A 62,632-nucleotide genomic window follows, 5' to 3' on the forward strand; every position below is an offset into this window, starting at 1 on the left:
CCAACCCTTAAGCTTTTATAACTAGTAAATTTGACTAATACTTTAAGTCTTTAATTAGTAAATGTAATTAGTAAATGTGATTAATAAATGTGATTAGTAAACTTGATTAGTAATTATGCATATGCATATTTTTATATATATAAACCTTATAGAATAACCTTACGCCCTATAGGGTTTCCCTATAACTTATAAGGAAGGGCAGAATTTTGTACTTCCCGTAGGTTCTTCCGTAGAGAGGACTCAAAACTCCGTGGGGCCCCATGGGGCCCCATGGAGCAGCCTAGTTACGTGTAATAGCTTTAAGTACGTTAAGTGTAGCAGCTTTACGTAGTTTACGTATAGCAGTACGTTAAGTATAGCAGCTTTACGTAAGTTACGTATAACAGCTTTACGTAAGTTACGTATAGCAGCTTTAAGTACGTTAAGTGTAGCAGCCTTACGTAGGTTACGTATAACAGCTTTACGTAGTTTACGTATAGCAGCTTTAAATACGTTAAGTGTAGCAGCTTTACGTAGTTTACGTATAATAACTTTAAGTACGTTAAGTGTGGCAGCTTTACGTAAGTTACGTATAGCAGCCTTACGTAGTTTACGTGTAGCAGCTTTAAGTACGTTAAGTGTAGCAGCTTTACGTAAGTTACGTATAGCAGCCTTACGTAAGTTACGTATAGCAGCCTTAAGTAAGTTAGGTATGGCAGCCTTACGTAAGTTACGTATAGCAGCTTTACGTAGTTTACGTGTAGTAGCCTTAAGTACGTTAAGTATGGCAGCTTTACGTAGGTGTTACGTATAGCAGCTTTAAGTACGTTAGGTATAGCAGCTTTACGTAAGTGTTACGTATAGCAGCCTTACGTAAGTTACGTATAGCAGCCTTAAGTACGTGAATTCCTTTTATGCAATATTTATTAATCAGATTTACTAATTAGATTTACTAATCAGATTACGTACGGTAAAGCACGTGCTATAGCCGAGCTAAGCACGTATAGCAAAGAGACGTGCAGCATGCAAGGTTTTTTTTCGTATAGCATTTACTAATTAGATTTATTAATTAAATTTATTAATCAGATTTATTAATTAGATTTATTAATTAGATTTACTAAGCGAAGCGTTCTTTTTTTGTTCCGCGTCGAATTCGTGTTTTAAATATTATAATTCACTTTTGTTAAATCGAAGCATTGCATCGATTCAATAAAGGTTGCGACGCGTTATTTTCTTTGTTCCGCGTCGATTCATTATTTTAAATATTATAATTCACTTTTATTGAATCGAAGCATTGCATCGATTATTATTAAGCGACGCGTTATTTTCTTTATTCCGCGTCGATTCATTGTTTTAAAACGCGTTATTTTCTTTGTTCCGCGTCGATTTATTGTTTTAAATATTATAATTCACTTTTAATAAATCGAAGCAATGCTCCGATTAAGATTAAGCTATACTTTTATTTTTATATAAGTACTCGTTCTTTCTTCTTTTCTTTTTCTTTTTTTTATTATTATTACAATTACTTTCCATTCAACTTCTCAACCTTAACTTCAACACTTAACTTCTTAACCTCAACTTCAACACTTAACTTCAACTTCTCAACCTTAATACTTAACTTCTCAACCAACCTTAATACTCAATTATAACTATACTTAACTTAAGTAATTATTTTCCTTTTGATTCTTTGCTTTAAGCTAATTATTTTCTTTATTTAATAATATCGATTCTTTTCTTTTATAACGCTATAGTCGAGGTCAACTTTTTTAGCACCGGTAGCAACAAGCTAATCAACGAGATACTTGATCGCTATAAAGATTTCTTAATCGTTTATGCTAATAATAACGTTATTAATTTAATATTTACTTATTATAACGAAGAAGATACCGCTTTGTTTTTAAGATTAATCGGCCTCGATTACGAATAGAAAAGTCGCAAAAGTTTTATCGACGAGTTCGGTATCAAGCATTACGATGCTAACAAAGTTAATAATAATATTTAAATTTTATAATTACTAATTGATTTTTTATTTAAAAAAAAAGCGCTTAAGTCTTTTGTTTCTTCGACTATTTTATCTTTTTCTTTAACTTAATTAAAAAGCAATTCACTTATAAAGATGTCAAAGTTCGATTGATCTTAAGTGATCTTACTCTTAAGCTTTTCGATAGCGATTATGCCGAAGCTAAAAACATCTTAAAAGAGCTATTGATGCTATACTTTTTTACTATCGATAGCACTTTAGCATACAAACGCTTTACCTTTAAGTTCTCGGATGAAAATGAGTTTAAGTAAAGCAACAAGTGCTAAAAGCTAAAAGAGCTACTTAAGTCAAACGAGATTTATTTGAACTATGCTTACAAGCAAAAGCTTAAGCTAAAGGCGGAGACCGAGTTAAACGTATTCTACGTAACTGCAAAAAGACGGGTCTTTATCAACTCTTTATAATTAATAGACTTAAGCTAAAAAACGGGTCTTTACCAACCTTTAAGCTTTTATAACTAGTAAATTTGACTAATACTCTGAGTCTTTAATTAATAAATGTGATTAGTAAATGTAATTAGTAAATGTGATTAGTAAATGTAATTAGTAAATGTGATTAGTAAATGTGATTAGTAAACCTGATTAATAATTATGCATATGCATATTTTTATGTATATAAACCTTATAAAGTAACCTTACGCCTCATAGGGTTTCCCTATAAGGAAGGGCAGAATTTTGTACCCCCCGTGGGTTCCCCCGTAGGGAGGACTCAAAACTCCGTGGGGCCCTATGGGGCCCCATGGAGCAGCCTAATAATCGGTAATCTTATTACTTTTATATCCGTTATTACGAAACAAGGTGTTTTCTTAAATATAAACGCTTTTTAAAATTTGCTTTACAAATAAGCAATTTTTTTTAATAATTATATTGCTTTGCTAAACGATAAGACCTTAAAGAATAAAGTCAGCTTTGTAAAGCACGCTTATACGATCGTTTTGAAACGTATGCCGCTAACTTTTCGATAAAAAGCTATTTATAAATTAAGCTAACTTTTCGCCGCTATAATTTAATTATATTACGTTAATTACGTATCGAAAGCTTTAATCGAAAAAATAAATTAAAACGAACTTTAAGTAATAGAAGAATTGATCGCTATCTTTATTATATTCCGGACTTAGTTTTAAGAATACTTTATTAAGTATAAGAAGAAGTTGTTTTCAGCATTTAAAAAAAGATATGCTATTGTTTTAAACGCTAAAGCTAAAACTTACGAAAGTAAGTTTTTTTTTAAAAGCAAAAGCCGCCGAGCTAACGACTTTATAAACGTCGATAAATTAAAAGATTTCGAAAAGAGCATGCGATTGATTAAGTTGTTTTTTAACGACTTCGATTCGAATATAAAGATTAATTTAAAAAGTGCGAAATCTATTCGTAAACTACGGTTTACGAGTTAAATCGGTAATCTTAAAGCATTATCTTTTTAACTAAAATCTTTAGACCGCGCATTCGATAAAGCTATAAAAGCTTTAAATGACTTGCTCGAAGACGAAGACGACTTAATTAATAGCTTTAAATTTTATTTTAGCTTTGCTAACTTTTCGTTAGCTAAATTTATACTTATTAACGATTCTATCGGCAATAAGCGCAAGAACGATACGCACTTTTTCACTTTTAAAGATACTGCTATTAATACATCGTTATTTAAAGTTAAACTTATTAAAAGAAAAAGACTTTTTTAGTTTAAAAAGAACGAAAAAGTTAAGGACGTAAGCACGGAAAGAGATTACGAAGAAGCTGCCGAAAAGTAGTTTAAACTTTTAAAGTTTAGCGATAAGATACTTTTTTTTTAATATATTAGATTTTTTTTTCAAACCTTTTTTTTTTCTTTTTGCTTGATAATAAGCGGGAGCGCTTACTTATTTTATAAGAAGACGGATATAAACACTTTGCTTAATAAAGCACTTGCTATAGCTACTAAAGCTATACTAAACGGACTTATCTTTTATAAGAAAGCACACATTTCTTAACTAAAACAATTAACAAGCTTTCCACCTATCTTTTTTAGCACTTCTTTTTGTTACTTACGGTGACCCAAGATAAATTCCAGTAGTTGTGGTTGTGGTAGTGATTAGTCATCCAATCACGTAAGACTATTCTATACCGGTCTGGCAAGATTTCTGAGCGTGCTAAGACTTTTATTTCATATCAATCTATTAAACTTTTTTCGGAACGAGTCGGCCCGTTTAATTCATGTACAACAGCTAAGCTTAATTCAGCCACCGCTATTAATTCTGCTACCAGGCAGCTATACGTAACGCACGTCGCTGCTACACGTAACTTACGTAAGGCTGCCACGGCCCACACGTAATGCACGTCGCTGCCTTACGTAATACGTAAGGCAGCTAGGCTGCCACACGTGACCTACGTAAGGCTGCTACAAGTAATGCATGTCGCTGCCTTACGTAATACGTAAGGCAGCTAGGCTGCCACACGTAACCTACGTAAGGCTGCCACACGTAACCTACGTAAGGCTGCTACACGTAACTTACGTAAGGCTGCCACACGTAATGCACGTCGCTGCCTTACGTAATACGTAAGGCAGCTAGGCTGCCACACGTAACCTACGTAAGGCTGCCACTAGGCTGCTCCATGGGGCCCTATGGGGCCCCATGGAAATTCGAGTCCTCCCTACGGGGAAACCCACGGGGGGTACAAAAATCGGCCCTCCCCATAGGGTTTCCCCATAAGAGGTGGGGTTTCCTTATAGAGTTTCTATATATATATATATATATTTATATCACGTGGCCTCGCTTAATAGCTTAAGCGTTAAGAAGTTTACTAAACACGTGCAAAGCTAAACTGCATAACAGATTTACTAATCGATTTATTAATCATATTTACTAATCATATTTACTAATCATATTTACTAATCATATTTACTAATCATATTTATTAATCGATTTATTAATCACATTTACTAATCACATTTACTAATCATATTTACTAATCATATTTACTAATCATATTTACTAATCGATTTACTAATCATATTTACTAATCACATTTACTAATCATATTTACTAATTATATTTACTAGTCATATTTACTAATTGTTGCACAGTATGGTCCTTGCCTTACGTGCTCTTTACGTGGCTTAGCACGTGCTCTTTTGCACGTGCTTGCTAAGCTCTTTAGAGGCTACGTATTATATATGTACATATCTATAGTTGCTCTCGTGCTCTTTTGAATAGATTAGACACTTTTATCGCTATCTTTTAGACTTTGACCTTTGCTTTACTTACTTAAGTATACGCTTTCTGTTATCATAGTTAAGAGCTATACGCTTTTACGAGCTCTTTTTAATTATTTCGTTAATACGGTATAGATCGCTTTATTAGTAGTTGCAGGATTTATTATCGTCTTTTTTTTTTCGGTCGATAGAAGTTGTTTTCTTTTTTGACGCTCGGAGCGTTTAGTAAAAGCTTTTTAAACTTCATTTTTTACTTTATTTTATACTTTACTTCGAGCTATTACGATATGTCACTTTAAAGCGCTTAACACTTTACGGACCGAGCGTTATAAGTCGATTGGTTTATCGATTATAAAGCCGTTGCGATGATGAAAAGCGTTTAGAAGCTTGTAGACTTTTATTCGAAAGAAACCTAGCTTTATATCTTTTTTTTAAAACCGCCGGCATCACTTACGATTGACGACTTAATCGTTAAAGAGAACGAGCGGAAGGATAATCTTATAAAAGAGTAGGAAGAAGCGCTTTTAGCTACTCGTAAGGACTGCTTAATACTAAAAGGTACGAGTTTCTAAGACGTTAAAAAAGAGTTTGCATACCGGTCGAGAGAATACTTTAAGAAAAAGGCGCGCTAAAGCGCTTTAAACTTTAAATACTAGTATATGCTAGAATAAGTGAATCAGACGGTCTTAAAAGAGCTGCTGCAGCTTTATAAGACTCGTTTAATTAAAGAAGAGGAGTTTTCATTTTAAACGCTAGTGAGGTCTTTACGAGATTAGTACGCGGAAGACGACGAGTCGACGAAAAAGCATGTGCGAGACGAGTACCGTCGAATTCTTAACGAAAGAGCTGCGAGGACTATTGAACCTTAGCAATAGATTCGAAATTAAAAGCTCGTGCACTTTAAGGCTGTTGCTTTAGAGCTCGAATTGCAAGACGTTATCGGTTTTTTTGTTATAAAGGATTTCTTGAAAGTAATTGCTTAAAAGTTAAACTTTGCTTAAAGTAGTCGCTACTTAAGTCTTGTAGTCGACGTTATTAATATAAGAAAAGCTTTTAAGTTAAAGAGCTTAAAAGACTACGCAAAGATGTTTGAAAGGCATTTATAGCAAAGAGGAGCTCGTGAAAGTGTATTCGCTACATTTAACGAGCTTTCGAAAAGAAAGGTTTGCTCTTGCATGCGTACTCACTCTTAGCAGCTTTCTTTTTGCGATCTATTAAAGCTTGCTTTTATTAATTAAAACCTTAAGAATCTTATAATATCGGAGCCGAAGCTTCAAGCTATTAAAAAGCGATTCTCTATGCTTAGCTACGAAAAGCTGAAGGCAAGCTTAAAGCTTTTATAAAAAGATAGAAGTTCTATTAGCGAAGGCAGGTTTAAATACCTTAGAAGTATAGCTGCTTAAGAAAAGCAATTTAAAAGCAGGTCTATAAAGGATTAGAGCCGCGCGCGCACGCCGGAAAAGTGAATTAAGCCGTAGCCTTAGCGCTGCTAAAGGCTTATTGAAGCTTGGAAACCGTATTTAGAGCTTGCGAAAGGGAGGTGTAATGTGAGGAATTTAAGACGCTTGCTTCAACTACGAGTACTTTTATTTAAGTCGCTTTTAAAAGGTGGAGGTTTAAGTTAGCGAGTCTTTGCGACGGCAAGCGGACTTACTTTGCACTTTGCTTTAAGGACTATTGGCTGTTGCCGCTTAAGGAGGCTCGTTGCAGCTTACTAGCGCTGGCGTGCTCTTATTTCGTTTACCTTTTGTTTAAGAGCTTATAAGCTTCGTTTATCTTTTAGCTAGATTTTCTTTAGGTTTTTTCTCGTTTGTTTTTTCTTTTCTTTCTTTCTTTAAGCGAGCCTTTTTATTAGTTGAGCAGTCGTTTCGCAACTAGGGGGTGTGTTGCATAGTATAGTCCTTGCCTTACGTGCTTCTTACGTGGCTTAGCACGTGCTCTTTTGCACGTGCTTGCCAAGCTCTTTAGAGGCTACGTATTATATATGTACATATTTACAGTTGCTCTCGTGCTCCTTTGAATAGATTAGACACTTTTATCGCTATCTCTTAGACCTTGACCTTTGCTCTACTTACTTAGGTATACGCCCTCTGTCACTACACTAATTATATTTACTAATTATATTTATTAATTATATTTATTGATTACATTTACTAATCATATTTACTAATCGTATTTATTAGTCATATTTACTAATCGATTTACTAATCATATTTATTAATTACATTTGCTAATCATATTTACTAATCACATTTACTAATCATATTTACTAATTATATTTACTAATCATATTTACTAATCGAGTTACTAATTATATTTACTAATCGATTTATCAATCATATTTACTAATCACATTTACTAATTATATTTACTAATTATATTTATTAATCATATTTACTAATCATATTTATTAATCATTTTTATTAATTAATTTATTAATCGATTGATTAATCGATTTTAAAATAATAAATAAAGTATACTTAAGTAAGTAAAGCACAAATTCATAAGGTAGCGATAATAATATTTAATTTATTTAAAAAAGCAAAAAGGCAAAAAAGTAATTATACTATATATATATATAGCACGTAGCTTCGCCTAATAGCCTAAGCGCCAAGGAGCTTACTAAACACGTGTAAAAGAGCACGTGCAAGGCCAGACTGCATTCATAACAGATTTACTAATCGATTTACTAATTATATTTATTAATCATATTTACTAATCACATTTCAATAGAAAATTTAAACTTTTAATCGATTTGCGATCGAGAAATCAGCGAAGATAAATTAAAGTTAGTATTTCGTATATCGCAAAGTATATCAAAAATAAAAAACTTAAAAAAAAGTTTAATTATCGGTTTCTTACTAATTAAAGAAAAGATCAAAGCACTATTATAACGATATCAGCGCCTTGACAATCAAGTAGCAATAAGATTACGCGAATTCTACCCCTTCTCCCCCCCCCCTCCTTGAATAGCCCTTAGCTATACGAATTGACTTTTATTGATTTGTATCGACCTATATCGACCCGTTTTAACTTGTATTAACTTGTATCAACCTGAATTAACTTATATTAACTTATATTAACCTTTATTAACTTGTATTTCATATTTAATAATCGATTTTTATTAATTATATTTATTAATTATATTTACTAATCACATTTATTAATCACATTTACTAATTACATTTACTAATTACATTTACTTATCACATTTACTAATCATATTTACTAATTATATTTACTAATCACATTTCAATAGAAAATTTAAACCTTTAATCGATTTGCGATCGGCAAATCAGCGAAAATAAATTAAAGTTAGTATTTCGTATATCGCAAAGTATATTAAAAAAAAAAACTTAAAAATAAATATAATTATCAGACTGTTTCTTGTTAATTGAATAAAAGATCAAAGCACTGCTATAACGATATTAGCGCTTTAATAATCAAAGAGCAATAAGATTACGCGAATCCTATCCCGTCTTACCCCTCCTACCCCTTCCTTAAGTCGCCCTTAGCTATACGTATTAACTTGTATTGACTTGTATTCACTTGTATTCACTTGTATTCACCTGTATTAAAAGTCTATAATAAAAATAAAAACCTTAAAAGGAATATAATAATAGATTTATTATTAGTTAAATTGAAAGTCAAAGCATTGCTATAACGATATCAGCGCTTTAATAATCAAGTAGCAATAAGATTACGCGAATCCTACCCCGTCTTACCCTTCCTACCCTTTCCTTGAGTCGCTTTTAGAAGTTAGCTATACGTATTGACTTGTATTGACTTGTATTTTATATTTACTAATCGATTTACTAATCGATTTACTAATTGATTTATTGATCGGAAAAGCAATACAATTACTCGAATCATATCCTCCCCCTTCTTGAGTAGCCCCTAGCTATACGCATTCACTTGTATTAATCTGTATTACTTGTATTAACTTGTGTTTCATCTTTACTAATCGATTTACTAATCGATTTACTAATTGATTTATTAATCGGAATAGCAATACAATTACTCGAATCATATCCCCCCCCTTCTTGAGTAGCCCTTAGCTATACGCATTCACTTGTATTAATCTGTATTACTTGTATTGACTTGTATTTCATATTTACTAATCGATTTACTAATCGATTTACTAATTGATTTATTGATCGAAATAGTAATACAATTACTCGAATCATATCCCCCCCCCTTCTTAAGTAGCCCTTAGCTATACGCATTCACTTGTATTAATTTGTATTACTTGTATTGACTTGTGTTAACTTGTATTAATTTATATTAATCTGTATTAACTTATATTAACTTGTATTTCACATTCACTCATCGATTTACTAATCGATTTATTAATCGATTGATTAATCGGAGTAGCAACACAATTACGCGAATCACCTTCCTTATCTTAAGTAGCCCTTAACTATACGCATTCACCTATATTAATCTATATTACTTGTATTGACTTGTATTAACTTGTATTAATTTATATTGATCTATATTAACTTATATTAACTTGTATTTCACATTCACTTATCGATTTACTAATCGATTTATCAATCGATTGATTAATCGGAGTAGCAACACGATTACGCGAATCACCCCCCCCATCTTAAGTAGCCCTTAGCTAAACGCATTCACTTATATTAATCTGAATTACTTATTTTAACTTGTATTTGCTTATATTGATTTGTATTAATTTATACTAACCTTTATTAACTTGCATTAACTTGTATTAACTTGTATTAACTTGTATTAACTTGTATTAATTTATATTGATCTGTATTTCATATTGATTAATCGATTTATTAATCGATTTACTAATTGATTTACTGATCTATCTATTGATCGGAATAGCAATACGATTATTCGAATCATATCCCCCCTTCTTCTTGAGTAGCCCTTGGCTATGCGCATTCACTTGTATTGATTTGTATTACTTGTATTGACTTGTATTTACTTATATTGATTTGTATTCATTTATATTGACCTTTATTAACTTGCATTAACTTGTATTGACTTGTATTGACTTGTATTTCACATTCACTTATCGATTTACTAATCGATTTACTAATCGATTTACTAATCGAAGTAGCAATACAATACGCTAGTTATTTGCACCCCTTCCCCTCCCCCTATTGCAATTGATAAGACTTTAAAGGATTAATTAATTTGCGACCGACAAATCAGCGATCATAAATTAAAGTTAATATTTCGTATATCGTAAAGTATAATTAAAATAAAAAACTTTAAAAGAAGAATAATTATTAGTTCGTTACTTACTGAATCAAAGGTCAAAGTATTGCTATAACGATAGCAGCGGCTGCAGCGCTGTAATAACTAAATAGCAATACAATCACGCGATTCATACCTTCCCTTTCTTTCTTCCTTTTTCCTTTTCTCTTGAATAGCCTTTAGCTATACGTATTAACTTATATTAATCTGTATTACTTGTATTGACTTGTATTAATCCGTATTAACTTGCATTTCACATTTACTAATCGATTTACTAATCGATTTACTAATCGATTTACTAATCGAAGTAACAATACAATACGCTAGTTATTTGCACCCCTCTCCCTCCTTTCCCCTCTTCTTTATTGCAATTGATAAGACTTTAAAGGATTAATTAATTTGCGACCGACAAATCAACGATTATAAATTAAAGTTAATATTTCTTATATCGTAAAGTATAATTAAAATAAAAAACTTTAAAAGAAGAATAATTATCGGTTCGCTACTTATTGAATTAAAAGTCAAAGTATTGCTATAACGATAGCAGGAGCTGCAGCGTTGTAATAACTAAATAGCAATACAATCACGCGATTCATACCCTTTTTTTCTTCCCCTTCTTTTCCTTTTCTCTTGAATAGCTTTTAGCTATACGTATTAACTTATATTAATTTGTATTACTTGTATTGACTTGTATTAATCCGTATTGACTTGCATTTCACATTTATTAATCGATTTATTAATTGATTTACTAATCGATTTACTAATCGAAGTAGCAATATAATACGCTAGTTATTTGCACCCTCCCCCCCCCCCCCCTCCCCTTCCCCCGCTCCTTTCAATAGCGTCTAGCTATACGTATTGACTTGTATTAATCTGTATTACTTATATTGATCTGTATTTACTTGTATTAAGCACTTGCAAATAAGTACCGACAACCCCCTTCCTTAAATAGCCCTTAGCTATACGTATTGACTTGTATTGACTTGTATCGACTTGACTTATATTAACTTGTATAGTGACAGATGGCGTATACCTAGGTAGGTGGAGCAGAGATCAAGGGTCTAAGAGATGGCGATAGAAGTGTCTGATCTATTCAAGGGAGCACGGGAGCAATTGTAGATATGTACATGTGTAGTACGTAGCCTCTAAAGAGCTTGGCAGGCACGTGCAAAAGAGCACGTGCTAAGCCACGTAAAGAGCACGTAAAGCAAAGACCATACTGTGCAACACACCCTTTAGTTGCGAAGCGACTGCTCAACTGATAAAAGGCTCGCTTAAAGAAAAAAAGAAAAAACAAACGAAAAAACTTAAGGAAAATCTAGCTAAAAGATGAACGGAGCTTACAAGCTCTTAAACAAAGGTAAACGAAATAAGAGCACGCTAGCGCTAGTAAGCTGTAACGAGCCTCTTCAAGCGGCAGCAGCCAATAGCCCTTAAAGCAAGGTGCAAGGTGGGTCCGCTTGCCGTCGCAAAGACTCGCTAACTTAAACCTCTACTTCTTAAGAGCGACTCAAATAAACAAATAACTTATAGTTAAGGCAAGCGTCCCAACTCCTTATATTATACCTCCTTCTCGCAAGCTTTAAATACGGTTTCTAAGCTTCAATAAGCCTTTAGCAGCGCAAGGCTACGGCTTAATCCACTCTTCCGGCGTGCGCGAGCGGCTCCAACCCTTTATAAACCTGCTCTTAAGTAGCTTTTCTTAAGCAGCTACACTTTTAAGGTATTTAGACCTGCTTTCGCTAATAAAAGCTTTATTCTCTTTTTATTAGAGCTTTAAGCTCGCTTTCAGCTTTTCGTAGCTAAGCATAAAGAATCGCTTTTTAATAGCTTAAAGCTTCGGCTCCGACATTATAAGATTCTTCGGGTTTTGACTAATAGAAGCAAGTCTTAATAAGTCGCAAAAAGAAGGCTGTTAAAAGTGAGTACGCATGCAAAGGCAAACTTTTCTTTTCGAAAGCTCGTTAAATATAGCGAACACACTTTCACGAGCTTCTTTTTGCTATAGATACTTTTTAAATATCTTTGCGTAGTCTTTCAAGCTCTTTAATTTGAAAGCTTCTTTTATATTAATAGCGTCGACTATAAGACTTAAGTAGCGATTGTTTTAAACAAGGTCCAACTTTTAAGCAATTGCTTTTAAGAAATCCTTTATAGCAAAAGAACCGATAACGTTTTGCAATTCGAGCTTCAAAGCGATAGCTTTAAAGTGCACGAGCTCTTAATTTCGAATCTATTGTTAAAGTTCAATAGTTTTCGCAGCTCTTTCGTTAAAGATTCGACGGTATTCGTCTCGCATATGCTCTTTCGTCGATTCGTCGTCCTCCGCGTACTAGTCTTATAAAGACTTAGGCTGCTCCATGGGGTGGGGGCCCCATGGGGTTTTCTTCCTTATTCCCTCTATAAGGTCTTGGCCGATAAGGGACTTTTTTTTTAAAACCTTATAAAAAGGATTTTTTTAAGTCAAATTCCTTACGGAAGATAAGGAAACCTTATAGGTTTAAAATAGGATAGTTAAAAATAATATATGTAAAGCCGTTAAAAATAAAACAAATTTACGAATATTTATTAATTTTATTTAATTATTATATTTATTTATTATATTTATTAATCACATATATTATACTTTATAATTACATTGCATTATATTATAATAAACTAAAATTACTAAACAAAACTTTTAGTTATGATTTCTCGCAATTTCCTAACTAACGCTATATCCTTATTTTAAATCGTTATTCGTTTAGCGTAAATAACACATAAGTTCGTCACTAAAAGTGATTAATAAATCGATTAATAAATCGATTAGTAAATAAATATATAAGTACTTACTTTTAGATTCTCTTACGAAGAATGCTTTTGAAACTTCTTGTAAACATTTTAAAGCACCGCTTTAAAATTTAAAGTCTTGTTTAAAATCGTAAGTGATTTATCGAACAAGACGCTAGAAAAAAGTCTTTTTAATAAGAAGCTCGGTGCTTTTTTAATATCGTCGGATCTCTTTTAACGCAATAGCTATATAAATCAATAATTGTACTTGAAAATCAATTTATTAATTAATTGAACTTATTTCTTAGCTTATAGCGACGGCGCTTTCGTTAACTTAAACTTCTTTTTTTCGCAATAATTGCAGACTTTTTAAGATACTTGCTTTTTTTAAATTTTTAACGAAAAGAAGTTTTAATTGCCGAAGGTGATTTGCTAGCTAATAAAACGGAGCGAGCAGCTTTAGCCGTCGAGAATGATTTTTTAGCTCTTTTATATTGAAAAAAAAGAATATCATTTTTACTTAAGTTTTCTTTATTATCTCTTTGCTCTTTTTTATTTATATTATTATAAAGCATCGTCTTCGACGCGGTTTTTATAATTATAATTAAGCTTAAGATAATAAAAGACTTTTTAAAAGCTTTTTGCGCGAAAGCTTTTTTAATACGATTATTAATAAAAGCAAAAGAAAGTTCAATAGCTATAAAAGAATTGTTTTTAGCATTTGAGTCGTAAAACGGATCTTCGTTTTAAAGCTTAGCTAATACACTCGCTTAGCTCGTCGATTATTATATTGCTTTTAAAGCAGTTTTAAAATAATTAACGAACGAAAGAAAAAGGTTTAAAAAGATTAAACTTATTAAAAGCTGTTAATACTTATGCTAATATTATTAAGAACGATGCTTTTGTTTATTTCGGATTGAATAGCCGGAATAAATCTAATTGCGTTTGTTAAAGAAAAATTTAATTAATAAATATTTATTAATCATAAGTCAAAAACATTACCGGATCGAAGTCTAAGAGATAATAAGTGCTAGTTTGTATTTGCGCGAGAATTTATTAGTATTTAAAAAGCGTTACTTAAAATAATAAAAATTAGCAATTATTAATTAATAAAATAATGAATACTTATTAGCTTAACTTTAAGAAATTCGGCGAAAAAAAGACGAAGATAAATCGGTTCTTTATTATATAATATAAACTTGTAATACCGCGCGAAGTTTTAAAAATTTTTATAAATACTTATTAGCTATTTGCAATTGATTTATTAACTAATTTACTAATCAAATACTAACCGGATAGCTATCGAGTTATAATAGCGCAACGCTTAGCAAAAGTAAGATTAAGAATTTTTATAAATGCTTATTAGCTATTTGCAATTGATTTACTAATTAATTTACTAATTAAATATTAATCGGATAGCTATCGAGTTGTAATAGCGCGGCGCTTAGCAAAAGTAAAGTCTAGCGTATCCGTAGCCAATTAAGCTTTGCTAAACTAAAAATAAAGATTTGCGTTAAGCAAAGTAATTAAAAAAGTATTAATAATACTTTGATTAATTAAATATAAACTTACTTTATTTACTTTGCAAATTTAAGTTTTCTTTTTTTATGCTTTCGCCGCGTATTATATCTGCTTTACTTTCTTGTGCTTCGTCTTTATCTGCTTGACTTTTAGCCGCTTGACCTTCAGCCGCTTGACTTTTAGCCGCTTGACTTTTAATCGCTTAATTCTTAATTGCTTTATCAATTAACTTATCTTAACTTGCGTTATTTCTTTTAGCTATAATGCTTAGTATATCGATAAAAAGAAGTCGGTCCGAAAGCAAAGGTTCGTTTAATAAAAAAGCTATTTAAAAGTATTAATAAAGAGACTTGATCGCGATAATTTAGTTTACGATTAATAAGTTGATAATTTTAAATAAGAAAAAGACGACTTTACAAAGAAATAAATAGCGTTGTATTTAAAAGCGTAACAAATAAAAAAGCGATAGTTATAATTAATTATTAAGTAATAATAAAAAGAAATTAGACTTTACTTTATAAAGTAAAAATTACGCGAAGCAGCCGCTTTATTTTAACTGCGGCCGTCTTATTTTAGCTGCGGCTACTTTATCACTTCGTGAATTCATTAGCGGCCGCGCTAAAATGTTTTAAAAATAAAATATACGAGTTCATTTTTAACTTTAATACTTTTATTTTATTACTTTTAATTTTACTTTAAACAATTACTGTTAACGTTTAGCTTTTTTATAATATTATTTAATATAGCCGCTTATTAGCTTGATTCGATAAAAGGTATTATTGTAAATACAGATTAACTTGATTTAATAAAAAAGATTAAAAAATCTATAATAAGAATAATTTTTTTATTTATTAATTTATTTATTAATTAAAAACGTCTTTTTTAAAATGCGGCTGATACGACGGCAATCGTAGCGGTAAGCAATCCGATGCTAAGAAACTTTAGCAAGCGCAAAGTAAGTATTTTTTTTACGTAATATTCTAACTTTTATTAATTTATTAATTTTTCTTAAAAAAGAAAGCTAAAGAAAAGCTAATTATCAACCAATCTTTATACGATAAAAGCTAATGCTCGTATAGCAAAGCTGAAATAAAATCTTTAAGCAAATAAGCTTCGAAAAGCTAAAAGACGAGATTAAGCGGCTATTAATCAGCTTTTTGCAATTTAAAAACAAACCTTAAAATATTCTTAAGTATTAAAAGCTAAAAGGAAAACTCGATAGACCGAAATGCGAAAGACCCTTATAAATAAACGGTACTTTTTCTTTTTTTTAATTTATTAAGCAATTTATTAATCGATTTTAAAAAGAATCGAAGCATTTACGCGGATAATCTTATTATACAAGCCGCTTTTTTTATAATTAAATTTAATAATAAAAAATACTTAAATAACGATTGAGTTGATAAAGCATTCAATTTAAACGAAGAGGTTTATAAAGAATTTAATTTACGAAAAGACAAAAAAAAAAAAAAATATACTTCGCGATAGATACGTTTCGATTATCGATAAAAAGATAAAAAAAATCACTCGGCAATTAATACGTTAATACGCATATATAAGCTTTTATTTTATTTAAATATTTATATTTTGCTAATAATATAAAATCACGTTATATAATAACCGTTTAGCAATTTCGTCGCTATTAGCAAAGTATAGCGCGGTCTTTATTAATAAAGTGCCGAGCTATTAATTTAAAGAGTAAGAAAGCTTTCTTTGAATTGATAGCTTAAGACTTAGCAAGTACGGTTTTAAAACGAATTAAATAAGAATTTATTCTATTATACTTTTAATCAATTAAACTAATATTATAACTTTTAGTTTTTATTTAATTAAGCTTTTTTACGTTTACTTTTATTTTAATAAAAAGAAATATTAGCGAGTTAAAATTAAAGCAAATACCGATAAGATTGAATACGAATTGCCGGGTTTAGCCGCTTAATAAAATATGAAAAGATTCGAAAAGAATATTAAATTTAAAAAAGCTAATTACGATTTTATTTTATTTTAACGCGTTATGCAATTGATTTAGAAAAAAAACGAGCTAGCTCCGGAGTTATTTTACGGCGTTAAAAATAGCGATACGGAATTAAGATCATTTTTAAACTTAATGCTTAAGTTTATATAGAATAAAATTTACGATTAATTATAAATTTTATATTTTATATAAATACTTCTATTTATTTTATTTATTAATTATATTTATTAATAATACTTATTAATTATATTTACTCATTATATTTACTAATTATATTTATTAATTATATTTATTAATTATATTTATTAATTATATTTATTAATCACATTTACTAATCGTCGGTTTCTTATATAACGATACGCTAAGTCTTTTAAACGCACTTTATATGCGCTAAACTACTTCTTTCTTTTTTTCTTTCGTATTCTTCGTATTCTCTTATTCTCCGCTTTTAACTTATGAATTATAGTTTACGAGTCTTTAGCGCTTTTACCTTCGTATATATAAACTTTAGCTACCTTCGACTTTTATACTCAATAATTATTGATTATAAGTCATTACTTTAAGATTCTTTTAAGCTCTTATATAAACCTTCGCGCTTTCGTAAGTTCTTTTAAGTAATCGCTTAAAGTCGTTACATCTTGAAGTGTTGGATTGCTTTTAAGCGATTGGGAATATATATTCGTAAGGTCGTAACGGTCGTTAAAGTACTTGCAATTGCAAAACACTCGGTTGATAAGGTATCTTAATTCTGTCTGCTCCCTAAGACTCAAGGGAGCTGATTCCTTTTATATGATTAGAAGGAATCACGTGCACTAGCTAACTAATAGGTTTACTTGTCAAGTTAGGAGGTCTTTTGACTGTTGGTATGCTAAGCGAAGCATGCCAAGTGACCCGTGAACTATGGTTCACGAGTAAGTTCCTTAACTACTACTACTACTATTACTATTATTAGCTAAGATCGATATGGATATACCGACACCGGCAACTCTCTTTTTAGCAAGTAGTGCTTTGCTAACTATTATATCGACCGAAAAGGAAGGAAAGTAATTAAATAAAAGAAAATCAATCTCACTTTACTAAACTTTACTTTCCTTTTTCTTACAGCGGCCTTTCTACTTATCCGTTTACTTGCACTTTCAAGGTATTGGTCAAAATTAGCTTTTGCAAAGAAGTATTAGCTTCGACTTTAGTTATAGCGTCAGTAAGGTTAGATTTTCCTCCGATCTAGCGTACTTTAAAGAGCTCTCGCTTTTCGTATGACTCTCGAATAGCTATAATATCGATTATAAGGCGTTTCTTTTTAGTAGTTCTTAGCTTTATTATACACTCGTAAAGCGAATAAGAGTTAGTGCACACAACTACGAAGAAATTAAAAATCTTTAATTAAGCTGTGATTTAAGCAAAAGTAGTCGATATAATAATAGCTATATCGATACTTAAGAACATAGCGTATAGCTTAAAGGCTAGTACTGCTTTTGTTACTTTCTTGCACTTTTGTGATACTTAATAAAGGATGTTACTTGTTAAAGTGAACTCGTTTTTACTTACGTAAGCTTCATTGTTAAAGATAGTTACGAAACCGATTTAAAAGCTAAGGTTAGCGTTGTTAGCAAACGCTTTATTTACGAACACAAAGAGCTTCGCCGTCTTCAAGTCTAAAAGCACGTAATAGATCCTTCGAGTTAAGTGATCGATCAGCTATTAAATTACTTTATTAAAAGCTTTGTAGTCTTCGTCTTTCGGTTTTTAATGCTAAGCAGCTATCGATAAAGCACAAGATGCTTTTAAGTAGCAAATAGTAGTTAAATACGCCTTTCGGGCATATTGCTTTAAGTACTCTTTAGCTCGTATAACTGAATCGAGCTTAATTATTGCAAGCCTTTTACTTTGTCTTTTCTGACTAATTAACACTCCGAACCCGTCTTTATTTAAAGATAGCTTGCATCTATTGAAAATCATCGGTTTAGCGTGTATAAAGATCTCTATTTCTTTGCTTTTCAGCTTAGATTTGACTAGCTCTTTCTCTTCCTTTGCTCTTATAGCTCGATTGACAATTATAAGAACATCGTCCGTTTGTAAAGCAGCTATTCTTAGCTGATCTTTATTAGTTAATATAAAGAAGCAAGAATTAAAGCTCGATTGCTTTATGCCGAAGTTATTAGTGAAATGCTCGGAAAAACGCTTATACTAATGTGTTTTTGCTTTAAAGATGCCGTATAAAAGGCTAGTCATAAAGAACAAAGTGCCGAAAAAGAATCGATAAGTGATCTTTTTAAGTGGTCGCATAACGATTATCCGTATAAGCTTCGTGCTTGACTAAGTATAAGCTTGCGTAATATCTTTATTATAGATCTGATACTCGTAGTCTTTTATTAGCGAAAAAGCTAAAGCATAACAAAGTCTTTGGCCCGCTCGTTGCATCGTAAGTGACTTAGTGAGTACTTTCGTTTTGCTTTTGTTTTAAAAGGCTTAGACTATTATACGAGACTTTTCGTATAGCGTAAGTGTTCCTTTGCTTTTAATCTTATTAATAAACTTAGATCCGAAGATCTTAGCGCTTTTAGGCTTTAGCTCGTGGGTCGGTGCTCGAGATCACTTGAAAGATACTTTAAGCTATTAATTTAATTAATTCCTTTGCTCTCGACTCTTAAAATAATGCTTTAAGGCTCTTAATAATTCCTTCGGCTCGTAACTTAATTAAGAGCTTATGATCTCGGCGTTCTTTATTAGTAACAAATACTTCGGAGTCTTTAATAAATAGAACGTAAGAATCGCTTTTTTTTTTATCGGGCACGGTCGAGATATTAAGATCGTACTTTTAATAAAGTATTTAAACTATTAGTATTGTTGATTTTTAAGAATTGACAAGTTGAAGGTTAGGAAAGCTGTTTATTAATCTTGACGAGCTTTTTAAATCAAGCGAATGTTGAGGTTTAAGCGAATTTCGCGGTTCTAGCTCTTTTTCGCTTTTACTTTAATCTTTTTCTTCTTTTACTTTAAGTACTTGTAACTTTTCTAGCAGCTTTTCAACTTTAAAGTAGTAAAGTTTTATTAAAGTTGACTTAAATTCCGTAAGCTTCGGATATGCTATTGTGCACGTATGCTTTTGCTTGCTAAATAGCTAAAAAGGGCCTTTTTACCTTTGGTTTTCCCGCTATACGAGTACTCGTGAACTAATAAAAAGGTCTAAGGTATGCTTCGTAATTAGCTTATTCTTCTTTTTGAACGCGTCTTTAACTTGCTTCGCTGCGTGGCATTTTCGTACTTTTTTTATAGCCTTGTTAATAGCAACAGCACGCTTTTAAGTAAACGCGGCAAGTCGATCTTGTTCCGTTAGCTTCGGTAAAGTGTTAAAGACGAGAAGCGTAAGGATTAAGCTATTAAGTCTCGCTGTGTCGTTAATAGCTTTAATAGCTATTTGTAGCCGGTCTTCTTTTAAGGCTTTAAAAAGCTTTTTTGTGACGATCTTAAAAGCGCGTCGCATAAAGACGTAGTAGCGTTCTATTAGCTCGACGTTATGATAGGCTTTTATAAGCATTTGCTTTAAAGTGCTCTTAATACTTTTAAGGTACTTTCGGAACGTCGTTAAATTAAAGTTAGTTCCGGGATCGTGCACGACGTTTGTAAAAGGTCCGACGTAAGTATTGACTTAATATCGATTGAATCTTTTAAGTAAGTGCTATGCGGATATGCTTTTAAGAAAGGTAGCGGCTTGAAAGTTAATAGAATCGCAAACGACGTGCAATACGTTCTTGTCGTTAAAGTGCATCACATCGACGTATATCGTGTTATTAAAGTCAATATCGTCTTTGAGTTTGATACTAAACCTCTTTAAAGAGCGTTCGAATACTTAGCAGTAGTAGCAAAACTTTTAGATATTATAAAGCAAATCCCGTTTGAATTCATGCTCGGCCTTCTTGAGAATAGCAGCAAATCGACTTGTTAAAAGGTGATTAAAACGCTTGTAAATAGTCTTTAATTGCTTTTTCGTAAAGTAGTAGTAGACGGTCTCGCTTTCGGTACTATAATAAGTAGCAGCGTGCTCTTTACTTAATAGCATTTATACGTGCTTAAACATCTTTATTATTAGTATTTCTTTCTTTTTTTAAATTAGTACGTTTCGTAAGTTATTTAAGATCACTTTGTGCTTATCTATGTCAGCTAATAAGAATAAGAAAAGTACGTCGCTCTTTACAACGTAGAACTTTATTTGACTTAAGGGCGTTTTTAAAGTAATTGCTTTAATAAAAGTAGCAGAGCTAATCTCGTATTTAACGGACTTTTCTTTTGCTCGGGATGTATCTAATTAGACTTCGAAGTACTTCTTTTAAAGTGCTCGTAGTTAAGGCAAGCTAGCGGTAAAGAAATTAGCTGCTCCGCTATTAATTATAAGGCTTATGAATACGTTTTCAAAGTATTTAAAGGCTATATAAGTCTTTGCTTTACTTTCGGATATACGCGAGTCTTGCCCGAGCATCTTTTAAGTCTTTACTTAGCTAATAAAGGCGTGGAATACCGTTTGAATCTTTAGTTGTTTATATACTTCGTTAGCGTTAAAAGTGCCGTAAATAGTTACAAAACCTTTCGATATATTAACGTAGCTGCTCGATTCGAGCGGCTCGTTTAATAGGCTTGCGATGAATTGATCGAGTTCTTTCGTAAATATAAGTAATAAACTTTTAATCGATGCTACGTATTAAAAGAATTTGCTTTTCGTTACTTTTTTTGCGTTTTTAAAAGCTTAGAACTTAGCGACGGATGCTTTTCTTTCGTCGGAAGTGTAATTAGTACTTTAGCAACTTGGCTTTTTGCAAACAAAACACTTTTTCTTACTTTTAATAGCTTTAGCAGCTTTTTTACTTCCGAAGTATTAGCGGTCTTGAATAAAGCATTCGTATTCTTCGTTTAAATCGGAGTCAGCTTTTAAAGTGTTATGAGAGCAAGTGTGATCGTGTGGCTCGTTAAAGCTCGCGTAAGCTTTAGCTTTAACGAGAGGTCGAGAGGTAAGTCGGGAGGTCTTAGTTGCAAACGCAATTGCTCGACGAATGTTAGCAATTGCCGCCGTAAAAGTAAAAGCAAGGTTTATTCGTGTAATCGTAGTCTTTAGCACGTTTTTATAAGTTAAATACAGCTTGTTAGCAAGACTTCGATCATCTTTTAAGCTTGGTCGTAAAAAGCCTTGAATGCTTTTAAGCTCTTTAACGAGCTTTTTAAAGCACTCGCTAAACGAGGTCCTTGGATTTTCTTTTTTAATTAAATCTAGCGAAATTTCTTCTTAGCGGTCGTATTTTGCTTGCCGCCGGTAGTCAGTTTCGAAGTGGTCTTTTATTGCAATAGCGTTCGCTTTAAACGTAAGAAGCCGAGCTTTAATTACGTAATTATAATAAAAGGTAATAGCTTTTCTTATAAGCATAATAAGGAACGCCGCTAAATAATCGTCGAAAGTCAAGCCGTATCGATTTGCTTAATTATTAAAAATACTCAATTGAGTTTTAAAATTATCGTCGGGTCTCGAATACTTTAGCTTTTTAAGAAAGCTTCTTATAAACAAAGTTAATTCTTTCGCTTTTAAGTAAAAGTCTACTGTTCTTAGCTTAAAGAAATCATTTTTATTATCGTTAAAAGCGCTTGGAATGCCGTACGCAAATGTGCTTTGCTTAACTAATAATCTTATCGGTAAAAGGTTATCGATATGATTGCCGATAGTCCGTCTTCTTTTAAGGTTTTTAAGAAGCTTATTTTCGAATCCGGAGTCCTTTAAAGGTTCGTTTCCGAATCTTTTTAATAGTTCAAAAAGGCCGTTCTTACCTCTTCCGTATTCGTAGCTTCGATCTCTTTGCTAATCTCTTTCGTTCTTTCTTCGTCGGTCATCGTTAAGATCGCTAAGGCTATTCGAGTCATCGGCTAAAGCTTTAGCTTAATGATATCCGTACTTTTAAGCATAGTCTTAGCGATTCTTATACTTTTAGTATTCTTTTTATCGATACGTAGCTTATTAAAAGATCTAAAGAGCTTGTTAATACGTTTGAAAGTGCTAGATCTTTCTTTCGAGTTGCTAAGGTTAAGCACGGAAATCTGTACGCTATCTTTAGTAAAAGCTGATTTTACTCGGAACGCTTTTAAGTTTTAGCGGGTCTTCTTTTAACGTGTAGCTCTCGTAGCTTCGAGTGTTGTCTAGTTTGATAATAATCTTAAAGCTTTTATTGTTGTTGCTATTAAGCTTAAGCTTTTTAGAAAACTAAGTGTAGCCTTTAAAAAAAGGGTTTAAGGGCCGCTAAAGTGATTTTAGCTCTTATTATATAATTGACGTATTGCGTAGCGATTATTAAATTGAAAATGAGTACGCAAAAGCGCTTCGTCGTAGCCTTTCGTTAGATTGTATAGCGTAAGTCCGTAATTCCGTTATTTGCTTTGCTATCATTTTTATATTTTGCTTTATATCTTTCTTTTCTTTCGCAGATTCTTCGCGTAACTTCCGAATCTCTTCCTTTTCTTTTTTCTTGCTTAAAGTCTCTTTTTCCTTCTTTTTTAAACTACGCGGAAATAGAAGTAAAAGTAGTTGAAGTGTAATATCGTCGTCGTCCTTCGTAAGGTTTTCGGCGGTCTACTTTGAATCGAGGCTTAAAGGTGTTGCTTATTGCTTTTTTATTTCTTCGTAAGTCTATTAGTACTGCTGCTCGTCGTTTAAAAGCTTGATTATTTTATTAGCGTAGCCTTTTTGCTTTAAGGAGCACTATACGCCTTTAGATAGCAAGTGTTTTTTAAAGCTAATAAAAGTAGCAAACTTAAGTCTTCGTCTCGTATTATCTTTCGTTATCGTAAAGCTCGTTTAATCTTAGCGTAAGAAAGCGTGCCGGAATAAGCTTTACAAGTCGTAGTCTTTCAGTCTTTTGCACTTCGCATCTAAGAAGTCCTTTACTATTGCTCGGGCCGTAATCTCGCTGTCGAGCCTTGCGTATAATAGCTTATTTAAGTCAAATGAGATGCTCGATATCTCGTCGTCTAGTTTTTCCGAGAAGCTTAAGAGTCTTAAGTATAATGTTTCTTTTAGCTAAATAGCTAAGGGTTCCGTAAGTGGTGATAAGACTCGAAAAGTATAATACCTTGCTCTTTGTCGGCTAGACTCTTTATTTAAAGGTCTAGTTGCTCGATCGGCTATAATTGTTATCTGTTTGTGTATAAGTCGATCTAATTTTAGTTGTGTTGCTATATGTAGCAAGCGCGGCTCTTATAGCGTTGAAGTTATTTGAAAGTGACTTGGTTCGGAATCACTTTTCCGTAAGAATAAAGAAAATCGGTAATATAAGAAGCGACTTAATACGGAATCGCTTTTCCGTTATAAAAAGAAAGAAGTATCGTAATAAAAAAGTATCTTCGTTATAGAGTCTTAGCTTCTTTATAATTAATCACTTAATAATAAATCAATTACTGATTAGTGTTAGATTGCTTTTAAGCGATTAAGAATATATATTCGTAAGGTCGTAACGGTCGTCAAAGTACTTGCAATTGCAAAACACTCGGTTAATAAGGTATCTTAATTCTGTCTGCTCTTTAAAACTCAAAGGAGCTGATTCTTTTTATATGATTAAAAGGAATCACGTGCACTAGCTAACTAATAGGTTTACTTGTTAAGTTGGAGGGTCCTTTGACTGTTAGCATGCTAAGCGAAGCATGCCAAGTGACCCGTGAACCATGGTTCACGAGTAAGTTCCCCAACTACTACTACTACTACTACTACTACTAGCTAAGGTCGATATGGATATACCGACATAAAGTTTTAAATCAAAAGAATTAATCGACTTGCTATATTTAAAATCGATATAAATATATTAATAAATTATTTTAATATTTATATTTATAAATTATATTTATAGTTAATTATATATATATTTTATTTAATATAATAACGATTTTGAAACTATTTATATAAACTTATCTATTAATTTATAATAATAAAATTCAAAAGGCTTTCGCAAGCTATCGAATTTATTACTTTCTTTTCTTGCGATACTTTTCTTTTGTATATAAAAAGTCTTTTGCCCGTTAACAATATTAATTTTATAATATCCGTCGTTATGTTCGTTTTTATTAATCTATTTAACAAATAGCTTAATTTTATAATCGTTATTTAAAAATCGCTTAACTCGATATTCGTTTATTTTAATTAACTAGCTACGATTACGCCCTTCTTCGTCTAGCATTTCTATTATACACCGAGCGTTTCGACCGTTCGTTCGTCTAATAAAAAAAGAATAATAAGTTTTATTATCTACTTCGATAAAGATCGAGTTTAATTAGTTTGCAATCTTTAATAAATTAATAACTTAATTAATATATAAATAATAAAACGGCACTTATAACTATCGAGTATAAAGGTCGAAGGTAGCTAAGGTCTATATATACGAAAGTAAAAGCGCTAAGGACTCGTGAACTATAGTTCATAAGTCAAAAGCGGGGAATAAGAGAATACGAAGAATACGAAGGAAAAAAGGAAGGAAGTAGCTTGGCGCATGTGAGGTGCGTCCAAGAGACCTGGCGTGTCGTCACACATATCTTGCTTTAAAACCTTAAAAGGAAAAGACAATACGCACTTTAAAAGAAGAAATTAAAGATCCGGTTTCTGCAAAAGAAAAAAACTAACTGTTTAAAGAAAAAGCTTAACGGCTTTTTACTTTTAAATAAAGATTGTTGACAGATTTTACGCTTTTGCTAACTTTACTTTTTTTCTTTTATAAAAGCAGAGTCTTAAGCTTACTTTTAACAATATACTTTTAGCTAAGAAAAAGTCTTATTTTACTTTTAGTATTAGCTGCTTTAAGATCGGATTCGGAAAGCAACTCTTTTAACGACTTACGCTATCTTTAAGAAGATACTTTAGTTGTTAAATTCAGCTTAAAAGCAAAGCTGAAAACGTATTAATCTAAAGATCTATTTAGTACAAGATTCTTTAAAACTTTTACTTAAAGTAATCAATTGCAAAACGCTTGTCTATTTATAACAATACAAAGCAAACTCTTTTAAAATAAGATCTTACTTACGATATCTTAAGTAAAAATGCTAAAGTTCGAGAGATATAAAGACTACGACGAAAAAATGCTTGCGGAGCTATAGCTAGATAAGCTAGATTATAACTTCGAGCAAGCAAGCTAAGAAAACCTTTTACTTTTAACGTATTTAAAAGCTATTTTTATCTTGCTTATTAAAGAAGCTAATAAAAAGTTTAAGTCGAACTCTAGAATAAAGACTATTATAATAAACAAATTGATAGTTATAAATAAAAAGAAAACAAAAGTTATAAAATAGCTAAAAGTATAATTCTTAAAAGACGAAAAGCAAATTAAAAAAAAAGACGTGATTACCGAAGTCTTAAACTTAAAGCAAAGTGAAAAAGAAAGCTTAGCTTTGTATTATTTTAAAACGCTTGCTCTTTTTAAGAAAACCGAAAAAAAGACTTAAACAAAAGCGAAGTGTCGAAAGCAAATTCGATATAGTCGGACTTTAATAAGTATATATTAAAATCGATTTCTTTAGCTTTCGTTAAAAGAGTAGCAAACGATTAGATCAGATTATTAGCGCTTACTAATAACGCTTTGCTTTACTTTTGCTTATAACGCGCGTACGAAACTTTCGTGCTGTCTTAAAACGCTTTAAAAAAAAAAGAAAAGATCGAAACAAAGATCGAAAAAAAGAAATACTACGACCGCTTATAAAAGTTTGTAAAGTATTATACTAGTATCTTAACGCAAGCAGCTTTAATAGCATTTTAAGACAATTTATACATATCTTTTTAAATAGCTTTTATTTTAACGAAGCTCGCTTAACTTATTAAAGCTACTTAACGATAACTAAACAAATCATAAAACAAAACTTAGCAATCACAACTTTAAAGCGAAGCTTTTAAATTAAGAATAATAAAATATTAAAGAAACAATTAAAGACCGAGCTATAAAACGACTTTTAATGCAAAAAGTAGCAGTTACAACTAGCTAACATATTCTTAAAACAACATAAATTAATAAAACTAAAAACAAAATTATCGCTCGGTACTAGCACTAGCTTATATATCTTTTAAACCGGCCTTGAAATTAAGCAATCCGTTTGTAAACAAGTTTAAAACTTACGTTAAAAATAAAAATAGACTTCTTTACGTAAGTTACAGTTATATTAGACATATTAAGCTTAAATGCCCGAACTTTTTACTTTTAAATTAAAAAAGAGCTTATCTTAAAAGCATAATATACTTAAACAAGCTTATAAATTCTTATTATTTAAAGATCATTTCAAAAAAAAAAAGAAAGCTCGGTATCTGCTTTTACTAATGCATTTTCTATACTAACGTCTTCGATATTAAAGATAAAAGTTATATTATTAAGCTAATTCTTAAAGAAGTATAAAAAAGCAAGAGTTAAAAATATCTTCGATGTTATATCTTTAAGCAATAAAGCAAACTTAAGCAGCTTAAAAGGCTTAAAGTATAAGGTAGCTTTATTAAATACTAAAGACATCTTAAATATAAACGTTCGCATAGCCGATAACAGAGCAAAAAAAGAATAAAAATCTATAAGTTTTTAAATGATATAAAAATAGTAAAAGCTGTAAAACAACTTATTAAAAAGACTTTTACGAAGAAACTAAAAAAAAAGAAGACAAAGGAAAAAAAAAGCAAAAAGCTAAGACAGCTAAAAGAGATCGTCGAGCGTAAAAGCTAAAGACCGATTAATTATATAAACTTAGCGTCGAAGTTTAAAACAACTATCAATCTACTAAAGCTATTTTAGCTTTTCTTAAAAGTATTTAAGCAATTTAAAAAGCTGTTTACGAAGAAGAATCTAAAGAAGAAGTCGAGACTTGCTTAGATAATAAGCAATCAAGCTTCGGTAAGCGCATTGCTCGTATAAGTTGCTTTACACATTTATTTAAATGACAAAGTATAAAAAGTCTTATTACAAATCAGAATTAAAGATAAAAAGAAAACAGTTAAAGTAAAGCTTCTTATCGAAATAAGCGCTATTGATTAAAAGTTAAATATAATATTAATATCTTTAAGCTTAATTAAAAAGCTAGACTTGAAAGTGCGCAAGCTTATATCGGAAGGCTACGCTAAAGTCAATTACGAAATAGCAAATTAAAAGATATATTACTTAAACGAGTTCGTTACGGTTAAGATTAGTGTTTTAAAGATTTAAAAAACAATTTACGCATTCATTCGAAAATCAAATAGTCTTTTAGATATCGAATTAAGTCTTTTATTAAGTCTGCTTTAAATGTTTTTAATAAACGCAAAGCTTAATATTAAAAAGAGCAAGATAATTATAAAAAGAAACATTTTAAATAAGAAAAAGATTATTATTTAAAGACTCTTTTTCTTATTTTTTAAGACTTTCAACTTCGTTTTATACTCGAAATAAGAATCAAAGAAATCTTTCGACAACTTTACGATAAAATTCGAACTTTTAAATTCAGATGTCTTTATTATTAAAAATAACTTAAAATATAAGTTTAAGTCTAATAATATTAATGAATTTGAACTCTCGAGAAACTAAATTAGCAAGAACGCTTTAAGATTAACGATAAATTTATTTAAAAAGCTAAGCTTTACTTTTTAATTCTTTTACTTTCGAAGCACTTATTAATGCTTTTTTCTTTGCTTAATACGAATTCACTTTTACTCTTTTATAATTACTCGACAAGACTATTATTCAAGGTCTAAACTATTTCTTTTTTTTAACTTTTTATAACTTTAATAAGAAATTCTTAAACTAACAAGTCTTAAATACAAAGAAATCATTATAAGAACTTCGAATCAAAAAGAAAGCTTATTTAAGAGTTTATTTATCTCGAGAAGCATCTAACCAATTTTTTTATTAATTTAGACAGACACTTTCTTAAGATACTTAACAAAGTTATTAAAAAAATAATAATTATACTAGCAAAATTTTGCTTAATGCAAACCGCCGCTTAACTTTTCTTAACGCTGAGAAAAGTAAATCGTTTGCTTATAGAATGCTCGCTAAACGAAATCTTAAGCTTATAGTTATCTAGCTATAGCTTGACTTTCGAAAATAAAATCTTTTTAAATAAATTAAAAGAAGTTTAGATCTTAATATATATATATCGAAAACTAAACAATGCTAAGTTAAACGACTTCTTTTATACAGACTTAATCATACATAAGCATCGAGTACTTGATAAAGCGGCTTTAATTGTAAACAACGTTTTAAAGCGTTATCTTTTAATAAAATTTACTTAGCTATATAAGATAATCGAAGAAAGAGTCAAAAACGGGATCTTCGAAAGCACGATAATAGCGAATAGCAAGCTTTTAAATTAAAATAGCTATTTTAATTTTATATAAAAGTCGGTAAAGTCGAAGCTTAAAAAAAAAGAGTTTAAAATGACTTTTAACTATTTTAAAGTGAAAAAGAAAGTCCTCGGTTGCACTTTAATAAGATTAAGCGAGTGCTACGATTATCTTAACTACTTACAACACTAAGTGTTTTGCTAAATAGATTTAAAGAATAATTATTAAAGCGTCTTAATACACTTAAAAGATCGTTATATATACGCATTCTCCGCTTTAAGATACTTATAAATGCAATTAACACGCATAACTTAAAGAAGAATTAGTTTTGCGTTTATATATAACGAACTGATAAAGATTATCTTTAGTTTAATACTTAAGTCTTAAATAGCGATAAACGAAAGATAAGATGATTCGGAGCTTTTATTATTTTCATTATTATTTAATAAAAGAAAAGAAGTCTCTTTTTTAAAGCTAAAGTATTATATAAACGACGTCTTTTCGAAAGCACGTAACTTTAATAAAGCTTTCACTTTCTTAAAAGACTATTAATTGCTACGCTTATTATGGTCGCAGTTAAAGCTCAGCTTCAAGAAGTGCTCTTTGTTTATAAGAAAGGTTATAGTCTTAAAGATAACTTACAAGTCAAAAGGAAGAGCATTAATAAAAGAAGAAAAGGCAAAGAACATTAAAAAGTAGCCGACTCCGCTAAACGCTTAAAAGACAAAGAGGTTTTTAAGAGCTATTTAAATCATTAAAAATTAAATTAAAAACTTTGCGAAGATAGCTAGACTTTTATACCGACTTATAAAAGATATGCTTTAAGTATAAAAAGATGCAAAAGCTTTATTCTTAACGTTGCTTAAAGATCATTGCAATTAAACTTTAAAACGATTCGGCTATGTTTTTTATAAACTTATTTATATATATATAAATGCTAGCGCTTACGCAAAAAGATATTGCATTATATAAATTTAAAATAATAAAATTAAAGTTCTTTTTTTATTCGATAGCTTCATTTTATTTAAAACGCAAAGATATTACGAAACGTATAAGCGAAAGTTATTAATAATAATAGAATTCGTTAAAAAGTTTAACTATATGCTTAAATGCGATAACAATAGCATTCTTTTTATAGATTATTATCCGTTAACTTACTTTTTTGCTTTTAAGTCTATTTAAAAAAGAATTTACGCGAGGTAAGCGACGGAATTTAAAAGACTTAATATAATAATTAAATACATAAAAAGAAGTCGAAACTTAATTGCAAACGCTTTATCTCGAATTATCTTTTTTAAAAACGAATATTACGATTAAGATTTTTTAAACTTTAATAGCATTTTAAATATAACTTAAGATAAAGAATAGATTTAGAAAAACAAAAAAAATAGCTACGAGAAGCTTTTAAATAAAGTAGCCGACCCGCTAAAAGAAAAAGAAATAAAAAAGATTTAAATAATAAGAAGAATGCTAGATCTTATAGTTATTTTTTAATTTGTAATAGTAAGTAAAAAAGATATTAACTTTCTCTTTGCATTTTGCTTGATAAGAAGAGTGTAATACAAAGCGAGATTAAAGCTTATGTCGAAATATATAAAGATCTTTATTTATAATTATATAAGCTTTAAGATAGCTTCGATATTAAAAGATAAAATAGAAGTATACGAAAAGTGTTTTTAATACTTTAATATTTTAAAGTTTTTAACTTAATAAAAATTCTTAAATCAAGTAGATAAAGTTAAAAGAAAAGCTTTAGAAATTAAATTAGTAAAATACAAATAAAAAAGCAAAACGCTATAATTCTTTTAGAGAAGCACTTAAAAGACATGCTTAATGCTAAGATAAATAGCAAATGCATTAAAAAAAGCATACGATTAAAAAAGACACTTTACGATAAGAATTACTTTAAAGAAGTTAAGATAAATGTAATAGCTAACGATAGCGAAAGATATTTACTTGTATATTATAAGCTGTATAAAGTGCGTTAAATATAATCTAACGTAAAGATCATAATTATTCTTTTTAATAATAGTGTCGGCTTCGATAGAATTGTTAAGAGCGGATTTTTATAAACTATTCTCCGAAGTACTTAACGAATACAAATACTTATTAATTATTATCGATTACTTCTTAAGATTCTTTTAAACTTTTTTATACGCTGTAACAGACTCGAATTACGTTATAAAATCTTTAAAAGCTTTATTTTTATAAAAAGGCTTGCTTATAAGCTTTTATATAAACTTTAGTAGCTACTTCGAAAAGATAATAAAAAAGTTTATAAAAAAAAAAGAGTGCTTTAAACGAACTTATTAACCGCATTAAAAAAATCGATAAAGATAATTAAGAAAGCAATTGATATAATATAAAAAGCTTTTAGCAAAACGATAAGCATATTCTCGGAAAAACTCTAATCAATTATATTCGAAGTTAATACGAAAGAAGTATAACACTTAAGATACTCGCTATTTAAGATCTAAAAAAGATTCGAACTAAAAGCAGCGATCGATAAAGCGTTTCTAGCGTATTATGCGAAAGTTATTTATAAGATTTTCTTTTAATAAAGCTTTTTCGAAAGACTATAAAAAGCTGACTTCGAAGAAAACGAAAATTAAAGCAACGCAGTTATAAAATATATAGCAAAGCATAAAATTCTTCGAGATAACGTTTACGACTCTTCGATTAAAAAGAAAAATAAAGAAAAAAGAGACTAACGGAAGCTTAAGAAGCTCACTCTTAGCGCTTTAATGATACTTTACGATCACATTATAGCAAGCTAAAAATTGCGCCCTTTTTAAAAAAGACTTTTTAAAGTATTAAAGTTAAGAAGAGACTATTCAAGATCGTATACTTTAAAACAAATCAATAGTAAAAGAATCTCGAAATGCTTTTATATCGATTAGCTGAAACTCTTTTATTTAAGAATAGCATATTTAATTAACGGAGACGAAAAGCGATTACTAGTATATCAAAACTTAAGAGCAAGCACGGCAAAGCATTCTTTGCCGGTTAAAGCTAAGAACAAAAAGAAGATATAGCAAATAGAAATCGAGTTTATTAAAAGAGTTTAGAGATATTGAAAGAGCTAAGAAAGCAGAACTATATCTGCAAAAAACTAAGAAATTGAGATAGCGAAAAGATAAAGAATAAAGTATAGAAAAGCATAAGCATATTAAAGATTAAAAGGTCGATATTCAAGAGTTGCTCGAAAGGTTGCTAAAACAAAATAAATAAAAAGAGTATTAGTTAAACAAGACATAAGAGTTCAGTTCTTAAGACGAGAACTAATATAAAAAGGACATGTTGTAAGGCTATACTACGTGATATCATTAGAGCACAGACTAAGTAGCAGAAGAGTCATTTCTTTCCTTGATGATTCTTCTCTTCTAGACAATACAACAACCCTTTCACTTTCGTTACCAATCCTTTAGCTGAACTTACCTAGGAGAAGAAAAGGTGAAAGAAAAGATTGATCAAAGATCGAGAAATGGGCGCGGCCTTTTTTGGGTTGTCAGAGCGAGCTTGCGAAGCTTTGTATTACCGGAGAGCTCCTTCCCTTAATCGTCGGTTACCTTGAATTTAATTTGTAAAAAATTCCGACCTGGCGCAGCTACGTCGGCACCACCAAGGCGGGACAGTAACGGTATACCACTTATTAAACAACAACTATTATTATAAAAAATAGAAAAAAATCTTTGTATGCTTAGAAAATTTCGCTTTACAAGCGTGAATTAAAATTATAAAAATCCATTTATTTTTAGTAATTTAATACATTGAAATGTAATAAAAAAATGGTCAAAAACTGTCCCAAATAATTCAAATTTACTTGTTTATTGCAAATATCTTAATAGCAATAACCTTAATTCAAAAACACGTCACATAGATCGAAAATAAATGATTTAATATATTATATTGTTATAAGTATTAATTATTAAATAAAAGTTGGTAGTGATGCACGTATTTTTTTGATAGATTTGAATAAAAGTCCGATTTTCGTGTTCCTCGCTTATTCTAATATATACGCGGCAATTCTGATATATACGCATTACAAAAATCGAAAAGAATATACCAAAAGTACTATTTTTATTACTTTAACTCAACATAATAAAGGAATAACAATTTATAATTAAAATTCAATTAATTAATTAATATCAAAATCAATACGGCGCATCTTTTTATACAAAAGTAATTATTATATAATAGTTGGTTGATTTTTTATTTATTGTAAAGAAGCAAATTTTACTGTCCCGCCTTGCTAGGTGTCCCGCCTTGGTGGTGCCGATTTGCTACAGCAAGTCGGTCAATTCTTTCGAATTAAAATTTAAGGAAACCGACCATTATAAGGGGGAATGTGGCCTCATGAAAAAATGCAAATAACTTTTTTTAACGAATGGAATTGATTGGTCAGTTAAAAAGTGCGCGTGATGACGGGAGGCAGAATCCCAAAATGGCAGACAACGTGATTGAAGTACCGGTACTAACAATTGAAGACTAAAGATTTCGAATTTCAAATCATTCAAACAAACACGCCTCTTTAAATTCTGTGAACTCTTAATTGCGCGTATATACCTTGGTAGGTGCACTCCCAAGCTCGCTTTGGAATTACGTAAGCTGCTTGCCATTTACGTCAACTTACTTGATTATGGTTCGCGAAAGCGGCACCAGGCCCGCGCACGCGTCTGCTCGATGCGGTCGCTAAACTCGAAGATCGAAGAGGCCAATAAATAGTACGCGTTAGAGGTTTAATTGAAAAAATGTTATAGATGATAATACGAAAAGCGGCATCCACGGTAAAATGCGCCGGCGAGAATTACATGTTGCAAATGCAATTGTTTGTTGAGATCTGGTGATAAAGCTGGCCGCTTGAGAATGTTGACATCATCACTTCCTCCTACGTACCCGTGGCTCTGGCGTGGGCTCTGGATCTGGACTTGGATCTGGCTCTAGCTCTGGCTCTGGCTCTGGTTCTAGCTCTGGCTCTAGCTCTGCTAGCTCTGGCTCTGGTTCTAGCTCTGGCTCTAGCTCTGCTAGCTCTGGCTCTGGTTCTAGCTCTGGCTCTAGCTCTTGCGCTTTCATAGCAACTACCTATCTACCTATATCACGGTCCAACTACCCCGATGGCGCCGTTGACGAGGGATCGGCCGCGGCCGGTCCCGATATAGACTCCTACGTCAAGTCAAGTCGAGTCAAGTAGGATAGGTAGTCGACTCGCTATGGATGACGCATCCTTTCTTTGTCTTTGCTTTGCGAGTATGTACCGGTATCGATCTCCGTGCGCTTTTCACTATTCTCTCATTACGTTTCTCCATCGGTAACTGCGTCGACCTGTCTTCCATCTCATCACATCGCACTCTCACAGGTCTCCGCTGCAGATATGGCGGGTGCAAAAGAGAACCTCTCGGGGCATTCCGGTGCCCATGCGGGCCCCTTCGAAGACACGGAGTGGCCATTGATGGAAAGATCTTTGCCCGGACTTTGGTCCCCCTACATGGCCACGGAGCGCAAGACATGGGCAAAGATGTTTATCATCTTCGTCGTGCTTCTGAGTGCCATTGTCATGGGTATCCTGTCCATCTACTGGGGAGCGGATCACTCTCTCCAGTTCAACGTCCCGGCGTTCACCGTCGCGGTGATCGACTTTGATAAGGGAGAGGTCGGCCCCTACATACAGAACATGGCGGCGGAGGCGCGCGCAGCCAACCCTGCAAAGACATTGGGATACGTCTCGGAACCCGGCGAGAAGTACAACTATTCCAACGAGCAGACGCTGCGTGCGTTGAAGCAAGAGGAGTACTGGTTTGGGATCGTGGTCCAGGCCAATGCGACGACGGCCATGAACTACGCCTACGAGACGGGCAACAGCAGCTACGATCCAACGGGCGCCGTCCATCTCATCTACGAAGAGGGCCGAAGCTCCTTGACCATCGCGACGCTCGCGTATCCCCCGATCCTCAGCTTCTTGAACAGCTTTGTCCTGCAGTTTGCCAAGCAGAAGCAGGAGTCCCTTCGAAGGGCCAACGCCGGCAATGCAGCGGCTCTGGCGAGACAGGCTGAGAATCCCATCCCGATCGCCTTCTCCATATACAACACCGCACCATATATCCCAAGGTAGGCCTTCCAGGTAGGGGTGGGAGGGAGAGACTGTGGTCCTTCTCCCATCTTTCTCCTCCAGAATTCTTGTAAACAAGCCATGAATCTATACTGACTCCTCGATCTTGTGTCCTTACAGCACAGCCGAGGCCTCGACAGAGATTGGAACGATCTGTAAGTTCCCTATCCCCCCCCCCCATTCGACTTCGGCAGTCCTAACACTTCTCCTCCTCCCCCTCCTCCTCTGCCAGACCTGATCATCGTCTCCTTCATCTCCGTCCTCATGTTCAACGCCCTCAACGAAGCCATGATCGGCAAGATCCCCATCGCCCGCTGGGTCCTCTACCGCATGACGATCCTCCCCCTCCTCTACCTCTTCCTCTCCCTCCTCTACCTCGCCCTCTCCTGCGTCTGGCAGATCGACCTCGGCAAGTTCTTCGGCGCCGCCGGCTACGCCATCTACTGGCTCCTCTCGTGGATCGCGATGATGGCCTTCGGCCTCGCCGTCGAGAACGTCAACAACGTGTGCGGCCAGCCCTGGACGCCCGTCTTCTTCGTCTTCTGGGTCATCTCCAACGTCGCGACCGGCTTCTACCCGACCGAGCTGCTGAGCAGCTTCTACCGCTGGGGCCTCGCCTGGCCCCTGCGCCACGACCTCATCGGCGCCAAGGCCCTCATCTTCGGCACCAAGAACGTGCTCGGCCTGAACTTCGGCGTGCTGCTCGCCTGGGTCGGCGTCAGCATCGCCCTGCAGCCCCTCACGCTCTGGCTGCAGCGCCGCCGGCTCCGGGCGCAGGCCGATTCCCACGCGCGAGAGGTCCTCGAGCGGGTGTACCAGGGGAGCAATTCGGAGGGAGGAGGACGGGAATGAGCGTCTGTCCGTCTGTCTGTCTGTCCGTCTGTCCTTCTGTCTATCTAGCTGACGAACTAAAAAAAAAAAAAAAAAAAAAAAAAAAATCAATAGACGCTCGCCGCTGCGCGACAATTCAGGAGGTCATGGACCAGAATTTCTTCTCCTATACCACAATAGCTAATGCAAAACACAATGACATGTCAAAGACAGCGCTTGATTACTTCTTGCTTGTATCATCTTGACTTACTTTCCATATCCGTTACTGCCTGGCTGGCTCTATTTAGGCGAGGAGGTAGGTAGGGTACCCATCAACAAGACGAGCGCAGCATGGAGAAAAGTCACTCACAGAGAGGGGAAGGGATAATAGAAGTAAGAGTGAAATCATCTAAACTTTTGAAAATTCATTGCAAATCATTTCGTTTTTCCTCGTCAAGGCCTTGGACCTAAAATCCATTGCGCCGCGTCATAACTTTTACATGCTATACATTAGATGCACCTTCCATCTACCCCAATTTTAGTTTCATATCCATGATGCCTTCCATTCATTCAGAGATAGAACGCCTCCAGCCAACATGCAAACGCCCAAGGACCGAGTCATCCCCTAAAAAGCCATATCCAAATCCATGCATTCGCCCCGAGTTGACCACCGCCGAACCTCTAGTGCAACCTCTCCTTCAAGTAGACCATCGCCGCATAACCAGCACAGCATGCCGTACTCATCCCGTGGCCACACCACGGGCACTTGACGGCCGTGCTCACCACCCCGCTCACGCCCCGATCGCGATCGGTAACCACGTTGTACGGCTTCGTCATGCACTCGTAAACTTTACTCGGCATATCGTGGAAGTATTTGCAGGAGCAGCATACCACGAGCATCTTGGCGATGGGGTCCGGGCCGATCTGGTGGTGTGGACTGAAAGTGCTGGAAGGGAAGATGGTCTTTTGGGAGCGCGGAAGGCTGAGACGGGCGTTCTGGAGATAATTTGAGGGTGCAGGTGAGGAGCCTTCCGAGTTCGGGGGCGGGGGCGAGCCGATGCGCACGGTGGTGGGTGGGCGGGACAGTGTTTTGAGGGGCGTTTCGACGGGAGGTGAGTATTTGGAGACGAGCGGCGTAACGGGCAGTTTGCTAGGCGTGGCTTCATTCTCTTTTCCCTTTGGGTTGCCATTGTCGTTTTCATTGCTCCTCCGAGGACGAGGGAGAGGTTGGTGTTTCAGAGCGGGGAGGAAGGAAAGGTCTTGTTGCAATTCGGGAGTTGACCAAGAGCGAGACATGCTGGGCTTGCGCTGCAGGTCTGCGATATAAGCTGATTGAACGGGTATGGGTGGTACGGGAGGAGACGGTGACTTCCGAGGGGCATTTGGTATTGGGCCAGTTGGCTGGCTGCCTTGGAGGTCCGTGGAGGCTTTCTCTCCGGTTGGCAATTTCATCTGGTCCTCATCCTTGGTTGCTTCGAGCTCTACGCCTGCCCTACCACAGCTGGGCGGAGCGACACTATCGACACCCTCCTCGAAACTGAACGCACTTTTCAATACCGGACTCTTCGGTGTGGCTTCGATCAAAGTGATGGTAGTGTTCTTGATGGTATCCGTCACTATTTGATGGTCCAGATGTCCTCTCTCAGATCGCTCAGAAATATTATTCTTCTGGGAGTTTGGCCGAGAGGCCGCTGGAGTTGTCACGTTCGAGGAGTCATCGAGCGTCGAGTAGTCTTCACTTGAATCCGTCGTCGCCGATCTCGGGTGATTTGATTGCGCATGACTCTCAGGCAAGACATTGGCGGGAATTTGTTCCCGTCCCATATCAACCCTCTCCCCCCTGCTCTCAGGTGCTCGACTGTCTGTGGCTAGATTGACTCCGGAGTCAGAAATCCCAGGTGGCGGCGATGCTACCTCGGGAAAGACATCCTCCGCTTTTCTCAGCGTCGAATCGCTCGTACCATGAAGCTCGATCGAAGCACGTTTCGATGAGGAGGCTTTTGACGAGCTTTGTGATTCTCTCGCGGTTGCAAAGCTCTTTTCAGAGGAGGGAGATGCCGTGCGCGCATTGGAAGAATGTCGGGAAAATGCAGATATCGCGGCGTTTCTGAAGCCTTGAAAAGACGGCCTCTTGGATGATGAAGAACGAGTACGAGTTTGATTCGAATGCCCATCTGGAGACTTGGTGGACAGTTCATGATGGAGTTGTTTGATTACGTCGTCCTCGGACATAAACCGGCTCTTGCCAGCGGATTTCTTCTCATGCCGGCTCTTCTCAGCAGATTTCTTATCAGGCATGAGCTTGCGTTGTCCTGCCGATGTAGCCAGATCTTGACTTGGTTGCCGGGAACGACTGCGAGATCTCACGTAGGCCATGACCTTTGTGACGGAAGCCCGACGTCCTCTAGGGTTCTTAGCAGCATCGGCATCTGCGTCCTGGAGGGCCATGATTGCTTTTGCTTCACTTTCCTGTTGCTGGTGTCGAACATAGCTCGCTCGCGCTCCGGAATCAGGTGGGTAGGATTTCTTAAGCGCAGGTCTCTGGGCTGTTTTGGCTCGTTCACTACTAAGAGATAGCGATTGGGCCGCAGGTGGTGAAGCCATCGACGCTGCTCGACCATGTTTCGGTCCATCTTCGACATCCTGAAGATCTGAATACCCGGGATTCAGGGAAATTACGCTGTCCCGCTCAGGAGATCCGGCTTCTTTTGCATCCGGGAAATGCCTCGACGACGAAGGGGGATGGGGCCGACCACCTGTGGGAATATTTCCTTCCGACGGTGGGATGTCATGGCCGGTCGATGGTGGGAGGCTGACTGGGGCGACGGGAGAGTCGGAATCGCGAACCGATTCTACCGCCGGAGCACACCTGTCTTCATGGAGAGAAGAAGGGTGCTGGCTCGAATCAGCCATCGATGTGCTGCTGCTTCTGATATTTGCCCTCTTCCGTGGGTCTGGGTTCCTGTCGTTCTGCAGCACTGGTGGTAGCTGCGCTTCATCGCCGGACGAGGTGTTTTGCTGGCGTATGATAAGCTGCTCGAGCTTGAGCCCCCCCATGAAACCCCCGTCATCAACTGTCGGCTTCATCGCAAACGATTTCCTCGACGAGCCGTTTGCGGGGGGGGTCGATGGCGAATTCGGTGATGACTTCCACGGTATGAAGGCTTTCCGGCTGGTGTCCACACTCGCTCTCCTGTCCTTGCCGGACACTGTCTTCTTTCTCTCCTTCATCCCTTGTCTGTAAGGCAAGCCTGGCACCGCTGGAGCAGACATGGACCTTTCCGGCGAGATAACCATCTGAGTAAGGCGCTTGCTGGTGGGTGGAGGCTTGCTCAAACGTTTACGGCTGGCACCCTCGCTCCGTTTCCCTTCTCGAGCTTGCGGACTGGTGACTTCGGGCTCTCTCTTCCTCCGCTCTCCTTCCACCTCTGTGGACTTCTGCTGCTTGTTCGCGTTGTAGTGTTCCCAGCCGGGCGACTGGCATATCGACGAGGTATCCGAGCCTCTCTCGTTCGCTTCCCCGCCCTGGGGTATCCCCTCGTCGGCCATGAAAGCAAGGTATTTGGTCGAGGTGCCGTTGCTCGTAGGTTTCGTGTGTGATGGGTGAAGGGGAGCCGGCGCAACGGAGGAAAAGGGGGTTGTCACAGCCCGACCTATGGATTTTATCGGCAGCCGGGGAGGGGCAGAGCGCCTCAGCATTGACTTGGGGCCGGGACTCAGGGCGAGACCAGGTTGACTTATCGAAGAGGGTTGTGCCAGAGGAAAGGTGAACGAGGGCGAGGCAGAATACGCGGCTGAGGATGGGAACGAGGCCTTGATGCGTTCGATCTGTGGAATTCCAGATTTTACATTAGCCACGGCCCAGTGCAGGTAAGGGCTGCCCCGAGTTGACGTGATGCAACGGCAACGGTATGTACCCGACGTACCTTATTCTTCTGCTCTTGATCCAGCAGTCTTTGGAGGGTGTTCTCACTCCCCAAGGGGGGATTGCTCAGCGTGTCCGTCATTGCGGCTTGCGGTAGAGGCTCGAGGGGACGGGCTCCTGGACTCTCTCTATACTGTATCAAGCATGGTATTAAATCCGTAGCAGACGGCGTAGAAATAGTGTCTCAGCCAGGTGTGGGGGGGGGTGGTGAACAGCGGTGAACTCAATACGGTACGTGCGTATGTATTTGTGTTATTCAGACGTGCAGCGAATGTTTCTTCCGTGCAGGTCTGGGTACGGAAGAGGTGAATACAGATAAGGAAGGGGGACGAAGAGACGGTGCAAGCTGATGAATGACTTGACTGAGAGATATATCGGAAATGGAATATAAATAGATACCTCAAACGACGGAAGACGCGGGATGATTGATGCTGCAGCTTCCGGTACAGCACGCAGACTTTTGGACTGACTCACCGAGGGTGGTTGTTATTTTTGTTGTTGTTGTTGTTGTTGTTGTTGTTGTCGATGACGATTTGTTGTGCCCGTCGCAGGTTCCGGTGCGATAGAGATATTCTTCTCTATTTTTAGTGAGACCCGACGCGAAGAAGTGCCGTCTTGTCACGGATGGGCACGGGCACCGATGAGATCAGACGAACCACCAGCTGAAGAGAGAATGAAACACCGAGAGCGCGCGCGCGCGCGAGAGCGAGACCTGCGTCTTGATATTGAGTTCAAATCAGGATCGGGATGACAATGCATGAATGGACGGCGTGTTTCCCACGCGGCCACCAGAGCAATCTCGATCATCATAAACAATAAATGCCCTGCCCACGTCAATTCGTCAGCCCTCTCACCCCTCGGACCTCCACCTCTTTGCCACCCTTTTTCACTCCCTGGCAGGTCAATCCTCGGGCTCCGTTCGGCTCCGTTCGGCTCGGTTAGGCTCGCGAAAACAAAACAAAAACAAAAGCTTCTTTCTACTTGGTACTTACTGTACTGTACTCCCCATCCCCCTGCATGCCTCAAGTAAAAATATACTCAATTGAAACATGCGTCGCCTAAGGATCCGTCCGCCTCTCATTCCCAAAGTCAAGATATCAAATACAACTAGTGATAAACCTTGTTATAAGAATAAATTCTGGGATACTGTAAGAGAAGAGGAAAAGTATAAGTTGCGCAACTAACCTGCTGATACGTATAAATATCCATCAGCATGTTTACGCATGACCGTGGCCTGCATGTACATGGTCTTCGGATCGCTTACTACAAAGTACAGTAGCGACGAGAAAGGGAGAGTAGTAGTAACAGTATTGTTTTAACGCCTGTTGCGAGTCTTAAAAAGGAATCCGACTTACCACCTCCTTAAGAGTATAATGGCGTGCCGGTATTAAGTCCCACTTATACACACTTCGCAAAGGCAAGTGGTATCTTAATTAATTAAATAATTTTTTAAATATAAAGTGTATCTATACCGATAAAGCAAAAACCTATAAGAAAAAAGTTAAATCGATATAAAGTCTCGGTTCTTTGATCTCGCGGTATTGCAGCTTTAATATATCTTAATGCTTTTTATTAACGGCAAATCTAATTAGAAAGTATCAATTGCTGCGGGCGCCTTTTATTGCGATTAGTTATCAGCAGCTCGACACACCGTCTTTTCGGCCATTTAATCGAGTATCCGACCAAGATCCTTTTTCCTTTTTCCTTTCGTCCGACCTCTTGTATTCGTAATCGATTATAGTTGTAAGCGTCTTCGAGCCAGCTTTTGCTAAAGGTTTTTTTACCGTATAGCAATCTCGAGAGTTTCGAGAGCCAGGCCGCTACCGTATCTACTTCGTTTCTTTAACGTTTTTATATAATCGATCGTGAATACCGCTTATCGTACCGGGTTTAAGAAAAAGGGTCGAATTCAATCGTCAGATAGAGTTATCGAGCTAATCGGTAAGATCGGGTTCGAGTTATATACGAAAGAGTATATTATAATACTTATTCCGTATCTCTAATCGTCGTTCGTTCTGTCGGCAGATACGAAAAATACGGCTAGCATTAAAGTGCATCGCCTCGATTGCCTTTCGAATAAGGTGCGTTTTCTGATCGGCTCTACGAATATTGTTGAGAATATCGCAGGTTCGTAGCTAGCGCCACGTACAGGCTCAGAAATCCGTCTTCGCTGGCCTACGAGAGAGGGAGAGCTCGAGCGAGACGATCATAACACAACGATGGTTTATTGAACCTTGAGAAACACTTGGCGCATTTGAATACGTGGTGGGTGCGTCGGCCGCTGCTGGCTCTTGCAGCAGAGCTGAAAAAGAAAGGGGGAAAATGTGTCAAGGCAGACATAAGGGATATTGCCAGATATCAATGATCGTCCATTAGCTGCAGCAGGATGTACAGAGTATTTACATATACGTAGTACTACATATACCGGTATACCTTGCGATTGGATACATTTCATAATCCACCCACCACTCCGCTGGACCCCAACCACTGTCAACTTCTGACAGGAATCCCCCCCCCCCCCCCATCCCCATTCCCTCCCCCATCCGAGTTCAGCCTCGGTCCATGTATTTCTGCTCGATGCCCCTGTGCTGTTCCCTCGCTCTCCCCTCGTCCCCCGTAGTATCTACCATCCCGTCCCCGTGGACATCCTCCCCGTGACTCTGGAGCCCCTTTTCAGGCGCTATCCCATATCTCTTCAGCTCATCTTTCGTCGGCGCGACATGCATCCAAATCTCCTCTCCCGGCTCAAAATCCTCCAGTCCCTCCAGGATGTTCCCACTCGGATCCCGCGGTAGGTGCCTCACGACTGAATCCCTCCTCTTCCTCTGCGCACGTCGTCGGAGCCACTGCGGCGTGAGTCGAATCCGCATCTCGTGCGGGATGCGCAGGCGCACGGCGGTCCATTTACTGGCGGGCTGATGCTCGGTGGGGAGTTTGTTGAGGGTTTCGACTTCGAGGAGGTGCTCGTTCGTCCCTCGGTTCATGGCAGAGATGCGGGCCGGCATGACGTGCTTCAGGAACTCGAGCGAAGCGTTGACGTTGAGGTCGATTGCTCGGCGAGGGTTGACCGTCATCTTGAGGAGGAGGCTGCAGACCCGAGGGTAGAGCAGTGAGAAATCGGACTGCGAGACGTGGATCGAGCCACGGACGGTCATCATCCACACCAACGCCTCGCGGTCCTTGGCCTCGCGACAGAGGGACATGACAGCGTCGAAATTGTCGGGCCAGTACATGAAGGCCTCGGAGTTGATCGCCAGCACGGGTGTGCTAATCCGGTGCTCTGGGACGGCTTCCGGAGGCTGGATAGCGGCGCCCCATATGTCGTAGATGATGCCTTGTCCGATGAATTGGAACCGGTCTTCGTGACGCAGAACTTCCACCGCGGTTGCAGCACCGAATGAATGTCCCAGCATGGTGACTTGCTGCAGATGAAACCTGTTCTTCCACATATCCCAGCTGATACCTTTCAAGCCCCTCGAGCTCCCGCCGATTGCTCCATCCGTCTTCCCACGCAGGTTGGCTCTGGCAATCTGCTCGCCGTGTCCATCATGGATCAGCGTCATGACCCGATACGCCTCCTCAATCTCAGCCAGCCGCAGCTGTATCTGCGCCGAGCGAAGTTCCGCGTCCACTCCTTGTTTGTTTCCCGGCATCGTGTCTTTCGCATTTCCCTTTGGAAACACGTAGTCCATCTTGTAGTAACCCTTCTCTCTCGCCTCGTCACTCGACGCAGCATTGTTGGGGAGATTTACAAATGTCCTTGGCCCGCTGCCATCTCTGTGCTCGAGACTGACCACCACAAAGCCGTAGCTGGCAAACTCGCCACACACAGAACTGTACGTAGTCCTCGTACCACCCAATCCATGGCTGAATATCAGGAGAGGAAAACAGGGATGTTCTGGCTCGCCAGAGGGAGGAGTACCTGCCCTATTCTTCGTCTCATACCCACCTTCTCGCGAGTTCTTGTCCGGCGGCCAGTGTTCCGCCAACTTTGCATTTCGGAAAGCCGGCAGCTTGGTGAAGGCCGTGGTGGCACCTTCATACCATCAGATTCGCCCATCACACAATTGCCGATAGGGATGGCTGGACTCACCAAACCACGGTACACACAGCACCGCGGGCATTCCAGAAAACTTCGCATACCCCTTCGCAACCTCTACTCTCGGCCTTGGTAGCCACGTCGGCCGCGACCACCGTTTCTCGCCTTCAGGTGAGGTCCCGTGTCCTGAACCAAAGCCTGATGGGTAGAACACGGTGAACAAGACCGTCTCGAGTTCCAGCAGATGTTTCTTCTTCCGAGTAATGTCGGAGAAATGCCTTGGTTCTCTTACGGGCACTTCGATGTCCATCATTCCCACGCTATACGGCCCTGAATAATACGGTAGCGGGGTACGTAGAATCCGTTCCCGTAGACCCGAAGGTGCCCGGGAGTTGGGCTGTTTGGCTATGGGGACCTCGTCGGGCTTCTTGGCTTCGGCCTTGACACGAGATGTCGCTGTCTCCAGAACAGGAGTCATTTTTGCCAAATCTACAAAACCGGACGACAAACTTATTGCCGTTATCCCGCCTCTCCCAAATGAAACTTTTTGTTACAAAATACAAATTTGCTAGCATCTCATGATACAACGAAATATGAGAGAACGTCAAAAAGAAATGGGCGATTGAGAGATGAATAAGGTCTGAAGAGAGTGAGATGCAGGAGCCTCTTCGACGTCGCTCGGACATCAGAATAGCGGCAACGGATGTCTTGCCCATACTTTTTCTGACGTCAGCGAATTAGAACAGATGGAAATCTAGAGCGGCCTGTACAGATGGTAGTGTGAATTGGAATGGAGTTCGGCTGTACCTAATTGGACAAAAAACAATGGACTGTATAGGATCGAGGTTCACCAGCACAAGTAGGGAATGCTTAAATCGACTTCGTAGCTGTAGGCCGAGACAGCCCATTGAAAAAGTACCCCACTTGGGAGAGGACGGGAATACCAGATCAATAATCATGGTTTAGACCCGAGATACTTTGGAGTAAGCATTCGTAGCCTTTGGGAACAGTAGAAATCTTCTCTGGCGTAAAGACAGATGTGCCTCGGGCTTGAAGTGCTCTGGTCCTGATACTTTCATCTTTCTTCTCGACAACTCGCCCGATAGATATCTGGTATCGCTTGACCACCTCGGCTATGGATGTTCTGGTAACGAATCAACACTTCGAAACTTCCACGTCCAACCATAAATTTTGCAAGCTGCCAAAAGACCGTAGTTCTATACATCTGCATCGAGCCTAATAAGTACAATGATTCTGAACGCCGCTGACCCACGAAGAGGAAAAAAGATGATCGAATCGAGTCCGTCAAATCGCACAAGAAGTCTACTTATCTCGACTTGCTCGAGACCCCAGCGCCGATTACACCTGGAAGCGTCTCCTCTCCAATGCTGTACATCAGGCCAATTCCCCAGCTGACAGTTCCCACCAAGACCACGGTGAAAATAGCAATGAGCCAGAATGGACTGCTGACATCTCTCTTGTGGCATGCTGAGCCGCCCCAGTTGACTGTGGTGTAGTACTGTTTCTTGGCGTGAAGGAAGCCTTCGTTCGTCGATTTGCAGCCACAGGTGAAGCATGCTGCCTTCTTCGTCGTAAATTTCTTGTAGCAAGACCCATGATCGGAGCAGTTGTTTGTTGAGGAAACGCAGGCCTCCTCGGATGCGTAGCAGAGTTGTGGGAGTTTGGGCAATGGGGTTATCGCCGAACTTTGAGTCGGATCAGGAGATTGTTGTTGTGTATTGGACAGTTTCGGGGGTGCAGATGCGGCTGGAACTTCCGTCATGGGTTCTTCAGCAGTTTGTCGACGCATCTTGCCGACTGAGAGCTGGGACGGCAATTCATAATATCCGTAATGTTTCGAGGAGCTCTTAAGTGCCCGAGAGTCTTCGGGCATGAGCACCACAACTACGTTCATCTCCTCTTTTTTGGCGAATCGAACCAATCGCTTTTGAGCAGCCATGAACTCGTCAATCTTTGAGCCACCCTATTCAGCAGTCAGCCAATGCAAATAAGTCCCAACCTCTACCGTCGTACCGTGTTGGACGTCAAATCGAAGTGGATAACGTTGGATCTTCCATTCCAGCAATTTGTGTCAAATGGGTTGATAGCGGTTTCCAAGTCACAATTCCTGCCACTTTGCCCGGATTGCCTTTGGAGATCTAACACGAGCTTCTTGTTCGCAGCCATCGACGGAGGCTCGGATATAGTGAAAGAAGGCTTGGTGGATGCCCATTCGCTCAGAAGAGGCCCTTCGACATCAGAGGAAACGCCCTCCACGAGCAGAACCAGCTCTGCTGCCTTCTCATTTCTCGCATCTTGGAACAGCAATTCCCGAGGCCCTCCAAACGTGTTGATATATGACAGTGTAGTCTCACTAGCATCCCCTACTCCATGATACTGTGATACCCCGAGGCGCTGGGCGAAGACTAAACGTGCTTGCTCTGGATTGAGGGTTGGGGGGTCCGTGGCGGTTGATGGCAGATTCGCATCGAAAATGTAGACGCTCGCATCCGATATGGCAGAGGCGACACCGATGGCGACCGGCAGCAGGAAGCTGGTGGCGAGCTTCATGATTAAACTCGCAGCTGTTGGGGAATGTGGAAGTCGGAGTGCAGTGCAGCTCTACGAAAGTGACGATGCTGTACTGGAGCTTGTCGCGGATACTGAGTGTATACCGCCTTGCTCGTTTTGGCCTTCTGCCGCCTCTCACCGGGTAGTGACCCAATATTCAAAGGAGCACGACAATCCGACCTGATCCAACATCTCTTCTCTATCATCGCACACTCCGGCTCGACCCAGCATCTGCCGCACATCGCCCGCGACCCTTCTTCCAGAACGCACACCACTTACACAGCGAGCATCCGCCAGTCTCCAAGGGCTCGCCACCGACGAGGCGGGCCTCGGGCCTCAGCAGCCCCCCTCCCCCTCTCAGCATGTTCCGCTACATACGCCCCCATAGGAGTCTTGCTTCCACAGGTCCAAAATTACACACAAGGCCTTTTCTTTCTCTAAGCAGGCTGCCCTTGAGTTTGGAGGCGAAAAGGCAGGCGGGAGAAGTCACAAATATCCAGCCGGTTCGGTTTCAAAAAGCAAAATGGGCCTGGGCAAAGTACGTTGGCTGTATTCCAGGGCTCTCAGGACACGCGCTGACACCAATCTCTCTGCAGGAATGTTGGCATCGTGATTATCACGACTGTCGTCTGCACCAATATTTATTCGTTTTTCGTTCTCGAACCCCTCGTGCGAAAACTTGTTGAGGCTGGAGAGCACATACCCAAAGAGCATTTGGAGAACTCAACCGAGCCCTATTTCATCCCACTCCCCGGGACGACAAAACAACACCCGCCTATGCCGTACCGTGGAACCGATCCGGAATGGCTCGAGTTCGTGAAGTTTAACAAAGACAAGAACATGTCGCAAAAAGTGCGAGGTTAGTACATCGTTCACCTTGACACGACAAGCAAGTCAACCACTAATAATAATTAGACGAGCTCGCAGCTTACGTCGCCCATGTCGCCGCTCTGCACCCTATGTTGTCAGTACGCTGTGGAAAAGATATGAAGCTAAGAAGATATTGGCTTGATGTGGATTTCCCTCAGCACGCACCGCCCATATTTGACAGGAAAGGGTACGTATGGATCCGAGTGACGCTCCTAGTCCGGAGACTGATTGTGCAACCATAGTCTTGAAATAGGAGTAAAGGACAGCGGAGAGGGCTACATAGCTATAAAACGCCGGCCTGTCGACTCAGTGACTGTAGGCAGTATCCGGAATGCAATGTGGCCGAAGGCCTTGGCAATCTCATTCTGGAGTCTTACAAAGGTCCTAGTCACCGACGAATCGAGGCGGCTTGCCAGCGCGCTCGGACTGAAATCTGGCACTCCCCCTCCAGCGATTGACCAGTTGGTAACTCAAAATCAGAAACTATTGAAGGGCCCCCCTCAAGTCCCCCAGCTTCCTACCAGCGACGCCCCACCACCCAAGGCTTTGGATGGTGGCGCGAAGCCCGCATTGATGGGGAAAGGCTCAGAATTGGGGAAAGGGACGGAAGGAGCGCAATTAACCAGCGCCATTCAGGCATACTTCGTCAAGCCCATCGCAGCATTTAAAACCAAACTGGCGCAGACATGGCGGCCCGCCCCGCTGTTACCTGCCAGAGGGAGCATTTTAGTGTCTGGCATGGTGGAACTCGACTGTCCGAACGCATGGCTTGTTTTTGATGTCAAGGCAGCGTGGGACCCCAAGAAGAAAGAATACGATCACGCGGGTATGCTAATCCAGCTGCGGAGAATGCAATTCAAAAAACAGGCCCCCCGGCCCTGATCTGGACGCGGCTGTTGAGTGTATGAAATAAGATCTGGGGTGGCGTTTAACGGGCATTGCAGGTGCAAAAGCGACTTCTGGCCTCGGGCTTGTCGTGTCGTGACCGGTCCCAGGGTATATGCTTGGTAAGCTTGGCACTGGAGGATATCGGGTCCGGAGTCTATGGATAATATCACTTCTTGAAAGCGTCTCTCGAAGCTATCGATTGTGTTTGAGATGCCATCCAGCGGCCTCGACAGCCGTTGCGAGACGACTGCGTTACCTCTATCTGTAGCGGTGCCTGGGAGGATTTTTGAAGTGGGGACAAATACCATCCCGAACATAGTCCCCAAACTTATCCATCGTACAGATCAGATCAGATCCTGCCTCTCTATCCTGCGGGCGCTATGTTTTTGTTTTTGTTTCTTTTCTCCTCAATTCTCGATTGGACCTTCTCGTAGCTGCTTGTGCTTGTACATACCCTTGCCCTTGTCTTATACACGACGACATCTCATCTCAACTCTATTCTCCTCCCGTCCATCCACCTCATGCCCCTTATCCACCTCATCCCTCTCACCCAACTATAGGTACACAAGAATAAACCATGGCCAAAGTCAAAACACCACCCACCACCCACCTACCTACCTACCTCTTAGCCTCAACACAAACAAACAGACAGACAGACAGACAGACTATTTACAAGCGGAACTCTGCGCCTTTTACATATCTCGTTTCAATTCATTGCATTTCATTTCATCTCATTCCATTTCAGTTTATACAAGTTTATACAAGTTTATACAAGTTTCTACAAGTTTCTACAAGTTTCTACAAGTTTATACAAGTTTATACAAGTTTATACAAGTTTATACAAGTTTATACAAAAAAAATGGGGTGGGGAGGGAACGGGAAAAATGAAAAAAACCTTTTACTCAAACCAAATCGAATCGAATCAAGGCCCTGGGAATCAAATCTTACAACACTACAAAAACCCTTGCTGAAATTCACCATCGTGGCATTATCATATCATACACTAAGGATCTACTACGATTACAGCCCAGTGTTCCAACCCGCCTAATGTGCGATTGATCCAAGCACCAACCACGCGTTCTACAAAAGCACCATCCCAGCACCGGAAAGGAGAGCCACGAGCGTGAAGCCCACAGCAAAGAACTTGCCCATTCCCAGGCTTGCACCAAGGGCGTGGCCGGGAGCCTCGCTCTTCTTGCTAGTCGGAGTGCCCGCGGCGCCAGAGCCAGAATCGGAGCCGCTACCGGTTGGGACGGGATTGCCAGACGTCGCAGCGGCGATGACGCTGGAGCAGCTGCTTGCAGCACCGGCGGCCTTGACGACTTGAGCAGCGCCGCCAAAGTCACATGCGGTAGAGGCCTTGTTCTGTTGGCCGTAGTATTGGTTGAAAGCGTACGAGAGCTTCTGTTCCGGGCTACACATGGAATAGGCTCCGTATTGTCCGGTCGTGGTGTTTGTGGAGATCCCGACGCACGCTTTGCCATTGTTGTAGCCACAGACGGTACCGAAGAGCTCACTGATCTGGGTATCGTTGACGTTCTTGGTATTGACAGTGCAGGACAGGGTAGCCATCATACATTCACAAGCCGCCTGGTTTGGCGTAGGGGGGAGGCCAGAAGGGGAAACGGCCCAGGTGGAGGCCACGGCAGGACAGGCGTTTGGACTGTTGGTTGGAGAGTAGCTCGCCGAGTTGACTCCAGTGGGGGTGGCGGCATTGAGTCGCGAAGAAAAAGGAGCGTAGTCAGCGAGCGTGCTGATGGAGGATGGGCCTACCACGGACGCAAGGCCGTAGTCGTTCTCCTCCTGGAAGAATTCGTAGACGATTCCACCAGAAAATACTTCAGTCATGTTGGATCCGTAGATAGCAGGAATCTCAGAGAACTTCCGGCCAGCAGCTCCACCGCCTTGAGTCTGGCAGCCATACTCCGCAAAGAAGGATGGCACAGAGTATCCGGCGAATTCAGCAACGCGGGCAGCGTAACCAGACTGAACATAGCTCGAGTCGCCGCACCATTCGTAGATGTTGTATCCCCAAAAGTCAATCTGATCCTCGGTGGGGCCGCAGTTGAAGTAAGCTGCAACATTGGCGCGGACAGAGGGAAGATCGTCGGCGGCGTATCCAACACCCATCGCATGATAGCCCTTGGCCTTGATGTGCGCCTTGGTATCGCGGACAGCAGCCTTGACAAAGGCGGAGGAGCCGGTGTACGTCAGATTGTTGGGTACCTCGTTGCCGGCGAAGAAGCCGATCACGTTAGTATAGTTTGCCAGAGAGTCAACAACAGATGTATATCTGGTCAACAGTTCAACATTCCACTCAGGATCTTCACGGTTGATGGAGGTTTTTGGCTCGCCCAGATCACTGATAACATAAATGCCGGCGGCATCCAGCAGCCCCATACATGTCGTATGGTCCTTGGTTGGATCGACCGCGTAGGTACGAATCACGTTCGCGCCGGCCTTTTGGAGGAGAGGAATATCTCGTGTACAGGAGGTAGTATCTGCGAGAGGATCGGTGTAGCCGGTCTGCGAGAGTCAGCCGGCCGTTGTAAGTTGTCCATAGATATCAATGTATATATGTTTCTGGGCGGGTGGGAAAGCCTACGTTGGTGCTGGCAGACCCGCCACCGTTCTGTGCGATACCCTGTTGATAAGCTATACCTTTGATGAAGAACTGCGTGCCGTTGGTTTTGTAGAAGAATTTCGAGCCCTGGAGATATGTAGAATGTTGGTTAGCTGTGGTCGCATACATTTCCCAGCAAACAGACAGTAGACGTGCCTTGATGACAATCGGGTCAAGAGCAGCAGAAGCTGAGCCGACGAGCACAGTTGCAGCGCTCAACAGAGCCAGGAGAGGGATTGAGTTGAGCATGTTTGCGCGGCGTTGCGTGGTGGGTGGTGGGATGGAATTGTAGTCGTTGGGGGGGGAGGTTGCGCCTGAAGGAGGATGGAGTTGCTGTCAGGCAGAGAGAAGGAGGAGGCTCTTCGCCTTCGCCGACGCGTTTCAAATCAAGTGGGATGGGAAGGAGCACAATTGACGTGAATGAATGGATGGACGATGAGAATTAAGTAAAGAAGGATTTATCTGTTTGTAGAATCAAAATCAAAATCAAAATCTGGGTATCAAGGGAATTTCATGGCCAAACGGGGTGCGCTCGATCATGATGCCAGCGCGTCGCATGTTTGTTCAAGGCCAAACTCAGAATGGCGACGGCGCGGTGGCGTAGCATGCGATTCGACGACGGCGTGTTCGTGTTCGTGTTGCGGAAGTTCGGCGTTTGAGCTGAGGGCTGAGGGCTGAGGGCTGAGAGTTGACTGATTGAGCGCAAGTCCTCCGTCGGTATTAAACAAACAAAAAGCTCAAATTCCAATTGACGTCACTTCAAGATCAACTTTTACTGTACTGTATGTACATGGACGTCAATTTAAACAATCCAAGAAATCAAGCTTTGCCAATTGTTGTCTTCTCCTTACCGTAGCAGCTTGTCTTGCTTGGCCATTTGCGTAGTGCTGGGATCTACATATCCGCACGGTTGTTAGACGACGGACCTATTCAGAGATTCGCGGGAGTCTGATGCCACTCGATGCAGAGTCTCCAGACAGATATGCATCGCAGGCTGCCTGCTCTCCAAATGACTCCGGGCCGTCTCTATATTCGAGCATTTGGACTTGGCGGCGTTGTATCGAACTTCTTGCGCTGTATTGAATTATATATATATATACATATACATATGGCTATTGCTGTTGTGAGGTCAACCATCTCCCACTACCTATCAGACAGAATAAAAAAATAATACCCTCCTAAAAAAATGAAAAAACTATGAAAAAAGAAATTACAGAATTTTGGCAAAACTCAACTGGAAACTCAAATCCATGGGAGTGGGATTAAGAGGTTCCAGTCTACAAACCTAATTGAATAGGTTTTTCGTTGTTATCAACAGGTGTACTTGGAAGCGGCCAGCGGCTCATAGCCACTAAACCACCATGCCATTCCTCGCTGCTGATGGAAGTGATCGGGGAGTTGGCTTCTATAAAGTACATAATTTTTTTTTTCTTGGTATATATGTGTGTGTGTGCCTGGGAAGGGAGCATGAGGACATCGAGCCATAGCTCCTTTGGCAAGGGGGTCGGCCGGGGGGTGACAGGTGTGGTCGGTCTTGCCCCCCTCGTGCTTCATCTTCAACATATTTTGAATCCAATTGGGACTAAAATCTAACTATTGGTAAAAGAAACTAGTTCGATCAGAATCTCTGCCAGGCTTCCCGATGCTTCAGCCTCAATTTCAAGCCTAAGGTTCCCTACGTACAGAAGAGACCGCTGCACAAAATAAATGGAGCTTTGGCTAATATCTCTAGAACTCTCACGGGGGGGGGATATAAGTCTCAAGAGCTTAGAATCATTCTGCGGTCTGAATAAACAGATAATCGTCTTCATCCAAAACAACCGGAACTCGTCTAGAGTGTAGCGTATTCACCTTGGTGCCCCTCCGTATGGAAGAGGAATCACGACTCTCCACATTGGCTCCCGCGATTTTTTTTTTGAAAAAAAACTCTAGAAATTAGAGGGGGCTATCTAGGCCAAAATATGTATAGTATTTGTCTTCTCGTGCTCAATATAGATAATCAATCCATCCTCAGCACCCTGCCCCAGACTATCTTGGGAACCTGGGTGCAGTCTCAAGCCCAACAAATCTACCCTGGGAAGATAACGGGCCACCGTACTAGCTATGAAAAGTTCCTCGCTGCATATGAGAGCCATAATTCGTTCGAATGACGAGTGGATCGAGTAAACACTTGATTTTCGAGCTGTTCACCTTTGATGTTTTTCCAGCCCCTGAGTTAAGCGAGAACCAGACGTCGTGACATCGCACCTCCTAATGTCTGTTACGGATGCGAACTATAAAAGGCCTGATACGAAAACCATGGGCTCTTTAATCTTGGAACTCGTGCTTCTATCTTGATTTTTTGACCACTGACTGAAAAAGGTCGATTTCACCGCGGACATGTCCTCATCGTGGCCAATGTCTTGGCATTCATCCATACCAGCGGTCCACAATATCAGGTGAATCCTATTGTACCGAGCTCTAGCGATCTGCTATTGTCACTCAGCATCGTATTGTCAAGCGGTAGGTATTGTCAACTAGCGTCCTCGCAAACCTACAAGTCAAATTTCCTGCTCCCAAATTCTCCTTTCCTTCTTTTCTCTTGACCAAGTTCTCAGCTGTAATCTCTCACACAGACACCACACTTCACAACAATAAAACCACCACCACCAACAACATCAACAACAACAACAACAACAACAACAACAACAGGCAAGATGGTCGGCCCTGGAAAAGCCCGCAAGCTTGCAAACGCAAAAGCGAATTTTGCCGCCTCCTTGGCTCAGCTCCAGCCATTGCCCCCTCCTCCTCCTCCTCCTCCTCCTCCTCCGCCCTCGTCCAACTTCTTGCCTGCCTCGTCCTTCGGCAGTAGCACCACCAGCACCGCCAGCGCCGCCAGCACCGCCAGCACCACCAGCACCTTCGGCTCCTCGGCGTCGTCGGCGCCATCTCTCGGCGGCTCGTCCGTGTTCTCCGCGTCCTCGGTGTTCTCGTTGGCACCAACCTCCTACGCCGCCGTGGTTGGTATGGGGGATCCCATGGATCTCACCGCCGACTACGAGTGGTTTGGCGAGGTTGGTAGCCAAGAAGCCGCATAGTAAGTCCACCTACCTCCTTCCCTTCCCTTCCCTTTCCTTTCCTTTCCTTTCCCCTCTCCTACATCCCTCCCATATCCCTCGCCTATCCACGAGCCTCCCCTTCTCCCATCTCCCCTCCATCCCCTCGCCTATCAACCCCCCTTCTCCCCTCCCATCCCTCTCCCATCATGGCAACATCAAACTGACATCAACAATCAACACACAGCCACTACCAATCGAGCATCTTCCCAGCTCTCTTGGCCGCCGGCATCGCGCCCGACCCCCCCATGTGGGCTCTCTGGGCCACGACCCCGGACTTCGCCGGGAGCTTCTTCCTCGCCTGGGTGATGGAGAGACTGATCCCCTCTTCACGCCAGCTCGCTCTGGACCTCGCCTTCGCCGCTGCCGCGACCGGCATCTCGCCGCTTCTCCTCTTCTGCCACCACCGGGAGATGCTCGAGCAGCAGCAGCAGCAGCAGCAGCAACAACAGCAGCAGCAGCAGCAACAACAACAAGCAGTCGCGGCCTCGGCCCAGTCGTTCTTCGACTTGGCGCGCGCCGCCGTCCCTGCCTCTGCGCCTGCCTTTGCGCCTGCTCCTGCTCCGGGTCCGGTCTCGGTTCTCGACGACTCTGCCGGAAAGAGGAAGAGATAGGGGGTGGTTGGTGGTTGGTGGTTGGTGGTTGGTGTGTTGTGGTGGTTCGGTGGTTCTGGTGGGAGGTTCGAGCCCTCGGGTGTGGTGTGTGTTCTGGTGGGAGGTTCGAGCCCTCGAGATGTGGTGCGTCCTTTGGTTCTCTGGTGTGTTTTCTGGTGGGAGGTTCGAGCCCTCGGGTGTGGTGCGTGTTCTGGTGGGAGGTTCGGAGTCCTCGGTAAAAGACAGGTCCACAGTGTTTGTTTGTTTGTTATCTGTTTGTTGATTTGTTTTTTTATTTGTTTACCGGTCGGTATTTGTATACATATATGTGTCTAGCTTTGGCGTACAGGTTGATACCAAATGGATTCTGCGGTTTTGGTGTCTTGAGTTTTGTGTCCTGTGTGTGTTGCGGTCCAGAATCCTTGTGCCCACGTCACGTCGCGTCATGTCACGTCCTCCTGCTGAACACACATGCGAGCACGAAAAGTATATATATCTTGTGAAGATCGTCCAATGCATTAATGAGCTCTCGGCTAGATAGGAGATACGCTGACAGAGCTCTCGCTCCATCTACGAAAGCCAAGCCGTGTATCTCGCGGACTTTTATCCTACTACAATGCAAACAGACAGACAGACAGACAGACAGACAGGAAGTTACCGGCTCGTCAAACAGCATAACCAGCACTATTCAGCTGTCTCGGCTCCCCCGCCGCCTCGAAGGTCCCATTCGGCAAGAGCCGCAAGGCCTGCGCCGTCGAGCCCCCCACGGCCACGAAGTTGATCGCCGCGCCGGTGCTGGCGATGTAGGCAGTGGTCTGGTTGCTGTATCCCGCGAGGCCGTAGCGGTCGCTGCCGTACTCGAACGAGGCGACGTTCGGCGACAGCTGGTCGTGCATACGCGGCTGGGCGAGGGCCTGGGCAGAGGTCATGTTCTGGTCCAGGGTGTGCCAGAGGTGCTGGGCGACTTCGGTGATGATGCGGGAGCCTCCAGCGGAGGCGTGACAGATGTAGACCTCGCCGTTGGGGTGCTCGACGATCGTGGGCGCGATGGACGAGAGGGGACGCTTGAAGGGCCGGATGAAGTTGGCTTCCGTGGGGATGTATCCGAAGGCGTTGGTCGTGTTGGGGATGGAGAAGTCGTTCATCTCGTTGTTCATGATCACACCCGTCTCGGGGACCATGAGGCGGCTGCCGAAGATCGTGTTGATGGTGCTGGTCATGGCAATGGTCAAGCCGCTCTTGTCGGCGCTGACGGTGGCCGAGGTGCCATCGTCGCTGAGGATCTGGTAGCCGTTCGGGTTGTAGGCTGCGACGTCCAAGGTCACGTTCGGCATGATCATGCTTCGCACGAGAGCCGCGGTCTCATCGGAGTACATGCCTTCTTGGTAGGCAGTCAGATTGGCGAAGAAGGCGGGATCTCCGAGCTGGGTTCGCTGCCCGTAGGCAAAGCGCATGGCTTCGTTGAGATAGTGGGTGGATTCGTTGATCCTGGAAGGACTCGACATGTCATAGCCCTCAATGATCTTCATGATACTGCTCATAACAGAACCACCTGAAGGAGCAGTGCCCGTGTTGATCTTGAAGCCCCTGTAGGTGATGTTGGCTACGGCTCTGCTGACTACGGTGTAGTTTGCAAGATCCGCAACAGACATCGTTCCTTGGTCGGCCTGCAGAGCTTGGATCGTAGCCGCAGCTTGAGCTCCGTAGTAGAACGCGTTTGGTCCCTCTTTGGCGACCGTCTCGAGCATATCTGCATAGCGCTTTCGGGTCATGGTATCACCCAATCCCAATCTCGTGCCATTGGGAGCGAAATCGATGGCCCAAGTTGGATCCGTCACCATGAACGTGCTGGAGCCCATGTAGCTGACAAGATCGGGCGTGACCGCGAAACCGAACCTGGCGAGCTTGATGGAAGGCTGGACCAACTTCTTCCAGGGAATGGATCCGTACTTCTGGTGGATATACTCGAGACCACGCAACTCTCCCGGAACCGCACTGGCGAGCCCACCGTACAGAGAGAGGTTGGTCTGCGCTTTATACATGTCTTGAAAGGCAGCCGCGGGGGCCGTCTCTCGGAAGTCGACAAACTGCTATATATTAACACCCGTGACCGACATACTTACTGGAAGTCGGGGGAGACGCTGGGGAAGCTAAAGTTGAAGCCGAAGCCGAAGCCGAAGCCGAAGCCCAAGCTGCAGAAGCCTGATCTTCGTGGTACTGACCTCGTATTTCCCATCCTCCGACCTCACAGTCGCAAAGCCTCCTCCCCCCACCCCCGAGTGGTACATGGCAATCACACCCACGCACAACTGCGTCGCCACAATCTGTCTCCGACGATTAGTACGGTCCGATCTATTTATTCATCTCAAGCTGGTCCTTACCGCATCGGCGGCGTTACCACCACCAGCCGTCAAGATATCCGTCCCTATGCGACTACAGACCGCGCACTCGGACGCGACAGCACCCAGCTTCGCACTGTGCCGTCGCGGGTTCGCCGACACGGAAGATGCAAGGGCGAGGACGTTGAGGAGGAGGGCAGTTGCGTACTGCATCTTGACTGGACTCAGCTGACCGGGATCACTACACTTAGATAGATAGATATATAGATATTGTGAGAGGAGGAGGAAAGAAGTAGGGAAGAAGGGATGAAGAGAAGAAGCGAAGCAGGGAAGCAGGGAAGAAAAGGAAAAAAAGGGGGAAAAAAAAGGAAAAACAGGATAAACAGGAAGAGAGAGAGATGATCGACTTACCTTACTCTACCTTATCTAGCCTGGTTACATACCGTCGAGGATACGTAGTACCTATCCATCTCTCGCCATGATGCCAGCGGTACGTACTACCTCACACTCACTCATTACTCGACAGATCGAATTCTGGGGCCGGTCGGTTCCCGGTTCCCAGTCGGGTGGAGTTTTGATAATGGATTGACTGCTGCTGCACCTAAGCCGTCGATCCAGATATTGCTTCTTGGCCGTGGCAGCTGGTGGCCCGCCGGGTTTCCCGAGTCGTGCAGTGAGCAAGATACAACAACCCAGAGTAACGATAAGCACAAAGGCTTCTCAAATCAATTCAATACCCCATTCGGAATGTAGATATGTACAAAACAACCTCCATTATCAAAAGGGGGGAATAGACGAATAAAGTGGGTAAATCACTTCCCACTTCCTTCCTTCCTTCCTTCTTGCCTTCGACCACATCTTCTCGAAACCTTCCCTCCGACTATGTAATCCATCTCAGTGCGCTGACTGTGAAGCCCCCAGGTTACAAGGCAGCGCACCGATTACTATACTCAAAACCCACCCATTCAGTCATTTAGAAAGTAAATAGGGTTCATCTCAATTAACCGTATACGATTTGAGATGCCAAGGATGTGGGAGACAAATATCTGGATAGGTTAGGAGATTGCTTGCTTGCTGCTTCGACTTTTTCATATTGTCGGGTCGGGAAGAAGGGTTTGGATGAACTTGTGGATAATCAGGCCTGAAATATACCCAATCGCACCGCATTGCACTGAACTGCACTGAGGGCTTCGACTTATTCGTGGAGATGTAGTTGAATTTCTGATATCCTAGGTAGAACGAGCAAAATTGGCGAGACTCTCAGACAGACGAGGGGCTCGCTTAGTAGAAAGGGGAAGCGAGTACACATCTGATCTGATCTGGGGGAGTGTACTCAGCCAGTACGTTCTCATCGAACCATACTTTCAGAGTACTCTTGTGACACTCATTTTTGCTGCCTCTCCACCCTATCTATCCATTATGCATCACGGTATTACAGTACTTGAATCTAGATCCGAATCTGATTTTCTCATCCATCGCCACAATGTCCCAACTCGAACATAACTCCTCGCATCCAAACCAACCCAAACCATCGCCACATATATAAACTCCGATCCCTGGAACTGTTACTCCTCCTCAAGAAACCAAAAGACCACCCAACCAGAGCTCTACAACCTCCGCCCCCGCAAGCCACGCACCCAGCCCAATATTCCTCCCTATCGCCACCCTCCCGGCCCGCTCGTTCCACAACCACTCCACGCTCCCCAAATCCCTCATGTGCCACACGTTGTTCACCGCCCATCCCCCCACCCCCAGGATCCAGAAGTGCGGGGAATGCCCCGTACCATACGTGAAGATGCTGAGGGTGGTGAGTTGGAAGAGGGCGAGGAGCGTGATGGAGGCGTGGGTCACGGGAGAGGTGGATGTGTAGTTATAATGGGAGAAGGAGGTGGAGGAGGGAGGGGCCATGGCGGTGTGGAGGATGGAGACGTAGAGCGTCCAGAAAAGGGTGAACGCAACGAGGAGGAAGAGATTTTCGTTGATGGGGAGAGAGGTGAGGCTCCAGGCGGGAAGTAGTACGGATGTTGTAGCGAGAGAGACGGAGACGTGTTTGAGGAGAGGAAGGTGCTTGGTGATGATGGACAGCGAGCTGAAGATCCATGTGGGAAGCCAGAGGATGAGGTCCGATGGCGACTGGAGGGAGTAGATCAGCGCTACGGTGGCGAGGGCCCAGCACGGGTATCCCAAGGCAAGGATGATTGCGCGGGAAGAGGTGCGGTATTCGAGCTCATCGGGATCGGGATCGAGGATAGCACTACTGGTGTTAGCAAGCGTGGTTTGCTTGAAAGGGAGGGAGTACTTACTCTAGAGCGCGACAAGCTGAGTAGATGGCAGTTATGATCGCCAGATGTTTGAGCAATGGAGAAAAGAACTCGCTAGCGTTGACCTCTTTCCCGATCATATGGCATGCCAGGCAAGCTGCCCATATTGGTCGGCACAGAAAGAGACACGGTTAGTTGACTTTTGTTTCGATATGATATGTGATGAAATGAGTTGAGATGCTCAGATGCTAGGGGCTAGGGGCTATTATAATAGATTCCGGATCAAAACAAACAAACAAACAAACGCACCGGTAGGATACCAAGCTATTAACGCGGGACCGGGGTTGTAAACAGGAACGACGGTCCATAATCGGGGAACACTAGGGATATATGGTATCGAGGCCGTCGCAGTCGTTGTCGTCGTCGTCGTCGTCGTCGCAGTAGTGGGCCTGCCAAGATCACTCTCTGCCCTCGTTGCCCTCACCATTCTCAGCCAACAAACAAAGGGTCAAACAACACCTCACCTCACCATTTCTAAGGAATCCAGCGAGGCAGTAAGTAAATAAGTAAGTTTCGGTGCAGACTGGCAGCGAGGCCTTTTATAATGTATCCGTACAAAGTGAGCAAGCAACGCACGATGAGTAACCAGACCAAAAACACATCACAATAAAGCTTGTTCGTGAACGGCTCTGGTAAGCGAGGGAGGTGATTGGATTAATAGGCCCTTTGTTGCTAAAAAAAGGAGGACCCCGTGCTGGTCATGCTTCGTAGCTCCACTTTTCGTTGTCCACCGACTCTGGAGAGGAGAATGAAAAAGGGATGAAGAAGAGCTACCAATGCGATACCGCGAGCTGATTAGATCCCACTGACCTCTCGGCTTTACGGTCGCAGGCTCAGCCAGAAATAAGAAAAGGAGAATTAGCAGGCCGCACCAAGCGACCTCGACCGATCCCTACTACGATCAAACCCCCCCAAACCCCCCAAACCACCTGCTACCCGCAACCCCTGTAACCTTCGTGATACCAAGGTCCGCGGCATAGAGTGCTCTCTTAGAATATCGAATCGTTAGAGTTAACCGCATTTGTAGGAAGCGAGCTTATCATCGTAACGGGAAATGGATGCATCCTCCTTGGCCAGGTCCTCGACCGAGCCGGAATAAACGAACGACTTCGATTCATCCTCGCAACCAGTAGTTCTGTTTGAATTAGCCGTCTGCATTGTAGTCATAGAAAGGGATCTATCTTACTCATAAAGGCGGCAATACGTGCCGTAAGTATTGAAAGACGTAATTACATCAGTATACTCAGAAGTAAAGTCATCTTTCCTATAGTAAGCTTCGTCTTCTTGAAGATTAAGGAGAGGAGACTTACGACATTCGCCGAAATCATAATTAGCTCTTGCGCAATCAGCGAAGCCAGCACCTTTGCATACTGTGAAGTAAGGAGTTTCTCCAGGTAAAAACTGAAGGGCTGTTACAGCGGCAGGAGCGACGAGAGTAACTGCGACGGCGAAGGCGTTGACGAACATCATCTTGATAGATTGATAGAAGTTGAATTGGCTGAGGAGGTTGTTGGGGAGGAGAGCGCAACGGGGATTTCGAGAGGATATAAATACCTGTTCGAAAAAGTTAAACGATTACGAACCGCGATTTCTTGCTAGGCTGTTTCGCAGCAAATACGGAGATATAGTACCGCATGAATGCTAGTGAACAAGTTATATTCCGTACGAGTTATATTACGGGCCGATAGTTTCGCGCGCTTTAATCTTTTCACTTCAATGCCGCTTTATGCAGCCAGAGTCTTCCCCAGCCATTCCGCACACTCGCACAATTCTACTTATGCAGAGGTGCTAGAGGTAAAGTACGTAGTAGTAGATCTCCGCCTTCGTTAACCAGTACTATAGCCAGGGGGGCGGCCAGGGTGGTTTCTTTGGCAGCGAAAAACGTTTAGTCGCGATTTCTTAATACACATGCAAAAAGTATAATCCCGCAAGGGCTCTCTTACTGTGCCAGGGCTTTAAATCAATCACCCTTTACGTAGTAAGTAAGGATCTAGCTTTGAAAGGAATCCTTGAGTCAGTAATTAGTCTATACAGTGGAGTTGACAAGGCTTTCAGCCATTCAGAAACCACCGTTTTACGATTCATGGGGCAAATTATACTTTGCACATGTATTCATATTGGGGGGGGGGGGGGGGGGTAACATATTAAACTTGGGAACAGCTTCAATTTTTACTGCGTACAATGGCGACTTCTACTCCTCGGTTTCCCTCGTGTGCTTTACGCACGCGGAAGAAGTCTATGTTATGTAGCATAGAGCGGCGCTCAATTCAAGAGGTGCAGGCGTGCCAACACGACAACATGTTTCAATTGCCTTGAAAGCAAAAGGGTTTACGGAGATGTTTTGATTCTATTAATTCTGCGTAGCTACCTCAAAGGCAGGTAGGGGCCCATTTAAAAGGTCAGCTGATCGTCCGATAACGAGCTCTTTAAGAGACGCTCACAAGAAGTTGAATTAGCTAGTGGATTACCTAGGCCGATACTTGAGATTGAATAGAGTCCGAAAAGAAAAGAAAAACTATCTAAACCATCTAGTTCGTAACTAAAATAGAACGAACCGTTTTAATCGATTAAGCCGCCTTCTAGAAGATCTCGTCTTTGGGTTAGTAGACCGTCCTAAGACCGTCCCCGAGCGCCCTAAGACCATTCTGGGACCTTCCTATACGTACAGTAGCCGTCCTAAGGCCGTCCCCGAAAACTTTAATTAGTAAGCAAATACTACATACTAAGTACGTACTACTACGTACACGTAGAGGTCCTGTACAGCGGTTAGGTTTTCCGACCCGCTTTAGAGACTACTACGTAGCTTAATTGAAACAGTCGGCCAATGGACTTTGGTATGCTACGTGGTAGTACTAGTTGTACCAGTGTACACCGCTACGTGCCCGCTGTTTTAATAAGCTTTCATTCTACCAAGCTACTACCAGGCTGAGTACCAGCCCCCTCCGCCTTGATTGCGTCCAAGCAAGGCCGCCTCATGTTCTAATTACAGAAACTAGGGAAACTCAATTCTCCAGATTGCGGAGGGGTAAGTTTTCCGAATATTCTTATTATTAGCCTTCTACAGGAAAATGCAATGCAGCTACTGTACGGTAGCTACCCCTCGAGCATTCAATCTATAGCAAGAGCTCGTTTCAGCCCGGTGCAGCCAGCTATCGGTATCCCTCGAGCATCCAATCCATACTGTAGCAATAGCTCTTCTCAGCCTGGTGTAGCTAGCTATTCCTCGAGCATCCATTCTCTACTGTAGTATCATAGCTCTTCTCAGCCTGGTGTAGCTAGCTAGCTATCCCTCGAGCATTCGATCCATCGCAGGAGCTCTTTCCAGCCCGGTGCAGCCAGCTCCAAATCATAGCAATAATAGCCTTTCACCATGCCATGCAGCCAGCTGTCCTTCGAGCATCCAGGTCAGAGCGATAAGCCCTTCTATCCTGATGCAGCTAGCTTT

General features: G+C 40.5%; 10 protein-coding genes across 10 annotated transcripts; 3 read left to right on the top strand and 7 right to left on the bottom strand.

Annotated features, from left to right (window-relative positions):
* Positions 1 to 34,378: 34,378 nt before the first annotated feature.
* Positions 34,379 to 35,965, top strand: L3040_007404 (uncharacterized protein; the record flags this gene model as incomplete). The annotated part of the gene is made up of 3 exons (XM_007291396.1): positions 34,379 to 35,112; positions 35,234 to 35,268; positions 35,346 to 35,965. 3 exons carry the CDS (start codon positions 34,379 to 34,381, stop codon positions 35,963 to 35,965), a joined length of 1,389 nt encoding a protein of 462 aa, XP_007291458.1.
* A 639-nt stretch (positions 35,966 to 36,604) lies between these two features.
* Positions 36,605 to 39,930, bottom strand: L3040_007405 (uncharacterized protein; the record flags this gene model as incomplete). The annotated part of the gene is made up of 2 exons (XM_007291395.1): positions 36,605 to 39,751; positions 39,850 to 39,930. 2 exons carry the CDS (start codon positions 39,928 to 39,930, stop codon positions 36,605 to 36,607), a joined length of 3,228 nt encoding a protein of 1,075 aa, XP_007291457.1.
* A 2,467-nt stretch (positions 39,931 to 42,397) lies between these two features.
* Positions 42,398 to 44,365, bottom strand: L3040_007406 (uncharacterized protein; the record flags this gene model as incomplete). The annotated part of the gene is made up of 2 exons (XM_007291394.2): positions 42,398 to 43,884; positions 43,942 to 44,365. The coding sequence occupies 2 exons, from the start codon at positions 44,363 to 44,365 to the stop codon at positions 42,398 to 42,400; spliced, it is 1,911 nt and encodes a 636-aa protein (XP_007291456.2).
* Positions 44,366 to 45,214: 849 nt separating this feature from the next.
* On the bottom strand, positions 45,215 to 46,458 carry L3040_007407 (uncharacterized protein; the record flags this gene model as incomplete). The annotated part of the gene is made up of 2 exons (XM_007291393.2): positions 45,215 to 45,871; positions 45,922 to 46,458. The coding sequence occupies 2 exons, from the start codon at positions 46,456 to 46,458 to the stop codon at positions 45,215 to 45,217; spliced, it is 1,194 nt and encodes a 397-aa protein (XP_007291455.2).
* A 362-nt stretch (positions 46,459 to 46,820) lies between these two features.
* On the top strand, positions 46,821 to 48,313 carry L3040_007408 (uncharacterized protein; the record flags this gene model as incomplete). Its single annotated transcript, XM_007291392.2, has 5 exons — positions 46,821 to 46,996; positions 47,055 to 47,317; positions 47,374 to 47,515; positions 47,571 to 48,154; positions 48,273 to 48,313. 5 exons carry the CDS (start codon positions 46,821 to 46,823, stop codon positions 48,311 to 48,313), a joined length of 1,206 nt encoding a protein of 401 aa, XP_007291454.2.
* Positions 48,314 to 49,296: 983 nt separating this feature from the next.
* Positions 49,297 to 51,088, bottom strand: L3040_007409 (uncharacterized protein; the record flags this gene model as incomplete). The annotated part of the gene is made up of 3 exons (XM_066154856.1): positions 49,297 to 50,742; positions 50,822 to 50,926; positions 50,996 to 51,088. 3 exons carry the CDS (start codon positions 51,086 to 51,088, stop codon positions 49,297 to 49,299), a joined length of 1,644 nt encoding a protein of 547 aa, XP_066010746.1.
* A 2,447-nt stretch (positions 51,089 to 53,535) lies between these two features.
* Positions 53,536 to 54,548, top strand: L3040_007410 (uncharacterized protein; the record flags this gene model as incomplete). The annotated part of the gene is made up of 2 exons (XM_007291390.1): positions 53,536 to 53,915; positions 54,122 to 54,548. The coding sequence occupies 2 exons, from the start codon at positions 53,536 to 53,538 to the stop codon at positions 54,546 to 54,548; spliced, it is 807 nt and encodes a 268-aa protein (XP_007291452.1).
* A 644-nt stretch (positions 54,549 to 55,192) lies between these two features.
* Positions 55,193 to 57,079, bottom strand: L3040_007411 (uncharacterized protein; the record flags this gene model as incomplete). The annotated part of the gene is made up of 3 exons (XM_066154857.1): positions 55,193 to 56,614; positions 56,750 to 56,851; positions 56,909 to 57,079. The coding sequence occupies 3 exons, from the start codon at positions 57,077 to 57,079 to the stop codon at positions 55,193 to 55,195; spliced, it is 1,695 nt and encodes a 564-aa protein (XP_066010747.1).
* Positions 57,080 to 58,441: 1,362 nt separating this feature from the next.
* L3040_007412 (uncharacterized protein) lies at positions 58,442 to 59,659 on the bottom strand (the record flags this gene model as incomplete). Its single annotated transcript, XM_007291388.2, has 4 exons — positions 58,442 to 59,120; positions 59,170 to 59,284; positions 59,437 to 59,507; positions 59,652 to 59,659. The coding sequence occupies 4 exons, from the start codon at positions 59,657 to 59,659 to the stop codon at positions 58,442 to 58,444; spliced, it is 873 nt and encodes a 290-aa protein (XP_007291450.2).
* A 539-nt stretch (positions 59,660 to 60,198) lies between these two features.
* On the bottom strand, positions 60,199 to 60,657 carry L3040_007413 (uncharacterized protein; the record flags this gene model as incomplete). The annotated part of the gene is made up of 3 exons (XM_007291387.1): positions 60,199 to 60,322; positions 60,374 to 60,446; positions 60,498 to 60,657. 3 exons carry the CDS (start codon positions 60,655 to 60,657, stop codon positions 60,199 to 60,201), a joined length of 357 nt encoding a protein of 118 aa, XP_007291449.1.
* Positions 60,658 to 62,632: the final 1,975 nt, after the last annotated feature.

The sequence above is a fragment of the Drepanopeziza brunnea genome, assembly GCF_022702325.1.
Source record: "Drepanopeziza brunnea f. sp. 'multigermtubi' strain 214-2 chromosome Unknown ctg13, whole genome shotgun sequence".
NCBI lineage: Eukaryota > Fungi > Ascomycota > Leotiomycetes > Helotiales > Drepanopezizaceae > Drepanopeziza > Drepanopeziza brunnea.